Source organism: Callithrix jacchus, chromosome 7, assembly GCF_049354715.1.
Source record: "Callithrix jacchus isolate 240 chromosome 7, calJac240_pri, whole genome shotgun sequence".
NCBI lineage: Eukaryota > Metazoa > Chordata > Mammalia > Primates > Cebidae > Callithrix > Callithrix jacchus.
The window spans coordinates 49,765,977-49,818,763 of NC_133508.1; the positions used below are offsets into that span (position 1 = coordinate 49,765,977).

The 52,787-nt window shown below is 50.0% G+C and overlaps 1 protein-coding gene, 2 long non-coding RNA genes and 2 other non-coding genes across 6 annotated transcripts; 1 reads left to right on the top strand and 4 right to left on the bottom strand.

The window, feature by feature from the left end:
* Positions 1 to 15,752: 15,752 nt before the first annotated feature.
* On the bottom strand, positions 15,753 to 17,439 carry LOC128932579 (uncharacterized). Its single transcript, XR_008482580.2, has 3 exons — positions 17,283 to 17,439; positions 16,804 to 16,968; positions 15,753 to 16,528 (listed from the first exon to the last, which is right to left on the bottom strand). It is a non-coding gene; the product is annotated as an uncharacterized LOC128932579 (long non-coding RNA).
* Positions 17,440 to 21,445: 4,006 nt separating this feature from the next.
* Positions 21,446 to 21,552, bottom strand: LOC118143323 (U6 spliceosomal RNA). Its single transcript, XR_004727550.1, has one exon. It is a non-coding gene; the product is annotated as a U6 spliceosomal RNA (small nuclear RNA).
* A 101-nt stretch (positions 21,553 to 21,653) lies between these two features.
* LOC108592511 (uncharacterized) lies at positions 21,654 to 27,882 on the bottom strand. The gene is made up of 2 exons (XR_004745730.3): positions 26,957 to 27,882; positions 21,654 to 23,163 (listed from the first exon to the last, which is right to left on the bottom strand). It is a non-coding gene; the product is annotated as an uncharacterized LOC108592511 (long non-coding RNA).
* On the top strand, positions 26,315 to 26,432 carry LOC118143304 (U5 spliceosomal RNA). The gene has a single exon (XR_004727531.1). It is a non-coding gene; the product is annotated as a U5 spliceosomal RNA (small nuclear RNA).
* An 8,029-nt stretch (positions 27,883 to 35,911) lies between the features above and the next one.
* KIAA2013 (KIAA2013 ortholog) lies at positions 35,912 to 43,720 on the bottom strand. Of its 2 annotated transcripts, XM_035307754.3 has the most exons (3): positions 42,501 to 43,720; positions 38,908 to 39,761; positions 35,912 to 36,636 (listed from the first exon to the last, which is right to left on the bottom strand). In XM_035307754.3, the coding sequence occupies exons 1-3, from the start codon at positions 43,531 to 43,533 to the stop codon at positions 36,619 to 36,621; spliced, it is 1,905 nt and encodes a 634-aa protein (XP_035163645.1). In that variant the 5' UTR covers positions 43,534 to 43,720; the 3' UTR covers positions 35,912 to 36,618. The 2 variants fall into 2 exon arrangements, with proteins under 2 accessions (XP_035163645.1, XP_035163644.1); XM_035307753.3 differs by lacking the exon at positions 35,912 to 36,636 and having other exon boundaries at positions 36,643 to 39,761.
* Positions 43,721 to 52,787: the final 9,067 nt, after the last annotated feature.

Sequence of the window (52,787 nt, forward strand, 5' to 3'; positions counted from 1 at the left end):
ACATAAATTCCAAACCCGGATGCTTTGGTATGACGTGGGTTATATTAAAAGCCAGGCAATGGATGTACATAACCAGAACTGCCCTAGACAGATACGTCTTAGCACGGCCTGTGAGAGAGCCAGCGAAGCAAAGCAGATGCAGCTCCATTCAGCTGAACACAGCTGCTCTGAGTGGGTTTTTTTATTTTTAATTTTTTAATTTAAAAAAAAAAGAGGCGGGGCTGGTGGCTCAGGCCTGTAATATCAGCACTTTGGGAGGCCAAGGTGGGAGGATCACAAGATCAGGAGTTCAAGACCAGCCTGGCCAAGAGATTAGCCTTGCCAATGTGGTGAAACCCTGTCTCTACTAAAAACACAGAAGTTAGCCGGGTGTGGTAGTGGTTGCCTGTAATCCCAGCTACTCAGGAGGCTGAGGCAGGAGAATCACTTGAACCCAGGAGGTGGAGGTTGCAATGTACCGAAGATTGCACTCCGGCTTGGGCAACAGAGTGAGACTCCGACTCCAAAAATGAGAAAAGTAGAAATGGGGTCTTGTCATGTTGCCCAGGCTGATCTCAAACTCCTGGACTCAAGCAGTCCCCCCACCTCAGCCTCCCAAAGTGCTGGGATTACAGGCATGAGCCACCACACCTGTCTGAGAGTTTAACAACCCTAAGCATGTGACCAGGGACCTGGGCTAGGGCAGGCCAGGCTCTGAGCCCCCACAGGCACTGAGCCATCTCTCCTCATATCCAGGAGACAGTATGGAGGTTCAGAGGGGAACAACTATGCCAGGCTTTGGGGACACGTGTTCCTCATTTTCCTGAGCACTTCACTCTACCTTTGTTATGGAAACCCCAGCTCACCCTCCCAGCCTGATTCAAGGCCCATGGGCTTGTCAGCTTTGGCCTTGGAGAGGTATCACGGAGTCAGGTTAAGAGCAGAGCAGGACAGGGGCCCCCTGGGGCTGGCACTGAGGCATGGGCAGCCCTGTGGGTGAGCCTGGTGGACACTGTCCCCAAGCCCCATTCTAGCGGTGTCCCCTCCCATGATGTCATCCTTCCAGCCTCCTGTGGTAGACCAAGTCTCCTTTGACCAGGCAGCCTATCTGTGACAGGGCACAGACACTTGCCTGCATTTCTAAGACCCTGTTGTCCAAGAGTGACCAGGGCACTGCCCCCTTGGTTTCCACCTCAATGAAAGCAACATGTGTTTCTGAGCCCCTGCTTTGTGCCAAGCACTGGAGTTACAACAGCGGGCAGTTTCCAAGGAGCTGATGTTCTAACAGGGAGCACCAGCACACAGCAGAAAGGTTCATACAAGAATGGATGGCAAGGAGCCTGAAGCCAGTGTCCCAGCCTGGGCAGGCATCTAAGGGAAAGGACATTGACGTCCTCCACATTATGTTGAGTAAGTGGGACTCAGCTGGGCGAGGAGGAGAGGGACAGTGAACTTGGTGTGTTGGAAAACAGGAGACATGGTCGCAGGTCTAGGGTTTGGAGTGAGCTGGGCAGAGCTGGACTTTGTGGGGCCTTCTAGATGGTGGTAAATTCAGATCCCATCCCAGAGCCATGAGTAGTCGCTAAAGGGGTTTCAACAGGAGTATGGTGACAGGATCAGGTTTGCCACCTTCCCTCCCAGGGGAACACAGCTTGGGCTAAGAGGAAAGGCAAATGAAGCCTTGGACTCCAGCCTGGGGCCCTGAGAGGAGACAGAGGAGTCGTCTCCTCCAAACAGTGGGACCGACACCTCTTTGGCGCCTCACTCTAGGAAGTCGGCTCTGTAAGGACTTCCCCAGCTTCCTCTGAGGCCAGAGGAGGAGACAAAGAAAGTCTTGGGGCTGGGAACAGTGGCTCACACCTGCAATCCCAGCAGTTTGGGAGGGTGAAGCAGGAGGATCGCTTGAGGTCAGGAGTTCGAGACCAGCCTGGCCAATGTGGCAAAACCCCGTCTCTACTAAAAAAATGCAAAAAATTAGCTGGGTGTGGTGGTCCATGCCTGTAATACCGGCTACTCAGGAGGCTGAGGCAGGAGAATCACTTGAACCCAGGAGGCAGAGGTTGCAGTGAGCTGAGGTTGAGCCAGCAAGACTCCACCTCAGAAAATAAAAAAAAGTGAGTCTTGAGCCCTGTCCCTGGGGACAGAGGCCTAGGCCCACCTGGGCTGGAGATACCAGGCCGCTACCTGGTTCATACTTCCCCTGACCCCGCCCTCAGCCTCCAGGAACACCAGGTTCCAAGCTGGGTGTTGCTTCTGCATCCTACCCTCCCCCACCACACACACACCCAGAAAGGAACCCAAAGCACAAGAAGCCAAAGGACAGTCATAAAAGGAAGGCAGCCTGGAAGGGCAGCAGTGCCGGGAACTCGGGGCTCTGCCCGCTCACCCTTGCGCTGGCTCGGGGCAGACAGGAAACGGTTGGAACCAGTTCCAGAATTCTGCTGGTGGGGCTGGCCGGGGGAGAGGTGCCCATGACCACCGGCCATTGAGCGGTCCCATGCGCCTTGCAGGCTGACCTCATTGCCCAGAACCGCACGCGTGCTTCCTGGGGTCACATTCCACGCTGAAGAGCCCTCTTCAAGGCCTCGGTTGGCGCCAATGTCTTTTTAGGAATCAAGGCTCTAATTTTAGTGTCCCAGCCTCAACACCTTCTCAAAATAGCTCCCTGTTTTCTCTTATGTCCCTGGCCCTTCCTTGGAGAAGGTGAACCCCCTGCATCCCCGTGATCTGAGTTGGTGAGCACAGTCCCAAGGCCTTGTATGGGTTTGGGTGGAGGGACCCGAGCCGTGTGTTCTGTGTGGTGGCACCTAGAGAACTCACCTCTGGGAGGACGACTCACAGCATCCACCATGGCAGAGGTCCCATGACAGCTCCCTCCTGCCTCCTCCCTGGGGGGTCTGCCATGCTCAGGCATGGCACAAATTGAAGTGACCCAAATTCAGGTCCCCAACCCCTGGAAATTAAGACATCATAGCCTCAGCTCTACCTGTAGGAATCATGGGTGAGCCGACAACTGGGCCCCGGAAGCCTCTCTTTTCCTTCGGCAGGTTCTGTGCATTCAGGTTCCAATCCTAACAATGGCCAAGCCTTTCCTGAACGTTTCAATGGTGCCAAGTGCGTCTCTTTCGTGATTTTGTTAATCCTCTCAGCTACCCTGTGCAGTGGGTGCTGTAATCGTCCCCAAGGTCATGGAGCTGCCAAGAACCAGAATTTATTTTTTTGTTTTTGTTTTTGTTTTTGAGATGGAGTCTTGCTCTGTCACCCAGGATGCAGTGCAATGGCATGATCTCAGCTCACTGCAACCTCCGCCTCCTGGGTTCAAGCCATTCTCCTGCCTCAGCCTCCCGAGTAGCTGGGATTACAGGTATGCACCACCACACTCAGCTAATTTTTGTATTTTTAGTAGAGATGGGGTTTCATCTCTTTGACCAGCATGTTGGCCAGGCTGGTCTCGAACTCCTGACCTCAGGTGATCCATCTGCCTTGGCCTACCAAAGTGCTGGGATTACAGGTGTGAGCCACTGGACCCAGCCTGGAACTGGAATTTGAACACAGGAAATTCTAGCTCCCAGCCCTTGGCTTCATGGTACTCATGGTGCTGCCACATAAACACTCTCTTTGCCTCAGCCCTCTCTCCACTGCCTTTGTCCAGTCCCTTCCACAGAGTGCTCTGTTCAGATTCTTCTAGGTATCCTAAGTGAGTAGACCAGAGAGATCATGCCACTTGCCTGAAGTTACACAGCAAACTAGGGGCAGATGAAGACACACAGCTCCAGAAGGCTGAGATCTAAGGAGCATTCCTGGAAGAGGCTGAAGCTTAGCCAAGCACTGGGGAAAGACAGTGGTCCCAGGCAATAGCCAGGTAGTGTGTCAGGACCTGGGAGGGCTCAGCTAGCAGCCTTTTCCCCAACAGACTCATGTCCTCAAGTAGCACAAAAAGCTTTCTAAAGGTGCCACCAGCTGGCCGAGTAGCAGGTGTCCAGGAAGCTTGATTCCACAGTTCTCAGGGACACTGGCCACTAGGACCTGTATTTTGCTGGGAAAGAGACACATTGCAAAGGAGAAAAGCCAGGGTGAGGCCTTCCTAGGCCTCCTACGGCTGTCATCAGAGCCCAAACGCCACACCCAGGGGCTCCCTGGAGGGACTGTGAGTGGCCAGAGCTCCCTTCAGACCCAAGACCTGGCTCCTCTGATGCAACCTGAGGGCCTGTCCCATTGATCATAATGGGGTTCGGGGGGAGACAGAAATGGGCTGCTGCAGGTGATGGTGGGGAGGCCAGGGCACAGGGTCCCCTGGGGCTGGCTCACTCCACTCAGCCAGGGAAGAACACATTAGGGGCTTAGGAAATTCCATCAAGCCCCTAAACTGTCCAGGCTCATCCAAGCAGTTTCAACTCTCAGGACAGGAAAATGCAGCTATTTGTCTAAGTGAGTCACAGCCGCGCTTCTGAAAGAAGTCAAGTCCAGCAACTTTCCTAGGCTGCCACCTCCAGGGTTAGTGGCCAGTGCCAGGCGGGTGGGACACATGCAGGGCCAGAGTGTGCACCAAGAAGAAGAGAGGGGTCATGACTCAGCCAGAAGCAGGTGCTCAGCCTTGGAATGACCAGAGGGAGTCATCATAACACTGCAATTCCTATTTAAATTATGCCAAGGGCCAGGTGCAGTAGCTCACACCTGTAACCCCAGCACTTTGGGAGGCAAAGGTGGGTGGATCACTTGAGGTTGGGAGTTCAAGACCAGCCTGGCCAACATGATGAAACCCTGTCTCTCCTAAAAATACAAAAATTAGCTGGGCATGGTGATGCACGTCTGTAATCCCAGCTACTTGGGAGGCTGAGGCATGAGAATTGCTTGAACCCAAGGGTGGAGGTTTCAATGAGCTGAGATCGTGCCACTGCACTCCAGCCTAGGCAACAGAGCTAGACTCCATCTTAAAGAAAAATCAATCAGTAAATAAAGCTGGGGTTGCCAACCCAAATACCTACAGGGGCCAGGTGGGTGGAGCAATGAGTGAAGCCAGCCAGGTGACAAATAGCATCTGACCCTTGGGTTAGGTGTTGGGGATATACCGGGCATTGGGGGACTATGGGAACTGTAGAGGCTTACTGAAGGGAGCAGCTCAGTGCACCTGGGTACTGTCTTATGGGAATGCACCTGTATTGTCAGAGACAGAGGCATGTCTTTAACATCTTGAATAAGTATCTGATTTTTTTAATGTTGACAAAAATTTTATAATTTTTTTTTTTACTGTTGAGAGTTTCAGATGAAATGTGTCTGCAAGCCATATTCAGCTGTGAGGAGAGATGGAGAGGCAGCATGTGCTGTGAGATTATGCTTTTCTTGTTTGCAAAGCACGATGTCTTGTTGTCACCCTAACTCTGTGAGGCAGACTGGGCAGCTCAGCTGTATCCATCTGCTAGATTAGGAAAACTGAGGCTCAGATGACTGAAGCACTTTGCTGGCATCACAAAGCAGTGGCAGAGCATAGATTTAAACTTAGGTGCTGCCAGGTGGGGTGGCTTATGCCTGCAATTGCAGGGAGGCCAAGGTGGGAGGGTGGCTTGAGGCCAGGAATTCAAAACCAGCTTGGGCAACATAGCAAGATCCCATCTGTACAAAAAAATAAGAAAAACTTTGCTAAGCACGGTGGTGTGTGACTGTAGTCCCAGCTACTGGAGAGGCTGAGATGGGAGGATCATTTGCACTCAGGAGATGGAGGCTGCAGCGAGCCATGATTGAGCCACTACACTCCAGCCTGAGCAACAGAGCAAGACCCTGTTTCAAATACAAATAAAAATAAATAAACTCAAGTGTCTGGCTACGGTTGCTCACGCCTGTAATCCTAGCACTTTGGAGGCCAAGGTGGGTGGATCACAACGTCAGGAGTTCAAGACTAGCCTCACCAACATAGGGAAACCCACCTCTACTAAAAATACAAAATTAGCCAGGCGTGGTGGTGCATGCCTCTAATCCCAGCTACTCGGGAGGTTGACGCAGAAGAATCACTTGAACCTGGGAGGCGGAGGTTTCAGTGAGTGGAGATCTCGCCATTGCATTCCAGCCTGGGCAACAAGAGAGAAACTCTGTCTCAAAAATAAATAAATAAATATAAACTCAGGTGTCTCTGATTCCAAAGATTGCCCTTTCTGCTCTGCTGTGTCAAGGCTGTGTGATAAGTGAGGGAAGGGGTGGGGAGCTGGCGGGACTGGGAGCCACTCTCTGCACTTTTCACCAGGAGAGCTGACCCACCCCGTCACCTGAACTCTCAGCACCTAGAGAAAAGCCAAGGGTGGAGATAAGGTTGCTGAGGCGCTGATGGGGCATGTGACATGAAGATTTCTGCAGCTCCAAAGACACTCCTCACCTCTCTTGGGGCTGGCTGGTGGAATGCAGAAAAGAAGAATCCACTGGGCACTGGTGATGAAAGGATTCCAGTGTCACTCCCAGGAGCTCCAGACTGAGACATGCCCCACCTCAGAGGACCCTGTCCCCATCCACAAGCTTCCTGTGTCCCACTCAATCTGGTTCCCCACCCTCCAAAGTGTCCTCATGTCACTGGAGCTTGCCTTCCTCTTGGAGTCCTGCAGCTCTGAGATCTGAAACTCCCAGTGGGGGAAGGTCAGCCCGAATGCCTCCCATCCTACATATCCCATCCCTACCCAGACAGTTTGCTGCAGAGCCTGCCTTCTAAACCACCTGGCATTCCTGGTCCCCTAAAGGAGGCCTAGGAGAAGCTATTTGGGACCAAATACAAACCTCCCCAGCTCAACTCCAGCTTCTGAACACCCAGGACACAAACACAAGTTTAGTGTCCCCACCCCACCCCACATCCCCCAGCACAGCACTCCCAGCTTAACTGCCAAACCCACTCCTGGGGCTTAAATCACTTACTGCCCAGAAACAGATGCCCCAAGCACCAGTTTGTGGGGACAGACTTAGCCTTTCCAAGGGAAGTAAACAGAAATCACCTACCTCTAGGACTGAGTTTTTGTTGTTGTTTTTTGAGATGAAGTCTCACTCTATCACCCAGGCTGGAGTGCAGTGGTGCCTTCTCTGCTCACTGCAACCTCTACCTCCCAGGTTCAAGCCATTCTCCTGCCTCAGCCTCCCAAGTAGCTGGGATTACAGGCACCTGCCACCACACCAGCTAATTTTTGTATTTTTAGTAGAGACAGGGGTTCACCATGTTAACCAGGCTGGTCTCGAACTCCTGACCTCAGGTGATCCACCCTCCACCTCAAAGTGCTGGGATTTCATGAGCCACCGTGCCCAGCCAGGATTAAGTTTTGTTCTTTTCTTTAGTTGACTATGTTATCAAGGCTGCTCTTGAACTCCTGGGCCCAAACGATCCTCCAGCCTCAGCCTCCCATATAGCTAGGTTACAGATGTGTGCCACTGTGCTGTTTTGTTTTTCTAATCCCTGACGCATGGTAACATGATGAGCTTTTGCTTGCCAGGATTTTCCTAGAAAAGCAATTATTTTTTAAGTAGAAATTTCCCTCCAGCCTATTGTGAAAGAAGCAGAAATTACTGGAAAGTTGGAGTGATTGCCCAAGTCCCCAGAAGGAGGGGGCAGCTATTAGTGCAGCTGTCTGTGGGTTTGAGAAGCAGTTTCTAGAACTTTCTTCACCCCACCCTTCAGTCCAGTCTTACTAGAAGCCAAATTCTGTCCTTGTTTGGGAATAGTGCAGCATGAATACAGCCCCATGCTGGGCTCTGACAGCTGACAGGACCACCAACATGAGGCCCGTAGACGGTGGAGGGAACCCAGGTAAGGAGAGAGCCTCACTGACCACCTATCATGATTATGTTGACCTGGCAATAAGCATTATTACCCCATTTTACTGGTGAGAAACCTGAGGCCCAGAGAGACAGAGCGATTTGGCCAAGATCACACAGCCCTCAAGAGGCAGAGCTGAGATTTAAACTGAGGTCTGTGTAATTGCAAAGTATGTGCCCTGGACAAAACTCTCAGGAGACATGGAGTAAGTTGACAAAACCACCGCGTACTGGTCCCAGACCAAATGGGGGACAGGCCTCCTGCACAGCCAGGAGCACCCACCCAAGGACCAAGATCTCTTCCAAGAGTTCTGTCTCACCCTGGCCTGGGGTGTGGGGTGGGGAAGAACCCAGCCTGGCCTTGGGCTGGGTTTTCTCATACCTGTCTTCCCGCACCTAGTCAGCCTGCTCCTTCCCAGATCAACAAGCAGGCAGTGTCGCCCAGGTAAGGAGAGAGCCTCCAGCGCCACCTGTTGGAGGAGATGCAGTAGCAGCGTCCTCCAGGGGACCCTGCATCCCAGAGTCTCTGCAACCTCAGAAAGTTGCAGCTGGAAGGCTCAAAGCAGGGAACTGATCTTGCAAGGATGGATGGATGGATGGATGGATGGATGGATGGATGGATGGATGGATAAATGGGTGAGTGGATGGATGGATGGACAGATAAATGGGTGGGTGGATGGATGGATGAATAAATGGGTGGGTGGATGGATGGATGGATGGGTGGATGGATGGATAAAGCGTGAGTGGATGGATGGATGGATGGATAAATGAGTGGGTGGGTGGATGGATGGATGGATAGATGGATAGATGGATGGATGGATAAAAGCATGGATGAAGACATATCTGCTACCAAGGGCCAGGACAGGAGAAAGGTTAGTCAGTTGCCATACATGGAAACAAGGCAGTTTTCTGAACAATGTCCTGGCTGAGTTCAGAGAGGAAGAGCAGAGGAGCCATCTGGGGCCTCATGTCATCCCTATTTTCCATTAGCCTGAAATGTGCATAACAAACATTACCATTAGTGAGCGCTGCAACTATAAACCCCGGTCTTCCTTCTCCCAGCCTTGCCACTGGCAGAGCCTCCAGCGATGGGGAGATGGGGGCAGGGGTCACCCTGGCCCCAGGAACCTGGCAGGGGCAGACAGTTCAGTTCTTTTCCTCTAGTGAGGAAAAGAGGCAATCCAAGGCTGTCCCTGCAGCTCACATAGATCAAGTGTGTGCTATGTGTCGAATCCTCTGCCCAGCACACTACAGACATGGTCTCTTTAAACCTGGCCATGACCTATGAGGGAGGAAGGGAGGGAAGTTTATACCCAGAGTGATGCATCAGTGTCCCCCAGTCCTCTGTCTACATAGATTCCCCAGGACCCAGTCTCACTGACATCATCTCCTGTGTAGGCCACGAAGGGAGAAGCATCAGGAGCTGATTAAGCAGCCACTTCTGGAGCCAGACTGCCTGACCTGGTCGTCACTGATCAGCAGTGTGATCTTGGGCAAATTACTCACCTTCTCTGAGCCTCAGTTTCCCCCAGACACAGGCAGAACAACAGCATGTGTGAATTTTGACTGGTGGCTGGGACATATGGTTGTTACAGTAAAAAAAAAAAAAAAAAAAAAAAAAAATTTATCATTAATGATTTCAGGCCCTGTGCAGTGGCTCATGCCTGTAATCCTAGCACTTTGGGAAGGTGAGACCTCCTTGCTTGAGGCCAGGAGGTGGAGAACTGGCTGGGTAACACAGCAAAACTCAAGACCTCCTCTCTATAAAAAAGAGTTTAAGCCCGGCGCGGTGGTTCACACCTGTTATCCCAGGACTTTGGGAGGCCGAGGCAGGCAGATCACAAGGTCAGGAGTTTGAAACCAGCCTGATCAACATGGGGAAATCCTGTCTCTATTAAAAATACAAAAATTAGCTGGGTGTGGTGGCACACACCTGTAATCCCAGCTACTCAGGAAGCTGAGGCAGGAGAATTACTTAAATCCAGGAGGCAGAGGTTGTAGCAAGCTGAGATTGTGCCACTGCACTCCAGCTTGGGCAACAAAGCGAGACTCTGCCTCAAAAAAAAAAAAAAAGTCTCATGTTGAAATGTAATTCTCAACGTTGGAGGTGGGGCTTGATGGGAGGTGTTAAATCATGGAGGCAGATCCTGGTGAATGGCTTGGTGCCACCCACCTGGTGATGAGTGCATTCTCTGAGTTCATATGTGATCTGGTCAATTAAAAGTGAGTGGCACCCAGCCAGGCACGGTGGCTCACGCCAGTAACCCCAGAACTTTGGGAGGCCAAGGCAGGCGAGTTTCAAAAAAAAATAAGGCAGGTATGGGTATCTGGACTGAAGAAACACCCTGGCACCTGGGGCAGGGCTGGGCAAGAGGAAAGGGAGACAGCCTGGAGTCAGTCCCACTGCTCTGCCATTTGGGAAATCATGCCCAAGATCCAGAGTTTTGCTGCTCAAAGTGTGGCCCACAAAGCAGCAGCAGCATTTGGGAGCTTGTTATAATAGCAAAATCTTCAGGGCACAGTGGCTCATGCCTGTAATTCTAGCACTTTGGGAGGCTGAGGTGGGTGGATCATCTGAGGTCAGGAGTTTGAGACCAGCCTGGCCAACATGGCAAAAACCCTGTCTCTACTAAAATACAACAATTAGCCAGGTGTAGTGGTGGGTGCCTATAATTCCAGCTACTTGGGAGACTGAGGCAGGAGACTCGCTTGAACCGGGGTCGGTGGGCGGGGTGGAAGGGGGTGCAGAGGTTGTGGTGAGGCGAGATCGCACCAGTGCACTCCAGCCTGGACAAAAGAGCGAAACTCTGTCTTAAAATATATATATATGCAGGCCAGACACCGTAGCTTACACCTGTAATCCCAGCACTTTGAGAGGCTGAGGTGTGCAGATCACCTGAGGTTTGGAGTTCGAGACCAGCCTGACCAATATGGAGAAACCCCATCTCTACTAAAAATACAAAAATGAGTCAGGCATGGTGGTGCATACCTGTAATCCCAGCTACTCAGGAGGCTGAGGCAGGAGAATCGCTTAGAACCCAGGAGGTGGAGGTTGCAGTGACCCGAGACTGCACCACAGCACTCCAGCCTGGGCAAAAAAGCAAAACTCTGTCTAAAAAAAAAAAAAAAAAAAATCTGACCCTAACCCCAGAACCACTGAATCAGAATCTGCAAATTGACAAGATGCTCGGGTGACTCGTATGCACACAAAAGTCAGAGATGCACTGGAATTGAATCACGCATGCACCACTTACAATGACGCTCACCTAGCATGAAAGGATGATGGGCAAGCTCACATGAACACCTTAGCACCTGAATTCAGGATTCCTGAAAATATGCAAAGAAAGCAATCGCAGAATGGAATCGAAGTGGACAGGGATCTAGAGCCCCAGCAAGTCCAACCCCCTCATTTTATATGCAGAAAGGCTTTGCATTTCCTGCCGGTCAATGCCATCACATTTTTCTTGCCCGCCGCCCATTTCGATAAATGCACTTCACTTTTCTTCCAGGAACTCCACCCTGACTCCTGTCTCTATATTTTGGGCATGTGACTCAGGCAAGGCAACAGAGATGGATCTTTTGTGGTCCATCTCTGGACCAATTTGGAACTACTGGGAAGGAGGCAGTCTCTTTCCACTGGGAGGAGATGGGATCGAAGACTCTGTTGGAAACAGATGCTCGGTGCCTCAAAGAAAAATTAGCAGTGAGACAAAGGATTTTTTAGCAACTCGATTTTTACTTCCTGGACTGCAAGCAGGGTACCTTCACTAGACATCTTGCCACAAGAGTACAGGGAACAAAGAAAACAGACATATTTATTTCTTTTTTTTTTTTTTGAGATGGAGTTTCGCTCTTGTTACCCAGGCTGGAGTGCAATGGCACGATCTCGGCTCACCGCAACCTCCGCCTCCTGGGTTCAGGCAATTCTCCTGCCTCAGCTTCCTGAGTAGCTGTGATTACAAGCACGCGTCACCATGCCCAGCTAATTTTTTTGTATTTTTAGTAGAGACGGGGTTTCACCATGTTGACCAGGGTGGTCTCGATCTCTTGACCTCATGATCCACCTGCCTCAGCCTCCCAAAGTGCTGGGATTACAGGCATGAGCCACCACGCCCGGCCAAGACATTTTTATTTCTTATGCATTTGTCCTTACTGCTGTGTCTGATCTCCATTGGTTGGAGCCAGACTTTACAATCCAAACTAAAACCTGATTGGCTGACAACTTAAAACTTTTCTAAACGGGTAAAAGCAATGGAGAGCGGGGACATGCCTGTGAGCATGTTCAGCATGTTTATCTTGGTTAAAGTACAAGGATAGAGAATATACTATGTGCCTGTTAGCATGGCACGTCTAACAGCTACATAGGATAGGGCTTAACAAAGAGTTATTAGCACACTTATGATTTATTCTTTAACAAGAAAGGAAACATCAAAGAGGAACTTTTCTACTTCCCACAGGCTCTCAGGAAGCCATTCTCCCTCTATCAGGATGAGGTCCCCACAGCGAACGTAGGTTTTGTGTTTTGCCTACAACACATGCTTGCCTCAACATTTCCCCTTAGAGCTCCATCTTCCAGGCATCATCTTTCATGAGGGCTTGGTATGTGGCCGAGCTGGTGTGTATCTTCTAAGCTGGAGATAGTAGAAGCTGTCAGGCAGCCAGGCCTCATCTGAAGGAAAGAGCTCTGGGGCAGAGCGATGGTGTGTGTAGGGTAGCCTTCCTGTGCAGCTTTGTCTCTGCAGTTAGGTGGGGTTGCATCTGAGCTCCCTGGCAAGTGGCAGGATCATGGACACCTTAGAGTTCCCCTTGAGCTCACATACTCCTCAGCTGCACCTCAGACTGCTCAGGGGCACCTAACTGGTGTGAGCTAAGAGTCTGGGGAGGACACAATCCACCCCTGAGCCTGGGTTCAGACTCCACTCTCAGACCCAAGAAGGACTGTTCTCCTGGGCTGTCTGAGTATGAAGTCAACTCAGAAAGTCTTGCTCAGTCATCTGGATCTGGCCTGGAGTACTGGGGGAGCTTTTCAGATGTGAAGCCCAAGGCCAGGCCCTTCAGAGTCAGGCTGCTGGAATGCAGGCGGCAGGCTGGGAGACAAAGGTCACAGACTGACCCCAATATTCATGAAGTCTAATGGATTCTGGACTTTTTTTTTTTTTTTTTTTTTGAGACAGGGCCTCACTCTGTTGCCCAGGCTGGAGTGCAGTGATGCAATCTCAGCTCATGGCAACCTCCACCTCCTAGGCTCAAGCGATCTTCCCATCTCAGCCTCCCAAGTAGCTAGGACCACAGGTGTGTGCTGCCACACCTGGCTAGTTTTTGTATTTTTCTTTGAAGAGATGGGATTTCTCTGTGTTGCCCAGACTGGCCTTGAACTCCTGGGCTCAAGCAATCCACCTGCCTCTGCCTCCCAAATTGTTGAGATTACAGGCGTGAGCCACTACGCCCAACCTGGATTCTATCCTTGAGACTCTGCTGAACTCTCACCGTCCCATCAGCGTCACCAAAGAGGCAGTAACAGGGAATTTTGTGACCAACCACAGCATAAAGACAACACAAGGCCCTGGGGCATAAAGGGAGAGCAGTGAGAGGTGAAGGGTGGGGCCTATCAGAGCTTTCCCAGCTTGGGGGCTACAAGGGAAGGGGCCAAGTTTGTTTGTTTGAGTGACCAGGACATAAACCTTAGGCATCTGCCAGGGTGTCTCCATCTCAGGGTGCAGAGCGCAGTCTGGGGTAATGGGCTCTATCAGCAAGGGGAGTGTCAGCCGCCACTGTCCCTGAGTCCCCACTCTGTGCAGTGCATATACTCATTTCCCAGGATTCAACATGAAAAAAATCTGGCCTCTGTCTTTCTCTCTGGGGAAAAAGAACTTAAAATACAGCAGGAGCGTGCCTGTAATCCCAGCTACTCGGGAGGGTGAGGCAGGAGAATTGCCTGAACCAAGGAGGCAGAGGTTGCGGTGAGCCGCGATCGCGCCATTGCACTCCAGCCTGGGTAACAAGAGCAAAACTCTGTCTCAAAAAAAAAAAAAAAAAAAAAAAAATACAGCAGGAGAGGCCGTGCGCGGTGGTTCAAGCCTGTAATCCCAGCACTTTGGGAGGCCGAGGCAGGTGGATCACGAGGTCAAGAGATCGAGACCATCCTGGCCAACATGGTGAAACCCCGTCTCTACTAAAAATACAAAAATTAGCTGGGCATGGTGGAGCATGCCTGTAATCCCAGCTACTCAGGAGGCTGAGGCAGGAGAATTGCCTGAACCCAGGAGGCGGAGGTTGCCGTGAGCCGAGATTGCGCCATTGCACTCCAGCCTGGGAAACAAGAGTGAAACTCCATCTCAAAAAAAAATTAAAAAAAATACAGCAGGAGAATAGGAATGCCAGAGACAGCATGCTCAACGCCAAACACTATTCCTGAAGAAGAGCAGCCGGGTGCAGTGGCTCACACCTGTAAATCCAGCACTTTGGATGACTGAGGCTGGGGGATCACCTGAGGTCAGGAGTTCAAAACCAGCCTGGCCAACATGGTGTAACCTCATCTCTACTAAACATACAAAAACTAGCTAGGCGTGGTGGTCTGTGGCTGTAATCTCAGCTACTTGGGAGGCTGAGGCAGGAGAATTGCTTAAACACAGGAGGTGGAGGTTGCAGTGAGTCGAGATCGTGCCATTGCACTCCAGCCTGGGTGACAAAGTGAGATTCCGTCTCAAAAATAAAAAATAAAAATAAATTTACAAACCCTCCAGCTTTTTCGGTGTTGAAAATTAATTAGAAACAATATCAGAAACATCTGTAGTCTGAATTCAACCAGCAGATTTCCAGTCTCTCATCACTGGCATAACTGAATGACAGTAGCAATGCCAGGCACGGTGGCGCATGCCTGTGGTCCCAGCTATTCAGGAGGCTGAGGCGGGAGGACCACTTGAGCCCAGGAGTTTGAGAGTTTGAGGACAACCTGGGCGATATAGTACAACCCTATCTCAAGAGAAAAAAAGCCAGGTGCTGAGAAATGCTTCATGATCACCTAATCCTTTGTCAGCCCTATAAGCTATTGTTTGAGATATCTGTCAGACAAGCAAAATACAAAAAATGAGAAACAGAATCTAATCAGGGTTGCTGATCTGACATCTCGTTTACAGGAAGTTCAAAGGGCTTAGGAAATTAAAGAAATTAAATTTGAAAGAAGACATTCTGTAAATCAGATCAAATTCAGGATGAGGGATATTCCATAGGTAAGATAACTGATCCAGTCCTTCAAAAGTCTTCAGTCACACACACACACACACACACACACACACACACGGTGTTGGGGAACAAGAGCTGTTCGGATTAAAGGAGACTGAAATGAGGCAGCTGGGTGCGGTGGCTCATGCCTGTAATCCCAGCACTTTGGGAGGCCGAGGCGGGTGGATCACGAGGTCGAGAGATCGAGACCATCCTGGCCAACATGGTGAAACCCTATCTCTACTAAAAAATATGAAAACTAGCTGGGCGTGGTGGCACATGCCTGTAACCCCAGCAACTTGGGAGGCTGAGGCAGGAGCATTGCTTGAACCTGAGAGGCGGAGGTTGCAGTGAGGCAAGTCGCGTCACTGCACTCCAGCCTGGCACCTGGCGACAGAGCGAGACTCTGTCTCAAAACAACAAAAGAAAGAAATGAAATGATATAATTACCAAATACACTATGAGGATCCTTTTAGGATGCTGATTTGAACTAATCAATTCTAAAAGGACATTTCATAGATAACTAGAGAAATTTGAATGTAGACTAAAGTCTGACTTTGTCAGAAATAACAGAGACTAGAAGATAATAGAATATCCACTTACTTTAAAGTGCCAAGAGAATAAAAATCCTGTTAATGTGGACTTCTATATCCAGCTAAAATATCCTTTAAATGAAGGTAAAATTGATTATTTTAGACAATAAAAGAGCAAGAGCATTTGTCTCCATCACAAGCAGCTGCAGATTTCTTTGTTCCCTCTCCATTCCCTGCTTCCCTTGACTAGCCTTTAAAAAACTTGTCTCTAGCAGAACTGCATGATTAGATAGGCTAAAGGAAGTACTTCTGGATGAAAAGAAATGGTGTAAGATGGAAACATGTTCATGAAGGAATGGAGAACCCAGGCAGGGCAAATACATGGCTAAATAGAAAAGACTATTTTTTCTTCTTTCAAATATCCTGACCACCTGGTAGTTTGTAAACTTTTCTTAATTTCTTTAAAAGACAACTGTTTGAAACAAAAATATTAGGAGGCTGAGACAGAAGGATCTCTTGAGTCCAGGAGTTTGAGGCTGCAGTGAGCCATGTTGGAGCCACTGCACTCCAGCCTGGGTGAAAAAGTGAGAGCCTGACTCAAAACAAACAAAACAAGCTGGATGTGGTGGCTCACACCTGTACTCCCAACGATTTGGGAGGCTGATGCCAGATGATTCCTGAAGCAGCCCAGAGGTGGCTCCTGAGAGCAGCGAGCTGGGCCCTGAGCCTGTCTCCAAGGGCATCTCCAGGCTTAGTGTTGCCTTCTCCATGTAGGGCTTACAGAATGAGCCTGGTTTCTCCCAACACCAGGCACAGTGGACATGTACCACCGTTCATCTCTGCCTAACAGAGGCCCTCCATCCTGCTGGGTAGCAGCAGGTCCGAAGAGCCAGGACTGGGCTGGGTGCTGTGGCTCACGCCTGTAATCCCCACACTTTGGGAGGCCAATGCAGGCGGATCATCCGAGGTCAGGAGTTTCAGACCAGTCTGGCCAACATAGTGAAACATCGTTTCTACTAAAAAAAAAAAAAAAAAAAAAATAGCCGGGTGTCGTGGTACACACCTGTAATCCCAGCTACTCAGGAGGCTGAGGCATGAGCATCCCTTGAACCCAGGAGGGGGAAGTTACACTGAGCCAAGATAGCACCACTGCACTCCAGTCTGGGTGACAGAGTGAGACTCTGTCTTGATTTAAAAAAGCCAGGACAAGTGATACATCACTCCATGAGCCCAGCAGCAGAAGGCCCACTCCACGTGGAGAAAGAGGATTAGCAAGGCCAGGAGGACGTACCTGCAGGACAGAGCCCCAAGAGAACATTCTATGGCCTTCCCTTGGCCCAGGATCTTCCTCAGGTCCAGAAGGGCAGCTCCCACCAAGATCACCAGAGAAACAACACAGATAGCTAGAATCTGCCACAGAGGCCGGCTGGCTCCAGGGATGGAGAGCAGGAGGTTTCTGGGGGTAGAGAGAACACCACTGAGATCCCCAGGGATGGACAGCTAGACACCAGGGGTTCTGGGATGGGGCTGAATGAGAACTTTCAGTAGGAATAAGAACTTTACAGTAGTTTCCAGGAAGGGCAAGGATTCATGGGAAAGTCACAGCTCCTACCCCCCTACAATGGGAGTCAGCAGGGGTCATGACCTGGTATCTAGCATGTGGCCCCAGGCCAAGTTATATTTCTTAATCTGCAATCCCAAATGATGACAGCCTTTATCACATTGTGAGAGTTTAATGAAATAATGTGTATAAAACTGATAAAGACATACCTGAGACTTGGCAATTTACAAAAGAAAGAGGTTTATTGGACTTAAAGTTCCACATGGCTTGGGGAGGCCTCACAATCATGGTGGAAGGCAAGGAGGAGCAAGTCATATCTTATGTGGATGGCAGCAGGCAAAAAAAGGAAGAAAGTGCTGGGAAGAAAGAAAGAGAGAGGGAGGGAGGAAGGAAGGAAGCAGGGAGGGAAGGAGGGAAGGAAGGAAGGAAGGGAGGGACGGAGGGAGGGAGGGAGGGAAAGAAAAGGAGAGAAAGAAACAAAGAAAGAAGAAAGAAAAAAAGTCCCATTTAAAAACCATCAGATCTCATGAGACCCATTCACTATCATGAGGACAGCACAGGAAAGCCCCAACCCATGATTCAATCATCTCCCACTGGGTCCCTCCCACAACATGTGGGAATTAGGAGAGCTGCAAGATACATTTTGGGTGGGGACAGAAAGCCAAATCATATCAAAAGCCCTTGGCCCATGAGAGAACCTCAGTAAATGGGAATCTTTAGATTACAAATAAGGGAAAGTAGTGTCATGGTTAAGGGCATGAACTCTGGAGAGAGACTTCCTGAGTTCAAATCTAGGTTCTGGCATTTACTGCATGCCTTCACCAATCTGTGCCTCAATTCCTCATCTGTAAAGTGGGATAGTAATAATAGTGTGTAACTCCTAGGGTCGTTTTGAGGATTAAAAGGAGTTAAGGTGACTAAAAATAGTTAACATTGATATAGTAATCCCAATATTAACTCTTTTCATTCCCTCTTTTTTTTTTTTCTTTTTGAGATGGAGTCTCATTCTGTCACCTGGACTGGAATGCAATGGTGCAATCTCAGATCATTACAACCTCTGCCTCCCAGGGTCAAGCAATTCTCCTGCCTCAGCCTCCCAAGTAGCTGGGATTACAGGTGCCCGCCATCATGACTGGGTAATTTTTGTATTTTCTATAGAGATGGGGTTTCACCATGTTGGCCAGGCTGGTCTTGAACTTTCCGACCTCAGGTGATCTGCCCACCTCGACCTCCCTAAGTGCTGGGATTACAGGTATGAGCCACCGCACCCGGCCTTTTTCATTCCCTCTTGATCTGGGAGTGTTTATAGTAGCGCAAGACCTCCTTCCAACCACCTCTCTCTCTCTCTCTCTCTCTTTCACATACCATGTTTTCATCAACCTTTCCCTCTCTTGGGGCATCTTCTGAGAAATGCAGTCTAGTTGTTACAGCTAAACAAAATATAAACAAGAAAGTGCAGGGCGCAGTGGCTCATGCCTGCAATTCCACCACTTTGGTAGGCAGAGGCAGGAGGATCACTTGAACCAAGCCTGGCCAACAAGGTGAAACCCCGTATCTACTAAAAATACAAAAATTAGCTGTGTACAATGGTGCAGGCCTGTGGTCCAGCTATTCAGGAAGCTGAGGTGATAAGATCCCTTGAGCCCAGGAGGCGGAGGTTGCAGTGAGCCATGATCCCTCCAGTGCACTCCAGCCTGAGTGACAGAGCCAGACCATGTCTCAAAAAAAAGAAAAAGAAAAAGAAGGAAATCTAGCTCAGTCACATCCTCTGCACTCCCAAGCCAAGGTGAAATGAAGTAAATTTCCAAGGCCTGCGTTTGGCCCACTCTATCCATGGACAACAGCAGAGCATTTACAGGGCTCGTGGGTGGGAGATGGCCTGGGGCAGAAGAGTGGGGACACAGAGGAGGGAAAGAAAGCCGACTTCTCCAGGAGGCCCAGTCGCCTAAGGCTGGTGGAGGCCAAGCGCTAGAGGAAGCACTGCAGAAGCTCCATGGAGCGGCAGGAGGCAGAGGGCCTAGGCTCAGCCAGGCACAGTTCAGGCCAGAGACTTGACTTCTGCCAGCGATTTAGGGGTCGCCTGGGACGGGGGACTGCACCGAACTTTCTGGAGCCGGTGGGCCATGGGAGGGCTGACTCGGGGATCTGGGCTGCCCTGGCCCGTGTTCTGGCTCCCAGCGCCCTGGGTTGATGGAAGCTGGCAGAGTCGGGCATGGGGAGGGGCGGAGAGAGGCTGGTCGGAGCTGTGCTTGAGAAGGGGGATGTCTCCGGAAGGTCCGTGTGATTGGGCGCACAGGGACAATGCCCCGCACCTGCGCTGGCTCCAGCTTCTCCTTAAGGTGCCTCTGGCCGCCTTCCTGCTCTCACCTCGGCATTTTCCTCTTTGCGCCATCGCTGGAGGGCAAGACTCTGTCCAAGCTGAGCCAAACGTGGTGGGGGCCGAGGGGGAGACTAGATCTGCTCTTGCCCCTACCCCAGATCTCAGACCCCTGCTTAGTTGCCGGGACCCGAGGGCGCTCCAGGTTGGCTCCCCGGGCCGTATCACTCGCCAAGTGCTCGGGAGCCGCGGCACCAGCACCAGGGGGTCCAGGATGGAGGAGCTGCGGAGGCCTCCACGGGAACATCGTGGGCTGGGATTGGCCAGGGAGGGGTGCGGGGAGAAGTGGAGCCGCAGAGCCGCCAATGGCTCTGAGGACCCACCTGGATCCAAGGTCGGTTCCTGTCCGCAGTGCTGAAACGCGGGCGCTCGCGGGGGTCACTGCAAGGACAAGCTCTGGACTCTCTGAGACCCCCAGCTCCGTAGCAATCCCCTACGTAGGATTTGTTTCAAGGGCTCAGACCGGCATGGAGCTCGCCGCTCTTCCTTCACTCAGCCTCTGTCCTTGGGTGATCAATTCCTGCTGTCTTTTTTTAAAATTGTCTCTGGCGCTTTCTCTAGGACCACTGTAGTGACTCTGAGCAGGCAGCACAGGCTGACCCATCTGATCTTTATTTGTACTTCGGTCTTATGCTTTATCTCCTCCAACCCAACAGGTTCCTACCTTCAGCTGGGCTGCAGAATTTCCCATCTCCCTGCCTCTAACATTCCTAGGGGACTCTGTTCCTACCCACCCTCCTATCCTTTGCTTTCAAGTTAGTTGAGGCTTGACAATGAGGTTGGTGCAATGCGTCTGCGTCTGGCAGGGGCAGCCACCTTCCTTGGAAATGAGGAGGGAGAATGCAAGAGAGCAGAGAGCTGGGAAAATAGGGGTGGGGCCTTGGGGCTGAGGCATGCCCTCCTGAGCCACTGCAAACTGCAGCCCCCAAAGGCCCAGGTGATGTTATGTAAGGGGCCTCAGGAAGACACCCCTCTTCCATTTTTGTGCCCTTACCTTCCCTCTCAGTTTCTGACCCCTCCCCAGTTGGATGCCCCTATTTGAGAGCTCTTCCTGCTCTCTGCATGGCTCCCCTTATCTCTCTCTCTTTCCCTCCCTTTTCAATATCATTGTTCTTTTATCCTTCTGATTATAAAAATTACTGTTGTTGGATTAGGTATGGTGGCTCACACCTGTAATCCCAGCACTTTAGGAGGCTGAGATTGGCAGATCACAAAGTCAAAAGATCGAGACCATCCTGACCAACATGGTGAAACCCCGTCTCTACTAAAAAATACAAAAGTTAGCTGGGTGTGGCGGCCTGTAGTCCCAGCTACTTGGGAGGCTGAGCCAGAAGAATCACGTGAACCCAGGAGGTGGAGGTTGCAGTGAGCCGAGATTGAGCCATTGCACTCCAACCTGGACAACAGAGGGAGCCTCTGTCTTAAACAAAAAAAAAAGTACATTTCTTTGCACACAAACATTTTTGTAAATTTCTATTTCCTTTGGATGTATTCCCATATGTGAAATTGTTGGCTCAATGTATGTGAACTGCTAAAATACTTTTTTAGGCCAGGCATGGTGGCTCATACCTGAAATCCCAGCACTTTGGGAGGCTGAGGCTGGCAGATCACTTGAGGCCAGGAGTTCAAGACAAACCTGGCCAATATGGTGAAACCCCATCTCTACTAAAAATACAAAAATTAGCCGGGTGTGGTGGCACATACCTGTAAGTCTCAGCTACTCAGGAGGTGGAGGCATGAGAATTGCTTGAACCTTGGAGGCAGAGGCTGCATGAGCCAAGATCACACCCCTGCACTCCTGCCTGGGCAATAGAGTGATACCCAATCTCAAAAAACACTTTTTTTAGGGCTCTTGATACCTATCATCAAGTGACATTCTAGTAAGTTGTGCCAGTTCCTATTTCTATCTGTGGTATCTGCGTTCTTGTTTCACTGCACCATGGCTGTCTCTGAATTTTATATACATACATACATATATTTTTTATAGAAGATTTTTAAAATGTGGAATGCTTCACAAATTTGCGTGTCATCCTTGTGCAGGGGCCATGCTAATCTTCTCTGTATCATTCCAATTTTAGTATATGTGCTGCCGAAGCGAGCACTCTGAATTTTATATTTTAAAAGTATTTGTGAATTTAATAGATGAGATGTAACATTCAGAGTTGCTTGTATTTGGAGTCCTTTGATTACTGGTAAGACAAAACATGTTTCCATCTATTTATTAGACATGTACATTTCTTCTGGAAATTTTTTCTCTCTCCTATCAATGATTTTCTATTACAGTTTAATATTTATCTCATTAAGCATTTTTGTTTTGTTTTTTTGTAGATATGATGTTTCACCAAATTGCCCAGGCTGGCCTCAAACCTGTGGGCTCAAGCGATTCACTGTCCTCAGCCTCCCAAAGTTCTGGGATTATAGCGTGAGCCACCCCACTCAGCTTTATCTCATTAATTTGTAAGGCCTTTTGATATAGTACAATTGTTAACCCTTTAGTGTATTACAAGTATTATTCTGGTGGGATGCTTACGTTTTTGCTTTCTTTCGACACACAGAATTTTAAATTGTCAAATATATTTACATTAACTTTTTTAAGGCTCGGCACAGTGGCTCATACCTGTAATCCCAGCACTTTGGGAGGCTGAGGCAAGGGAATGGCTTGACTCCAGGAGTTTAAGACCAGCCTGGGCAACATGAAAAAAACCCCATCTCTGCAAAAAATACAAAAAATTAGCCGGTGTGGTGGCATGTATGCCTGTAGTCTCGACTACTCAGGAGGCTGAGGTGGGAGAATCACCTGAGCTAGCAAAGTTGAGGCTCCAGTTAGCTGTGATGATACCACTGCACTCCAGCCTGGGAGACAGAGCAAGAACCTTCTCAAAAAAAAAACAAAAAATAGAAGAAGGCTGGGCACAGTGGCTCACACCTATAATCCCAGCACTTTGACTTTGGGAGGCCAAGGCAGGAGGATCATCTGAGGTCAGGAGTTCAAGACCAGCCTGGCCAACATGGTGAAACCCCATCTCTACTAAAAATACAAAAATTTGCCTGGCATGGTGGTGCACATCTGTAATCCCAGCTATTTTGGGTGGAGGGGGCTGAGACAGGAGAATTGCTTGAATCTGGGAGGCAGAGGTTGCGGTGAGCCGAGATGGAGCCATTGCATGCCAGCCCGGGCAACAGAGTGAGATTCCGTCAAGAAGGGGATGGGAGGGGAGGGAAGGGGCAAATGCTATAATCCTGTAAAAACTCCTCTGTCTCTATGTGCTTTGGAACACTGACTCCATTCCTTTGGAGTCAGTATTTCCATGTTGTCCGTCCTCACATTTTGTGCTTGAATAAACACTATTTAAATTAGATTCTAACCCTTTTGATGATATTAGGTTGACATTTTGGTGACCCACAGATGGATCCGAGGCAAGCCTCCCACAGTCCATGCTGTTTTGCCAACATTCTGAGCTTTGGTACCCGCAGGAACAGCTTTCACTCATCCGACCTCATCAAGGCTGGCGGGACTCACTGGCAGTTTCTCTTGGGTTTCAAATCTCCCTTGGTTTGGCTGAAGTTCAGACTGTATTCAAGCACCCTGATTCCACAGTTTCATGCAGTATGGAGCTGGAATTGAAGCTCTACTTTTAAAAGTAGAAATTTCAGGCCAGGTATGATGGCTCACGCCTGTAAACCTAGTACTTTGGAAGGCCAAGACTTCATATCTAAAAAATAAAAATTAAATAAAAAATTAAAAACATTCACACTGTTGTAATACCATCAATGCCATCCATTTCCAAAATTTTTCATCACTCCAAACAGAAACTCTATGCATTACCCAGTAACTCCTATTGCCCCCCATTCTAGATATTTCACCTGAGTGCAATCATACAATCTATGCCTCTTTGTGACTGACTTACTTCATTTAACATACATCCTCAAAGTTCATCTACCATGTAGCGTGTACCAGAAATTCTCTCCTTTTTAAGGCTGAATAGTATTCCATTGCATGGATAAACCACATATTTTGTTTATCCACTCCTCAGTTGATAGACGCCAGGGTTGTTGTCATCTTTGGGCTGTTATGAACAACCATGTAGAAAAATCTGTTTAAGTTCCTGTTTGCGAATTTTCTTTTTTTTTTTTTTTTGAGACGGAGTCTGGCCGTCACCAGGCTGGAGTGCAGTAGCACAATCTCGGCTGACTGCAACCTCCGCCTCCTGGGTTCAAGCGATTCTCCTGCCTCAGCCTCCCGAGTAGCTGGGATTACAGGCACGTGCCACCATGCCCGGCTATTTTTTGTATTTTAGTAGAGACGGGGTTTCACCATGTTGGCCAGGATGGTCTCAATCTCTTGACCTCATGATCCGCCCACCTCGGCCTCCTAAAGTGCTGGGATTACAGGCCTACCTCGCCAGGCCCTTTTTCATAAAGAGATTGCCATCAGATTTTTTTCTAAAATAGAAATATAAAGTAAAAGTGCTTTGTGGCTGATGGTGATGAGGTCTAGGGAGTCTTTCTTCCTTCCCCCCTTCCACCTTCACCCCCCTCTCTCTCTCATGTTAGGAGGTGAAGAAGCCTATTTATCCATCTAGAAGATGAGCCAGTAGGGGGGTGTCCTAGTTCAGGAGCTGTAACAAAATACCTTAAACTGGATAATGTATAAACAACAGAAATGTATTTATTGCTCACAGTTCTGGAGGCTGGGAAGTCCAAGATCAAGGCAGCAGCAGATTTGCTCTATAGTGAAGGCCTGTTTCTCACACATGGCACCCTCCCTGTGTCCTCACATTATGGGAGGGATGAAACGGACAAACTCACTCCCTCAAACCCTTTCATAAGGACACTGATCCCATCCTTGACCCAATCACCTCCCAGACACCCCACCTATCAATACCATCACCTTGTAGCTTAAATTCCAGGCTGTGGATGTATGAGGGGCCACAACATTCAGACTACGGTGGAAGGGACATGGAGGGTGCTGCTTTGTGGAGTTGGGGTTCCAAAGTCTAAGAAGAGGGCTGCTCATGGGAGGAGGCAGAGCTGGGCAGGGAAGATGAGGGTGTGGTTTCTCAAGGAAGCCCCTGGGATGCCATGGACTGACAGTGAGTTGCAGAGGAGGAAGCTGGGGAGAGAGAGAAGGGTTAAAAGAAGTTGTTTGTGTTTTTTTGTTTTGAGACCGAGTTTTGCTCTTGTCGCCCAGGCTGGAGTGCAATGGCACAATCTTGCTCACTACAACCTCTGCCTCCCGGGTTCAAGTAATTCTCATGCCTCAGCCTCCTGAGTAGCTGGGATTACAGACACCCACCACCACACACCACCATGCCCAGCTAATTTTTGTATTTTTAGTAGAGACGGGGTTTTGCCATGTTGTCCAGGCTGGTCTCAAACTCCTGACCTCAGGTGATCTGCCTGCCTCAGCCTCGAAAAGTGCTAGGATTACGGGACCGAGACACCATGCTCAGCCCAGAAGGGACATCTTGAGGGGGGGGATATAGAGCCAGTCAGAGAAACAGGTGAAGTGGAGGTGTGTGCCGGAGGTTCCCTTGCTGTGGGATTTTTCCAGCAGTCCAGCTGCTACAGGGCAGAGGCTGGAAAGTCAGGGGCCTGGGTTCTTCCCAGGTGAGAAGACGGAGGGAAAGAGTGGCCAGCAAAGGAGGGGCTGCAGGGGAGTGAGAGAATGGGGTGGGGGGGAGGGTGTTCCTGGGCTCCAAGGACCACATCACTGCAGGGAGGCACCTGCACTGCTCCCCCTTCCCTTCTGCAACCACGGAGCCAGCTACCGCCCCTCCCATCTCCTGCCCCTCCTGCTCCCTCCCCGTCTCCTTCAGCTCCCCGCCTACTGTTTCTTTCCTCTCCCAAAGTGATGGGATTACAGGCGTGAGCCACCACCCTCGGCCAGGAAACTTCTCTGCCCTTTTCTGTTTGGTCCCCAGAACAGATTTTCCTCCTGCCTCCCTAAATTTCCCTAACCTCTTTCACAGGCTCCTGTACTGCCCCTCCTTTTATGCCACCATCCCCCAGGGGCCTCCCCTGGCCTTTTGTCTCCTCACACCACAGCCTTTCCCAGGCCTTTCCCTGCTCAGCCATTAATGTGTCTCCCAAACTTTTAGCTCTCCGTATTTCAACCAGAACAATTCCCCCAACAGAGGTTCTCAGTGTAGCCTCCATCGGAATCACGTGGAGAATGAGTTCAGAGCCAGTGTGGCTGGGCCCAATCCCCAGAGCTTCAGTAAGTCTGGAGTGGCTAGAAGTGCAATAATTTTTTTTTTCTAGGCAGGATTTTGGTATGTTGTCCAGACTGGTCTCAAACCCCTTGGTTCAGGTGATCAGCCCACCTCAGCCTCCCAAAGTGCTGGGATTACAAGGGTGAGCCAGAATCCAGCCAAGATAATTTTCTTTTTAACTTTTTTTTTTTTTAAGTTCAAAAGAATTGTTTACTTATTAGGTTAATTTTGCAATTAAATTGCAAAAACCGCAATTACTTTTGCACCGACCTAATAGCTCGCCCACTATAAATACAGCAGATAACGTCACCTTTTCTTCTAGAACCAAGCTCCGCTCTGCCCCCCGGTGGTGGCCTCAGGCGCAGCGCTATAATGCATGAACCATTTAAGGTATTTCCGGAAACTGAAGCGTGGCTGCTGAGGCTTTATTTGCATACCCACAATACATTGCACACAAAATAATTTTTGTCTTTAAAATTACTTTCCCCTCTTTCCTTTAACCTACGTTTCCTGAAACCCGAGATTGCTGTTTCAGAATTGTCTGAAGAAAAAGGCAGAAGGCAATATCTCTTTTGGACGGAAAGAATATTACCATTAGCCTATTAGGAGTAGCCGTTACCCGAGAACTGAGGGCCGACGACTTGAAGTCATACTCTGGTTTCTCTTCAGATCGTATAAATCTTTCGCCTTTTACTAAAGATTTCCGTGGAGAGGAACAACTCTGAGTTTTAAACTAATTTTTTGAGGTCTTGCTTTACTGCAAGGCTTATTTTTAGTCGTCTAAAAGTAGATTTAATTTTGTTTATTGGTGTTAATTAACTATTCGTATTGGTTTTTGTAGCCGCTTCTACTACTATATGTTGCAGTGGCTATTATGTTTTTTCACGTAATTGATCTGGTTGGTTGGTTAGTTATGCACCGGGATTTGCCAGCCTGCAATTTCTGATCCACGGTACTGCCAGAGTTCTACCTCCTGTCAGGTCGTCTAGGTATCGGATTTTCCCTATTGCGAACTGCGCATGCGAGAGATCTAGGCGCGCGCTCCTTATGAAAATGCCTGCTGATTTGAGGTGGACAGTTTTAGCCTGAAATAGTCCACATCCTCCACCAACCTTCCCCCACCCTTGGAAAAATTTTCCACGAACTGGGTCCCTTGTGCTAGAAAGGTTGGGGACAGCTGGACAAACAAACCAGGGACTCGGGGTGAGCTCCCCGCTGCTTCTGCAGGCTTCTCCGTGTAGAATCGAAGAAGGCTGCCCTGAGGGCGCTTCTGCCCACCTAGTATCCTCACCTGGTGGAGTGGTGCCAGGAGCGCAGCTCGTCCTCCCCAGACCCAACCGTTGGTTAAACTCAAGACGCAGTGAATTTTCCAATCACTCTTTCCAGAGGGCTAGGTCTCGACCGCAAGGGAGACTGGGAAATGTAGTCATGCCTTCAGGTAGCTGTGAGCCCCGCTAATGCTGTGAGATTCTAGGAGAGAGAGGTTGAGCACGGGACAGGAAAACTAGCAGGGTCTCTGCCCCGGTAAAGGAGGGAGGAAATCCGTCACAAAATATTCTGACCCAAGGCCGGGCTTGGTGGCTCACGCCTGTAACCCCAGCACTTTGGGAAGCCGAGGCGGTTGGATCACCTGAGGTCAGTAGCTCGAGACCAGCCGGGCCAATATGGTGAAACACCGTCTCTACTAAAAATACAATAATTAGCCTGGCTTCACGCTTGTAATAATCCCAGCTACTTGGGAGACTGACGCAGAGAATCGTTTGGACCAGGAAAACGGAGGTTGCAGTGAGCCGAGATGGCGCCACTGCACTCCAGAGCGACACTCTGTCTCAAAAAAGCAAAACAAAAAAATCCTGACCCGAGGCTCAGCTCCTGAGGCAATTGCCCACAGTCCATACCTGTTCCACTGGCTCCAAACCTTGACATTCAAGCCCATCGGACGGTAATTTTCCTTCTTTCCTCCAAGGCCCCAAGAACCCGCCGGCTCAGGTACTAAACGCTACAGATAAACATTTTCAAGGGTCTGAGAACTCGGCGTTTTGTGTACTTATTCCGTTTTTCACCCTCAGTGACGACTCTTTCAGCGCGCCTAGTTTAAAAACACTGAAGTAAGCCCTACTCCAAATGAAGGCTTCAAAAACATTACACTCATGCTCATCTTGTTCCACGACAATCGTTAATAAAAACCGAAAAGTCTTTGTGATTTGAAGCTAACTCGCATGTTAAGAAGTCAGCACTCAGTTCTCAGATAATTGCTACTCCTAACTGGGTAATGGTAACTTTCTTTCCGTCCAGAAGAGATACTGACTTCGCCTTTTCTTCATACGATTTCCTTTTATTCAGTCAATTCTGGAATAGTAATCTCGGTTTCAGGAAAGATAGGTTAAAGGAAAAAGGGGAAAGTAATTTTAAAGACGAAAATTATTTTGTTGCAATGCATTGTGGGTATGCACTCAATAAAGTCTCAGCACTCAAGCTCCAGTTTTGGCCAACTGGTGAAGCCTAGGGACTCCTCAGAAAAAGGTTTTCTGTTGTTTTTGTTTTGTCTTAAATGTTGGATTTTTAATGTTTGTGGGCACATAGTATGTGTATGTATTTATGGGCTACATAACAAGAAAAAGGTTTTGTTTGTTTTGTGGTGAAGTCTCGCTCTTATCTCCCAGGCTGGAGTGCAGTGGCGCGACCTTGGCTCACTGCAACCTCCGCCTTCCAGGTTCAAGCTATTCTCCTGCCTCAGCCTCCCAGGTAACTGGGATTACAGGCGTGTGCCACTGCGCCCGGCCCCGGGAATGCCGTGTAGTTGCCTCTTTCCAAGCTTTTATTCTGAAAGAAGCCCCAGCCTTTCTCAAGAGCTCGCCTGCCCCATGCCGCCGTCTCCCGGGACAGCCACGGAGCAGTCACGCTGATCCCTGGCCCAGGTTTTCAGTGCTCCCCTCCGTGTGTGTGTGTTAGTCAGGGTTCTCTAGAGGGACAGACTAATGAGGTCTACGTGTATGTGAAAGGAAGTTTATTAGGGAGAACTGACACACAATCACAAGGGGAAGTCCCATTATATAGGCCATCTGCAAGTTGAGGAGTAAGGAAGCCAGTGGTGCTCAGCCCAAGTCCCAAACCCTCAAAGGTAGGGAAGCCGCCAGTGCAGCCTGCAGTCTGTGGCCAAGGCCTGAGAGCCCCCAGCAAACCACTGGTGTAAGCCCAAGAGTCCAAAAGCCGAAGAACTTGGAGTCCATCTTCTGCCTTTTTCCAGCTGTGCTGGCAGCCGATTGCAGGGGTTCTTCCGGTCCCTGTCCACTGACTCAAATGTTAAACTCTTCTGGCAACACCCAGAAACACCCCGAAACAATACTTTGTACCCTTCAAAGCAATCAAGGTGACACTTTTTTTTTTTTCTGAGATGGAGTTTCACTCTTGTTGCCCAGGCTGGAGTGCAATGGCATGATCTTAGCTCCCTGCAACCTCGGTCTCCTAGGTACAAGTGATTCTCCTGCCTCAGCCTCCCAAGTAGCTGGGATTACAGGTATCCGCCACCATGCCTGGCTAATTTTTTGTATTTTTAGTAGAGACGAGGTTTCACCATGTTGGCCAGGTTGGTCTCAAACTCCTCATCTCAGGTGATCCACCTGCCTTGGCATCCCAAAGTGCTAGGATTACAGGCGTGATCCTCTGCGCTCGGCCAAGTTGACACTTCATATTAATCACAAGGTGTTAGCAGAGGTAATGATTTCCATGAGTGACCTCTCTTTGACCTTTAGCAAGCAACTCTTTCACTGGGGCTCAGTTTGTACTTTGTAAAACATGGTGACAAATCGTTCTTTGGTTTTCAGGAAAGCTGTAGATTGGCTAAAATTATGACAGTAATCAGGGAGAAGAAGGGATACGTCTATAGGAGGAATGATGATCTCTAATGTCATTGTTGCCATGAATCAAGGTCAGAGCCTACCGTTTGTCCTACGAGGTCAGTGATGTGGGCAAAAAAACCCAATTATTGGCTGGGCACAGTAGCTCACACTTGTAATCCAACACTTTGGGAGGCTGAGGCAGGAAGATCGCTTGAGCCCAGGAGTTTGAGGCCAGCCTGGGCAACATGGTGAGGCCCCGTCTCTACAGAACATTTTAAAAAATTAGCTGGGTGTGGTGGCATGCACTTGTGGTCTCAGCTACTCAGGAGGCTGAGGTGGGAGGATCACTTGAGCCCAACAGGTTGAGGCTGCAGTGAGCCATGATTGCACCGCTACACTCCAGCCTGGAAAACAGAGAAAGACTCTATCTCAAAATAAAGGCTCCCTGGCTTCCTTACACCCACCCACCTCTGTGCATTCATTCACTCAGGCTCTCCACTGCTTAGCTTGGCTGACTCCCATCATCCTTCAGGTTCCAAATTGGAAGCTTCACCTTCCTCCAGGAAGCCCTCTCTGACTTTCAAGGGGAGGTTAGATGACCCAGCTCCATAGTCCCACACCCTGACTGCAGTATCATCATTTTTTCTCGTCTCTGTCTCTCCTGCAGGCTGCATTCGCTGAGGTATGGCTATGTTGTTCCCCTTTGTGTTCTAGTCAAAAAAGATTCCTCCAGTCTGGCCGATATAGTGAAACCCCATCTCTACCAAAAAATACAAAAATTAGACGGGCATGGTGGTGCCCACTTGTAGTCCCAGCTACTTGGGAGGCTGAGGCAGGAGAATCACTTGAACCTGGGAGGCAGAAGTTGCAGTGAGCCAAGATCGCACCACTGTACTCGAGCCTGGGCAACAGAATGAGACTCCGTATCAAAAAAAAAAACAAAAAAAAAAAGTCTTAGAGAGGATGCGGTCTCACGCCAGGGCTGAGCTCCCCACACCAGGTTAATGAGCCTGGAAGTAAGTGCCAATCCACCAATGTCACCCCTGTCCTTCAGAGGCTTCTCAAGCCTGCCTTGCCCAGAGATTCTTCGGATGAAAAGGAAAAACATCCCAGCCTGGCAGGCATTGATGCTGCTTCTGGAAACATAGGCAGGTGGCTATTTCCAAATGTGTCTGCCATCACTTGGGCTAATAGTGGAAGCATCTAGTTTTGGAGCTGGACAGAACTGGGGATGCCTCCCTGACTCCACAGATTATGACTTTGGCTTAATGACTTGTCATCTGGGAGCCTCACTTTCCCCATCTGGAAAACAGGACTGACACTCACCTTGCAGGAATCCTGGAGGTCTGTACTGTGCTGCCAAGCACCTGTTCTCCCTCATCTGTGATAACAGTACCCACAAGTTCCTCTGGGAAGCTGCTCCTCTCCCATTAGTGTCTGCTCAGTGGTTGGAGGCTGACACTACCGCAGCTCTGAGATGGCCTGATCAGCCTACCCTAATTAGCATATCCCCTTTGCCCTGGCCACAGTGATTGACTCAGGGCTGTGCTGTGCAGAGGTGTCTTGGCTTTTTGGGTAGGAACACCAGGACTTGGATTCCACTGGGTTTAATGCTAGGAGGGCATCAAGCTTGTGATAACTGCGGCCATTTTTGTTACCATAAGGGTGGCCAGACTGAATATGGAAGCTGATCAATGGGAAACAGAGCTAAGAGATATTAATACATCCCTAAGTCACTTAGTCCTGGATCAAACCGTTCCTGAAGCTCCAACTAAGCTACACTGTTATGTGAACCAATACTCTTCCTTTTGTTTAACCAGTTTTTAGTTTTGTGGGGTTTTGGTTTTTTGGTTTTTTTTGAAATAGGGTCTCACTCTGTCACATAGCGGAGTACAGTGGTACAATCTTGGCTCACTGCAACCTCTGCCTCCTGGGCTTAAGTGATCCTCCCACCTTAGCCTCCCAAGTAACTGGAATCACAGGTGCACACCACCACCATGCTCAACTAATTTATAAAATTTTCTGTAGCGACAAGGCCTCACTATACCACTGGTCCTCCTGCCTCAGTCTACCAAAGTGCTGGGATTATAGGTGTGAGCCACTGTGCCCGGCCAGAAGCTGGTTACTCCTGCACCAGAAATAGCCTAAGATTTATTTGGCCGGGCACAGTAGCTCACGCCTGTAATCCCGGCACTGTGGGAGGCTGAGGTGGGTGGCTTGCTTGAGCTCAGGAGTTTGAGACCAGCCTGGTGAAACCTCGTCTCTACAAAATACACACAAAAAAGTTAAACAGGCGTGGTAGCATGTGCGTATAGTCCCAACTACTCAGGAGGCTGAGGAGGGAGGATTCTTGAGCCCATGAGGTTGAGGCTGCAGTGAGCTGTGATTGCACCACTGCACTCCAGCCTGGGTGACAGAGCGAGACCTTGTCTCAAAAAAAAAAAAGCCTTATCCATGGTCCTATGACTCTCTGTATTCTTGGTTTGTTATCACCTGGAGAAAGTTCCATTTCTCCTCTAAGAAGAATATGCCCGTCTTAGTCAGTTCTGGCTGCTCTAACAATATACCATAGACCGGGCAACTTCAAAACAGCAGAAATTGATTTCTCACAGTTCTGGAGGCTGAAGTCTGAAATCAGGGTGCCAGCATGGTTGGGTTCTAGTGGGGCCCCTCTTGCCAGTTGCAGACTGCTGTCTTCTCATTGCATTCTCACATGGCAGAAAGAGGGTGAGGCAGCTCTCTGGGGTCTCCCTTAGAAGGGCACTAATCCCATTCATGAGGGCTCTACCCTCATGACCTAAGAACCCCCCAAAAGCCCCACCTCCTGATTCTATTAGATTAGAAGTTAGGACATCAACACAGGGGCAGGGCATGGTGGCTCACACCTGTAATCCCAGCACTCTGGGAGACTGAGGCAGGTGGATCACTTGAGCTCAGGAGTTTGAAACCAGCCTGGGCAACTTGGCAAAACCCCATCTCTACAAAAATCACAAAAACTGGCCAGGTGTATAGTGCACACCTGTAGTCCCAGATCAGGATTTCCTGAGCCCAGGAGGTAGACGCTGCAGTGAGCCATGTTCACATCACTGCATTCCAGCCTGGGTGACAGAGTGAGACCCTGTCCCAAAAAAAGAATTTCAACATAGAAATATGAGGACGGGCTGGGTGCGGTGGCTCATACCTGTAATCCCAGCACTTTGGGAGGCCGAGGCAGGTGGATCACGGGGTCAAGAGATCGAGACCATCCTGGTCAACAAGGTGAAACCCCGTCTCTACTAAAAAAATACAAAAAATTAGCTGGGCATGGTGGCTCGTGCCTGTAACCCCAGCTACTCAGGAGGCTGAGACAGGAGAATTGCCTGAACCCAGGAGGCCGAGGTTGCAGTGAGCTGAGATCATGCCATTGCACTCCAGCCTGGGTAACCAGAGCGAAACCCCATCTCAAAAAAAACAAAAAAGAAAAGAAAAGAAAAAGACATTTGAGGATGGGCCAGGTGCAGTAGCTCACGCCTGTAATTCCAGCACTTTGGGAGACTGAGGCAGGTGGATCACGAAATCAGGAGTTCGAGACCAGGCTGACCAACATGATGAAACCCTATCTGTACTAAAAATATAAAAATTTGCCAGGTATGGTGGCACATGCCTGTAATCCCAGCTACTCAGGAGACTGAGGCAGTAGAATTGCTTGAACCCGGGAGGCAGAGTTTGTAGTAAGCTGAGATCGTGCCACTGCACTCCAGCCTGGGCAACAGAGGCTCCGTCTCAAAATAAAAAAAAAAAGAAATTTGAGAAGGGGACACAATTCAGCCCATGTCAATGCCCACGGAGAATCCCACTTCCTCCTGGAGAAGGCCTCCAGAGGAGCCATAGGCCTCTTGGGTAGTGTCTTAGCCTGGGTCTCCTACCTGGGGCTGGATGCTATGGGGACCTTCTGCTTTAGTTCATGGCATGTTACTGTAACAGAATACCTGGGGCTGGGTAATTTATAAAGAAAAGAAGTTTATTTAGCTCACGGTTCTGTGGACCGAGAAGTTCGAAGGCATGGTACCAGCATCTGCCCGACTTCTTTGTGGCCTCATAGCATGGTGAAGAAGGTTGAAGGGGAGCAGACACGAGTGAAGAGGCAAAACCCGAGGGGCTTCCTGGTTTTATAACAACCTGCTCTCTTGGGAACTAATCCATTCCCACAAGAGGAAGAACTCAACTCACTCCTGAGAGGGGACCAGGCCATTCAGGAGAGATCCACCCTCCTGACCCGAACACCTCCCACAAAGCCCAATCTTCCAACACTGCCACACTGAGGACCACATTTCAACAAACCATATCCAAGCTGTAGTATCTTCTGAGCAGCAGAATAAAATGTGCCTCAGAATTGTTCACGGGTGAACAATTTGAAGGATGACCCCAAGCAGTGTTACCATTCACATGCTTCAAGGTGACATATGCCCAAGTGCCTGACAGCTTCCAAAAGATGACAGAGAGAGTGGCTGACACTGGTGCTGCCAGGACACTCACACTTATGCAGAGCTGGCTGCTGCCCAAATGGCAGGAGTCAAGGTAGCTGAGAGAGGCTGGGCACGGTGGCTCACACCTGTAATCCCAGCACTTTGGGAGGCATAGGCAGGCAGATCACCTGAGATGTGGAGTTCCAGACCAGCCTGGCCAGCATGGTAAAACCCCGTCTCTTCCAAAAATACAAAAATTAGCCGGGTGTGGTGGCATCTCTCACGCCTGTAATCCCAGCTGCTTGGGAAGCTGAGTGAGGCAGGAGAATCGCTTGAACCTGGGAGGAAGAGATTGCAGTGAGCTGAGATTGCCCTACTGCACCCCAGCCTGGGCAACAGAACGAGACTCCATCTCAAAAAAAAAAAAAGGTGACTGCAAGGATGTGAGATGGGGCAGAGATATGGGGTGCAGGGAGATTTTCATGGAGTGAACACATTTCTGAACCAATGTTTGGGCTGTTGGAAGTTTCAGATAGCATGCAATTAAATTTTTCACACCAGATTTCAGGCCCTGAAAAAGCAACCTGAAAAAGGCTCTTTGTGCAGCCAGCCTCCACTGGACCATGCAGATGGGACCCCCCAGGATAGGTGCCTGGCTCACTCCACTGCAGACCGCCAGCATCTCCTCTCTACCACGGTGGCCAACTGGAAGCTCTGCAGACACTGAGCCATGCCACAGAAGCCTTCAGATGCATGCCATGGGGAGAAATGGAACTGTGTGGGGACTCCGAGCAAGCCTGCACCGGCATCGAGGCAGGGTTTGCGTTCCAGTCACTTGATAGTCAAGTGGCCTCAGACAAATGATTCACTGTGTGGGGTCCAGGTTCCACATCTCTCAAATTGGGATCTTAACCCGTAGCAACCTCTTCCCCACAAAAGGCTGTGTTGATGTAAAATATCCAGCATGTATGTTGAGCACTTAAATGAGAACTATACTTTACAAACCTCAATTTATTGACATTGTAATCATTCAATAGGTATTTCTCAGGTACCACATACATAGATTTGTTTTACATTTATGGGAGTCTACAACATGCCCAGTTCCAAGTTCAAAAAGAAGGAATGGGAACTGCGGCTCTTGTGGTCTAACAGCTTTCAGTTTAATGTCACACTGTAAATGACACCAGTTGCATTCCAGGAGGCTCCCACTCTGTAACAGGTGAGCCAGCCCAGGGCCTATGGCTGGAAGATCACATGTCAGAGCTCTGCTCGAGCTGGGGCAGAAGGTGCTGCGTGGACAGAAGCAACTGGGGAACCAGGGCTACTAAGAGCAGAGCCTGACCCGTTTACTCTCATAAGCATCAGCTGTGGGCCAGACATTTGGCTCCTTCACAGACAGACCAAGCTTCCCGGTGAGTCATGCCACTTAAAATGCTGTCTGGGAACAGAGAACAGTCTAAAAGCCAGGACGCTGGGGACAGCCCTGAAGGTGGACTGCCACGCCCGGCTCAGCCCCTTTTTGGTCCCCGGAGTTGACAGTTCCCTTCTCTTTCCCGAAGAGGGGAGGCATCTGATGGTGGCTTCAGCAGACAACCTGTAGAAGGACCACCTGGGGTTTGTCTTGCTGATGTCCTATAGCCAGCAAAACCCAGGGCAGGAGAACCCAGGCTCTTTAGGGCAGGTGGGGGATAGGACAGTTTAGCAGGGAAGGAGCCAGGGTAATGCCAGAAGCAACCCACTTGGCAGGGCCACTCAGCAACCCCCGGCGAGCAGAAAGGTGGCCGCCAATGCACCTTCAGGGCAGACTCCTTTGAAGAGAGGTAGAAGATACAGGGAAGGAATGAGCGTTTTGACAGCGGGGCAGGGTGGGTGTCCTGCTTCTGATGTTATCTACAGATCTAGTGCTGAGAGAAGACATGATGCATATCTTCAGAGGTTTTAACCACACACAAACCGGTCATGGAAGTTTGAAAGATATTTATTTAAAAACAGAACAAAAAAGCTTTGGTATTTCAAAGTCTGACAATCATCAATCACTAGAAAGTTAAACACCTCCCCCAAAGCCCCAAAGTACAAAACCACAGATGTCCACAGGCTCATAAGAAAGGGCGTGCAATCCCAAGATGACACTGCCACCCGCCCCTCCCACAGGCAGCGCAGCCACCCTGGGAGGCCCTGGGACCTCGGGGCCTCCGAACGCTGAGATAGGACATCGCCGCCAACACTCACCATCTACAGTGGATGCAAAAGCCATCCAGTAAAATCCCAACAAAAATAAATTAAAAATTCATCAAGAAAAAACACGTTAAATTAGGAAAAGGACACAACTTTTCCTAGACAAGAGTCTTTTCAAAAGACGGTCTATTTCCTGGGACAGAAGAAAGGGGGAAAGTGGAAGGAGTGAGTTCAATTTCAAGTATTTGCCATACAGTTTCATTTTATTGAGTGGAAAGCTTACAAAAAGTCCACTGGCCCCTTCCCTCCCGACATAACACTCGTTCCTTCCAGTGCAAACTCTGATGTATCCACACTCGCTTCTGCGTCACTGGTTTCCCCCAACAAGGCACAAAGGGTGGGTGCTTCCAAAGGATCCCTTGCTCCTAGCAGCAGGACTTTCAGTGCTGGGTGTCTTGTGCAAATGGTGGCTGAAAGCAGGACTGTTAGTTCACTCAGACACTGGGATCTTCCTGTTCAATTCACAAAACAAGTGTGATTATTGTTCACTGCCAACCCCTGTGGCCAGCTACAGAAATAGGCTATGGAGACAACCCCAGTGGCATCACACCCTGGCTCTGACCCAGCTGGGCAGAAGTACCACACACTCAGTGGCCTGGGCCCTTCTGGAGCTGGCATGGAGTGTTCACTGGCTCTGCTCTGGCATGGCCCAGCTTGAGCCTGCATCGAGGAGAGACTGGTCAGTACCCCATGAAGGTTGTCTGGCTCATCTCCCCAACTGTGGGGGGAACCGAAGGTGTGCTCAAGAGCGAGGGCAGAGAAGCCACCAAGCAGCAGGGAAAAGCAGCCGCCTGCCAAACAGACGGCAAAACCTACGCGATGCACATTTGGCGCCTGTCCTAGTGCAGCTAGTTCAGAGGTAGCTCCCAAGGAAGGCCTCTGCATGGTCCTTTTTGATCTGACTTTTGATATGTTCTTCAAACTTGAGGAACTCAGACCTGTCTCCCACTCTTCTGCTCTTTCGGGTCAAGTTCTGCTTCCTTTTCCAAGTCCTGGTCTTGGGCCAGAAACTAGAAGCCGAAGGCATCCCTGTGGATGTGATGGGGCACTTCCCATTTCTCCAGGGTGGAATCTGAGCTCTTTGACTACTTGGGAGCACAGATGCAGAGCCTAATATACCTCTCTACTGTCACTACAGTTTAACAAGAGAAGATGAGAAGAGAGAAGAAGAGAAGGGAGGGGAAGGGAGAAAGAGGAGCGGGGAGAGGGCAGGGGGATGAGGGAGGAGAGAAGAGAAGGGAAGGGGAGAGAGCTCAGCTCTTTGGGAAACATCATCTTCTACAACTGCTAGCAAAGGCCTCCCCCTAGAATCCCTGCTGGTCTTTCTCCAGAGAAAGCACAGAAGGCCAGGTGGCAGGGCACAGTAGGCAGCCTCACCCTGCAACAGGAATGCTGATCCCAAGATGCAGCAATGATGGCCAAAATCGCAGCTTCCAGGAGCGAAGATGTCTCAGGAAACTGGAGGGGAATGCTTCTGTCCTGTGTCCTGTGCTAACAAGATGGCCACTCCAGCCCAAGGCCCAGAGCGAGGGACTGACCTCTGCACGCCATGAACAGGCACTGGGGGGAAGCTGGGTTCTCGCCAGCAGTTTAGACAGAGGCCTCAAGTCAACCTAGGGGCTCAGTGCAGTCATTTTTATTATCATAGCATTTTATTTGTTTTTTGAGACAGAGTCTCACTCTGTCACCAAGGCTGGAGTACACTAGCATGATCTCGGCTCACTGCAACCTCTGCCTCCTGGGTTCAAGCAATTCTCCTGCCTCAGCCTGCTGAGTAACTGGAATTACAGGTGTGCACCACCAAGCTCGGCTAATTTTTGTATCTTTAGTACAGATGGGGTTTCACCATGTACTAAAAATACACAGTGGCCAAGCTGGTCTTGAACTCCTGACCTCAGGTGCTCTATCCACCTCAGCCTCCCAAAGTATTTAATCTGTGCGGCCAGCTTCATTATTATTATTTTTTAGACAGGGTCTTCCTCTGTCACCTGAGATGGAGTTCAATGGTGTAATCACAGCTCACTGCAGCCTCAGATTTGTGGGCTCAAGTGATCCTCCTACCTCAGCCTCCTGAGTAACTAGGACTACAAGTGTGCACCACCATACCTGGCTAATTTTTAAATTTTTTTTGTAGAGACAAGGCCCCTTGTTATCCTGCCCAGGCTGGTCTCAAACTCCTGGGCTCAAAAGATCCTCCCACCTTGGCCTCCCAAAGTGCTGAGATTACTGGCATGAGCCACCAGGCCCTGCCTCTAATTTTTTTTTCTTTTTTTTTTTTTCTGTTTTGAGACAGGGTCTTGCTCTGCTGCCCAAACTAGGGTGTAGCAGTGCAATCATAGTTCACTGCAGCCTCAAACTCCTGGGCTCAAGGGATCCTCCTGTCTCAGCCTCCCAAGTAGCTGGGACTACAGGCATGAGCCACCACACCTAGCTTGTAGTTATTTTTTAAACGCTGAGATTATGACAGGGGAGGAGAAGGGGAGAGATGCCCTGGGAAGTCAGAGGACCATCAGTTCACACCTGGATTTCCACAGCTTTCCCTTCCTTGTCGTCTCCTCTCAAAACACTTGCACTCTCTTTCTCTCTGGTGTCAAGGGCTGAGGGCATCAGGACACCCATTCCTGCCCAGGCCTCACCCCCCCTCGCCAGGCCAGCCCCTCCCGAGACATAGGGCTGAGAGCAAGGCCGAGGCCTCGGGTTTCAACCAGACGGCGGCTTCCTACCTTACTCCTGAAGAAGGGCTTGGCTCCAGGCCCACAGTACTCGTTGTAGATGAGCTTGAAGAGGAAGAGGTGGAAGAGGGTGATGAGGGAGGCCACGCTGAACCAGAAGAGGAAGGGCAGCCCGGGGTCCTGCTGGGCCATGTGCTCATCGTGGGCCAGGATGGCCTTGAGGTGCAGCGTGTGCCGCAGGTCCTGCAGGTGTGTGAGGTCGGTGGAGATGTACAGCAGCGGTGTGATGGGCTGTGTCACCATGACCGAGAAGGTGTGGCCCGAAGGCGCAGAGGTCAGCTCCACCGGGTCATCCAGGCAGCCCGCCTCACAGGCGTAGATCTTGACAGGCTGGCCGCGGGACTCCACAGACACGTGAAGGTAGGGCTTGCCCCCGGCGTCCGCCAGCACGGCCAGGTTGATGTGGTCATTCTTGTAGCGGATGCCGTGCAATGCATAGCTATTGTGCAGCACGTCAGGGTCAGCCTGGAATTGGAGGTGGTTCTCCGTGAACTGCAGCCCCCCGAAGCTGAGCACCATGCCCTGCAGGATGCCTGGGGCGCCCACCTTCACCAGACCCTTGCAGCCTCGCTTCTGGAGGGTCAGCCTCCACAGGTCAGAGAGCTGCAGGATCTGCTGGACGGAGGACAGCTGCCCTGGCCACAGGTTCTCGGCGTGCATGGTGGCATGGCCGCTGAAGCAGTGATCTTCATAGTTGAGCGTCGACTCCATCTGGTCTCGCTCCCTGTGGCTCAGGGAGGGGCTGAGCAGCGGGGCTGGAGAGCAGGAGAGCATGTAGTAAAGCGTCAGGTTCACGGTCAGGCCAGACGGCGTGTGGGTATCAGTGATCTTCTTCATTTCCACTCCTGCAACACCATGAAGACTGCACGTTAAAGGGGAAGGATAGCTGGGAGGCAGAGCATATGAAATAAAAACCAAGGGCAGCAGAGGAGTGAGGTGTTGTGCCTTAGTGATAAAGACAATGGTGCCTGTCTCCCTAAAGTATGGGAGAAAGTCAGCCTGTCTTGACACAACCAACTTGTGCCTGTGGGCCTGAAATCTAGAATCCTGTTAAAAAGTAGTGGGGCCTGGTGCCAGAGCCCAGAGGAACACAGACTTAGCCAGGGTTTGGTGCCAACCCTACGGTTGGACCTCCTGTGCCAGCTCAGTCACCAGTGCTGTGGCCATTCTCAGGCCACTTCTCCTGTCTGTCCTTTCTCTATCCAGTCCTGTAGATTTATGTATCTATGTATTTATTCATTTTTTTTTTTAGACAAGAGTCTCGCTCTGTCAGCTAGGCTTGAGTGCAGTGGCACAATCTCAGCTTACTCTGCCTCCCAGGTTCAAGCGATTCTCCTGTCTCAGCCTCCTGAGTAGCTGTGACTACAGGTGCAGGCCACCACACCTGGCTAATTTTTGTATTTTTAGTAAAGACAGGGTTTTGCCACCTCGGCCAGGCTGGTCTTGAACTCCTAACCTCAGGCGATCCACCTGCCTCGGCCTCCCAAAGTGCTGGGATTATAGGCATGAGCCACCACCCCCGGCCTAGTCCTGTAGCTTTAAATGACACCTCCCAAATGTGTATGAATTTGGGTGTCATCCATATGTCCATCAGCTATCATGCAGATTCCTCCCCAAATTTGTATGAATTCTAGACTCAAACAGCTATCTGCCTGCTTGCTGTCTCCCCGTAGACACCTGACGTGGTCTGAACTCTTTCAGCCCCAAATCAAGCCCTTTCCAAGTTATCTCCAAGCACTGCTCAAGCTCCTCACATTCAGAAGGCATCCTCAAGGTCTCACTCCCCACAGCCAATCCACAGGAAGTCCCAGCAGCTCTGCCCCCCAAATCATCAGGGTCCATCCACTTCTCTGCTTTTTTTTTTTTTTTTTGAGGCAGAGTCTTGCTCTGTCACCAGGAGGGAGTACAGTGGCGTGATTTTGGCTCACGGCAACCTTTGCCTCCCGGCAACCTCTGCCTCCCAGGTTCAAAAGATTCTCCTGCCTCAGTATCCCAAGTAGCTGGTACTACAGGCATGTGCCACCATACCCAGCTAATTTTGTATTTTTAGTAGAGACAGGGTTTCACCATGGCCAGGATGGTCTCGATCTCTTGACCTCATGATCTGCCCGCCTTAGCCTCCCAAAGTCCTGGAATTACAGGTGTGAGCCACCGCACCTGGCTCTCTGCCGCTACTATCACAACCTGGATCCAGCCCCCTTCTGCTCTCACCTGGGCTCCTGCGAAAACCTCTGACCTGGTTTCCACGCAACCACTTTTGTCCGCTACCATCTATACTCTGCACACAGCAGCCAGGGGATCTTTAAAAAATGTACATCAGATCATGTCTCTGCCCTGCTTCCCACCTAGAATAAAATTCACTGTCCTCACCAAGGACTGCAAGGCCATGGCCACCTTGACAGCCTAATCTCATCTCCCACCACCCTCCCCTTGCCAGCCACACCAGCTACTCAACCAAACCTGCTTGCCTTGGCTCCTGCAGTCTCCAAGCCTAAAACACCCTCTGTGGCTGGCTGCTTCTTGCCATTCGGGTCTCAGCTTAAGTGTTTCCTTCCCACAGGGACCTCCCTGACAAGTGGAGCTAAAGCAAGGACTGGCCACCCCACAGTCTTACCCCCACTCCAATCACCCTCCGTCCAATATTTTAAACTTTTCTCCTTAGCATGTTCTTTTTATTTTTATTTTTTTGGAGACAGAGACTCACTCTGTCTGTTGCCCAGGCTGGAATGCAGTGGTACAACCTCCGCCTCCCAGGTTCAAGCGATTCTCGTGCCTCAGCCTCCCGAGTAGCTGGAATTATGGGTGTGCACCACCACACCAGGCTAATTTTTGTATTTTTAGTAGAGACGGAGTTTCACCATGTTGGATGCCAGGCTGGTCTCAAAATCCTGAGCTCAAGTGATCCGCCCACTTCAGCCTCCCAAAGTGCTGAGATTACAGGCGTAAGCTACTGCGCCCAGCCAGCACATTCTAGTCTAAAAAGCTGTCTTATTTTAATTTTAATTGTTCTAATGCCTGTCTTCTTCCCCACCTCTCCTCCACAACAGGATTTTCTTTTCTTTAACAGTCAACAAGAGAAGAGTTTTCATCAGGCAAGAGCATTTAAAACCTGCTGAAAGAATGGGTTCTCCAACCTCCCTGTGAACAAGTTACAGCCACAATTGCTAGGACCCACCTCAGCCCAGCAGGGGTCATGTCAAAAAGCCCACACCTGTCACCAGGCCGACTGTGGTGCTGAGCAAGGAATCAAGGGATCCACCTGCTGGTTTCACCTCTGCAAACTGACTGTACCACTCTGCTCAAATCAGGTCCCACCTACTAGAACAAATAACAGAAAGACATGACCTTTGGACTCAATTTTCCACTAGTCTCATAAAAGCCCTCTTAGGTAGGCATTATTATTAAATACAGGCCCAGAGACTAGGCGGTGAGTCTCAAGGTCACAGACAATAAGCGGTTGAGCAGAGATTCAAGCCCTGGTGAAACGCCAAGCCCAAGTTTTAACCACCCATCACCTTCACTGTCACCTCTGCAGACTATGGAGGGACATATCTAGGGTGGACCAAGCGCTGGCCAGGACTCACCTGGGCTGAAGAGCTGAGCCCAGAGGAGCTGGTGGTCTTGAAGCGGCTCCGCCGCCGGCATCTCCAAAAGCTCCAGCATTTCCTTCCGTGCCAAGTCCTGCAGCGCCTTGAGCTCCTTGGCTGCTTTGCTTTTGAGCACCTGGGGGTTAATGGGGCCGGAGACGTGCACCACCCACAGCACCGTCTCATCTAGCTGCGTCTTGGGAGCCACTTGGAGGCGGTTCACTAGCTTCTTGGCGGCCACCACCACCAGGTGCACCAACCCAGTGGGCGTAGGCGGGGACCGGCCTGAGTAGAGAAGGAACTGATGGTCTCCGACCTTCTCCAAGGTACTGGTGAAGGCCTTGGGGGCTGGGCCAGCAGTAGGCCCCACAGTCTGCAGCGCGGCCACGCGCTCCGTGGGGTTGTTGAGCTGGATGCGCTGCAAATAGACGTGGGGTCGGCCCCGATGCGCCAGAAAGTCCTCTTGCAGCAGCACGCAGTCGCGGCAGGACCCCGCCGCAAGGCCGGAGGCGGAGGCGGGCCCGGGGCCAGCGACCACGGGGCCGGGACCTGGGGACCCGAGCTGCAGGCAACGCACGCGGCGCAGCAGCCCCTCCCGTAGCAGCAGTACCGCCTCTCCAGCTTCGGCCAGCGCGCTCAGCGGGCGCAGCTGCACGAAGGGCACAAAGTCCGGCGCCACGGCGGGCTCCCGATCCCCAGGGGTCACCCACAGTCGGTTGGCAGCCACGTCCAGAGCCAGGAAGCCGTTGGCCACCAGGGCCGGCACTCCAGAGCCCAGAGGTACCGCCTCGCCGCGCTCCCGCAGGCCGCTCCAGGCGCGGGTGGCCGCCTCCAGACAGGCAGACGGCTCGGCGGCGCCCGGCTCGCCGCGGGACCAGGGCAGCAGATGCAGGCCGCCCGCCGCCCGCCGCGCCCCCGATCCCCCAAACCACAGAAGCAGCAGCAGGAGGCCGAGCAGGCAGAGGAGGCGGCGGGCCCAGCTGCTCGACAGCAGTCCCGGCAGCCCCTTGAGCCGCTGCTGCAGCCACATCGGGCCGCCAGGCGCGGGCAAGGGCGCGGGGGCGGCCGCCGGGCCCGCCGCCCAGCCCACCGGCCCGGCCGCCCGCGCCTCACTCCTCGGCCTGGACCGCGGCGCCCACCCCGGCCCCTGCTGCAGCCGCCGCGGCAGCTGCCACCGCTGCTTCCTCCTTCTTCTCGGTTGCCTCCAGCCGTCAAACGACGCTGGCCGTCAAGCGCCGCCGTGTCTCTTGCGACAGATGGAAAATGGGCGGGCGGAGGGAGGAGAGGGGGCGGGCCGGCGAGAAGGGGGCGGAGCCACGGCGAGGGCGGGACAGAAGCTGCCCGGGGCTGAATAACCGGTTCCCAGGCCCGAAGAGTGAAGTCTACTGGAGTTAAGTGCTGCGGTCTGGGGAGAACTGGAAGAATCCAATTCACTCATTAAAAAAACATCGTGCCAGCCAAACCGAACACGTGTGGGGTCCCTTTGCTATTGATGGATTCAATAGCCCTAAGATTTAAAAACATACACACAACTTTGTTTCTGTAAAGATGACTATCATCACTGCAAAAACGCTTGGAACAATACGGAGAAGTGCAAAAACAAAGAGAGAAAAAGAAAGAAAGGAGGAGGAGGAGGAGGAGGGGAAGGGGGATCACCAGAGGCTGGGAGTAGTGGCTCACGTCTGTAATCCAAGCACTTTCTGAGGCCAACGTGGGTGGATCACTTGAGGTTAGGAGTTTCACACCAGCCTGACCAACATGGCGAAATCCTGTCTCTACTAAAAATACAAAAATCAGCCCGGCGCGATGGCAGGTGCCTGTAATCCCAGCTACTTGGGAGGCTGAGGCACGAGAATCGCTTGAAGCAGGGAGGCATAAGTTGCAGTGAGCCAAGATGGTGCCACTATACCACCCTAAGTGGCTGAGGGAGACTCTGCTTAAAAAAAAAAAGTAACCACCAGAAACTAGACTTCCCAAAAAATATTTTACTGACAGACCTGTCTAACTGCGTGTACACCATATGTGGACACAAATCCAGCCCAGGGCCATCAATGTCTCCCCCACACCAAATCGTCTTCTTCTTGTCAGGTACATTGTTTTCTTAAAGAGATCACCAGGCAGGCTTTGTGTGGGCAACAAGGCTGTTTATTTCCTGCTTAGGTGCAGGCAGGCCAAGCCCGAAAAAGGAGTTAGGCAAAAGGGGTAGGAAAGGGGACTGGTTATATAGGTTGGGGCAAATGGTTAAAGGTGGTAATCGACGTTGGGGAGGGGAAGGGTGTCACAGGATGCATGGTCACAAGGGTAGGGGTTACTTATTACAAACAGGCATGATCATAAAGGTGGAGGTTATGGGTTGCAAGCAGAGGGGAGGGTGTAGTAAATTACATAGTTATAGGGGTGGGGGTCTTGAGAAACCCAATGTTCAGGGGGAAATTTTTGCAAGACTGAGCAGGAACAATGGTTGCAGGTTGAAGGGAGAGAGCAATCAGTTGAGGCAGGAACAAGTTGTTTCACTTCTTTCTGTGGCCACCTGGTTACTTGTGATTACTTCAGACTTTCTCGCTCCTGGGGACCATCCAGAGGTGTATGTGCGGGTCACCTAGGCTATAATGGCCAGGCTTGGACATGGAGGCTTGACAGATATCAGCTCTAAGTTTCAACTCATTAAATAACATAAGACGCTAAAGTCTCATACTTTGAAAATGCCTCTGTGAAGCATCAATGCAAAAGAGAAATTTGGCTTTGTATCTTGGGGAAAAATTTCAATATGAGCACAGAGGCAGACAATGGGTGACTGTTTCCACTGTGGCTTCAGGACATTCCAAAGCCAGATGGTGCTTCCCAGTTGTTGGAAATTAAACAGTCATTTGAGGTGGCCTCTGGTGGGCTGTGAGCAGACACAGAAATGTTTGCTGAGGCCAGTGTTCTTTAGAAGGTTCTGTCTAGGTGATCCTACAGTCTGCTTACCATATTTACCAATGTATATTATTTTGTTTTTATTTTTTGTTTTTGTTTTTAATTTTCTTGAGACAGAGTTGCACTTTGTCCCCCAGGCTAGAGTGCAGTGGTGCAGTCTCGGCTCACTGTTGCCTCCGAGGTTCAAGCAACTCTTGTGCCTCAGGTTTGCAAGTAGCTAGGATTACAGGCATGAGGCACCACACCAGGCTAATTTTTGTGTTTTTATTAGAGACCGGGTTTCACCATGTTGGCCAGGCTGGTCTTAAACTCCTAATTTCAGAAGATCCACCTGCCTCAGCCTCCCAAAGTGCGGGGATTACAGGTACGAGTCACCATATCGATTCTATTTATTTATTTATTTATTTGAGAAGGAGTTTCACTCTTGTTGCCCAGGCTGGAGTGCAGTGGCGTGATCTCAGCTCACTGCAACCTCTGCCTTAACTGTTTCAAGCGATTCTTCTGCCTCAGCCTCCCGAGTAGCTGGAATTACAGATGCCCGCCACCATGCCTGGCTAATTTTTATATTTTCAGTAGACACAGGTTTCCACCATGTTGGCCAGGCTGGTCTCAAACTGCTGACCTTGTGGTCCGCCTGCCTCTGCTTCCCAAAATGCTGGCATTACAGGCGTGAGCCACTGTGCCCGGCCTTATTATTTATTTACTTATTTAGAGACAGGGTCTCTCACTCTATTGCTCAGGCTGGAGTGTAGTGGTGCAATCACAGCTCACTGCAACCTCCACCTCCCAGGCTTAAGCGATTCTCCCACCTTGCCTCCTGAGTAGCTGGGACTATAGGCCCTCGCCATCATGCTTGGCTAATTTTTTTTTTTAGGTATATTTTGGAGAGGCAGGTTTTTGCCATGTTGCCCAGGCTGGTCTTGAGCTCCTGAGCTCAACCAACTCTCCCACCTTGGCCTCCCAGAGTGCTGGGATTACAGGTGTGAGCCACTGTACTCAGCCTTATTTGTTTTACTTTTTTTTCAATTTTTATTTTAGGTTCAGGGAGTAAATGTGCAGGTTTATTACAAAGGGATATTGTGTGATGCTGAGGATTAGGCTTCTACTGACCCTGTCATAAAGATAGTGAACACAGTACCCAATAGGAAGTTTTTTAGGCCTTGCTCCCCTCCCTCCTTCACTCTCTCCTTCTGGAGTCCCTAGTGTCTACTGTTCCTGTCTTTATGTCTGTGTGCTCCCAGTTATAAGTGAGTACATGGGCATTTAGTTTTGTTTCTGCATTAATTCAGTTAGGGTGACAGACTCCAGCTGCATTCACGTTGCTGCAAAGGACATGATATGGTTATTTATTTATTTGTTTATTTATTTTTGAGATGGAGTCTCGCTCTGTTGCCCAGGCTGGAGAGCATGGCATGATTTTGGCTCACTGCAACGTCCCCCTTCCTAGTTCAAGCAATTCTTGTGCCTCAGCCTCCCAAGTAGCTGGGATTACAGGTTTGTGCTACCACACTTGGCTAATTTTTATATTTTTGGAAGAGATGGAGTTTCATCTTATTGACCAGACTGGTCTCAAACTCCTGACCTTGTGATTTGCCTGCCTTGGCCTCCCAAAGTGCTGGGTTACAGGTGTGAGCCACCACGCCCTGCTGATTTGGTTCTTCTTTTTTAATGGCTGCATAGTATTCCATGGTATATATGTGCCACCTTTTCTTTATCCAGTCTACTGTTGGTGGGTACCTAGGTTGATTCCATTTCTTTGCTATTCTGAATAATGCTATGATGAACATATGAATGCATGTGTTTTTCTGGTAGAACGCTAATCCCTTAAAAACAACAACAATATAAACACAACATTCTAAATTCTCATCAGGAGTTCACATAAATACTGCACAGAATATGTTCATGAATGCATGGGAATCCACAACCTAGAGTTAGAGAAAGCCGTCAGTCCATCCTCCTCAGGGAGTACTTGGGAGATTGTGAGGTGAAGGCAAAGGACCAGTCCAGCCTTTATCCCATCTGTGAAATGGGGAGGAACAGAGAAACTACTGCTAGTGCATTTCAGGATTAAGGTACTGTAAATTACAGGAAGTGTAATTTACTGTAGGTAAAGCAAACATGGTACATGGTAAGTGTTCAGGACATGTAAACTCATAAATATTGGGGTTAGCCCAGGCAGGATGGCTCACACCTGGAATCCCAGCACTTTGGGAGGCTGAGGCAGGCAGATCACCTGGGGTCAGGAGGTCAAGTCCAGCCTGGTCACATGGGGAAACCCCTTTTCTACTGAAAATACAAAAATTAGCCAGGTGTGGTGGTGCGTGCCTGTAATCCCAAGTACTCAGGCCGCTGAGGCAGAGAAGCACTTGAACTCAGGAGCCAGAGTTTCAGTGAGCCAAGATTGCGCCACTGCCCTCCAGCCTGGGCAACAGAGTGAGACTCCATCTCAAAATAAATAAATAAATATTTATTTATGCCAAAAAATTGTAATAGTATATCTTGGTCCACTTTGGTCAAGGTTTCTGGGGGAGCAATTCCCAGAAGCAGATTTCCAAGTCAAAGGGAAGGTTTATTCCTCATGCTCTTTTTTTCTTTTTTTTTAAAGAGATGGGGTTTCATCATCTTGGCCAGGCTGGTCTTGAACTCCTGACCTTGTGATCCACCCATCTCAGCCTCCCAAAGTGCTGAGATTACAGGCGTGAGCCACCACGCCTGGCCATTCCTCATGCTCTTAACAGTCCAAGGTGACTGTCGGGTGGTGGGGATAGTACTAGCAGGGCTCCCAGCCAGGGGTCTACAACACAGTCACAGTAAAGCCAGGGAGTCAAGAGGAAGGATCTGGGAAGAGGCTGCCTGGGTTTTGAATCTTGACCTTGCTCCTTGCTAGCAAGTCAACCAAACTCTCTGGGCCTCGGTTTCTCCTCCCATAAAATGCGGATCTTAAGACAAAGCAGACTTGCTGAGTTTTTTTTTTTTTTTCTGAGACGGAGTTTCGCTCTTGTTACCCAGGCTGGAGTCCAATGGCGCCATCTCGGCTCACTGCAACCTCCGCCTCCTGGGTTCAAGCAATTCTCCTGCCTCAGCCTCCCGAGTAGCTAGGACTACAGGTGTGCGCCACCATGCCCAGCTAATTTTTGTATTTTTAGTAGAGACGGTGTTTCACCATGTTGACCAGGATGGTCTCGATCTCTGGACCTCGTGATCCACCCGCCTTGGCCTCCCAAAGTGCTGGGATTATAGGCGTGAGCCACTACGCCTGGCTCACGCATTTAGTACAAAGCATTTAGTACACTGGCTTAAATGACTTAATTTTTATTCAGAAACACAAAACACCTGCACACCATACAAAATTCAAAAAGCACAAAAGGGGCGGGGTGCGGTGGCTCACGCCCGCAATCCCACCACTTCGGGAGGCTGAGGTGGGTGGATCACTTGAAGTCAGGAGTCGAGAACAGCCTGGCTAATGTGATAAAACCCCAATCTCTACTAAAAATACAAAAATGAGCCAGGCATGGTGGTGGGCGCCTATAATCCCAGCTACCTGGGAGACTGAAGCAGGAGAATCGCTTGAACCTGAGAGGTGGAAGTTGCAGTGAGCCAAGATTGTGCTACTACACTCCAGCCTGGGTGACAGAGCAAGACTGTTTCAAAAAAAAAAAGGCCATTTTATTATTATTTCTTTCTACTATTATTATTATTAGGGAGGCTAAGTTCTAGTGAGAGTGACAGCCCATTTAGCAGCACAGAATACAGCCATCCTACTGAGGCTATTGCTCTCCCTGAGGCCGAAAAAGGAAATGAATAAAGGAAGAGGATGAAAAATGAGAAAAGCCCCTCGTGGCACTGGCAGCTGCCCTCCAGGCCAGCTGTCCTTCTACACCTTCCCTGGGAAGCTGAATCCTGCGCCTTTAACTGTCCACAACACGTGTAGCACGTACCAGAAGTAACATCTGGACGGCAGCCACTACTGGTTAAAGAGACAGGCCCTCTTTTTCCATGAAGCTTGGACGGGGTTCAAGTTTCAGCAATTTGGTGAAGGGAACAGAAAATAGATACCAAAGGAGGGAAGGGCAGGCTTTGCCAGAGTGAATTATTTCTCCTGGAGAGGCCAGCAGCTTCCAAGATTGATTCCCCCTCCTGACTTACAATGACTTTGGGCCATGGGACTCCCATTGCCCAAGGGTTTTCTTCTTTTCTTTTTTTTTTTTTGAGATGGAGTCTCACTGTCACTCAGGCAGAAGCGCAGTGGTACAATCGAGGCTCACTGCAGCCTCAACCTCTTGGGCTCAGGCAATCCTCCCACTTCAGTATCCTGAGAAGCTTAGATTACAGGCGCACGCCACCACACCCTACTAATTTTTTTTGTAGAGACAGGGGGGTGGGGAGGGGGCGGGGAGGAGGGAGTGTGGTGGTGGTGGGCGGCAAGTCTTACTACGTTGCCTAGGCTGGTCTTGAACTCCTGGTCTCAAAGGATCCTCCCACCTCAGTCTCCCAAAGTGTTGGGATTACAGGTGTGAGCCACGGCACCTGGCCTCAAGGATTTTTTTTTTTTAAATTCACAATACATCACCTCTGAGGTTCTTCTCGGACTACGGAAAATACGGAGTTAGAGCTGGGTTCCAATGCAGCCTTCCTTACTGTAGTTCTGCATCAGCTGTGTGGCATCACAGATTGCTTCACTTCTCTGGGTCTGTTTCCTCATTTTGCAAATAGGGGCAATACTGCTTAATTAGCAAGGCTGTTGTAAAGCAGGGAATGAGGGAGAGTTCTGAAAACTGAACCAAGGGCCAGGTGCTGGGACTCACTCGTGTAGTGCCAGCACTTCGGGAAGCTGATGGTGGATATCTTGAGCTCAGGAATTTGAGACCAGCCTGGCCAACATGATGAAACCCCATCTCTACCAAAAAAAAAAAAAAAAATTAGCCAGGCAAGGTGCATGTCTGTAGTCCCAGCTACTTGGGAGGCTAAGGTGGGAGAATCACCTAAGCCCAGAAAGTTGGGGCTGCAGTGGGCTGTAATCACGCCACTGTACTCCAGCCTGGGTGACAAAGTAAGACCCCGTATCAAAAAAAAACAAAAACAAAAAACTGAATCAGCCAACACATGCTCATTCTCCTCCTTCTGCTCATCCTGGCATTTCCTCCTCCAGGGGTCTGGAGTCTGAGTCTGCATCCTCCTGAATCCAAAACATCCGGTGGATTCTGGCACCAACTCCTGTCTCCAGATGCTGAAACTCCCAGCCCTGGGTCCCAGCTGGGAGGTAGAGGCCCTGGATTCTGCTCACGCCTCTTCCTTTTACTTGCCTTGTGACCTTGAGCTCGCTGCCCAGTGCCTCTGGATATCACTTGCACTGTCTGTACAATGAGCACATCTCCATGCAATAAGGTGATTTCCAAGGTTCCCAGTGACTGATTTTTTCTTTAATAGACATGGGGGAGGGATCTTGCTATAGTGTCCAGGCTGGTCTGGAACTCCTGGGCCCAAGCAGTCCTGCCTCGGCCTCCCAAAGTGCTGATATTACAGGCCTGAGTCTCTGTGCTGGCCTGTACCTATCTTCTAAAAATAGTATGTATTGGTTTTGTTTGAGTTTTTTATTTTTATTTTTTTGAGATGGAGTTTTGCTCTTGTTGCCCAGGCTGGAGTGCAATGCTCACCGCAACCTCTGCCTCCCGGGATCAAGCAATTCTCCTGTCTCAGCCTCCGGAGTAGCTGGGATTACAGGCATGCGCCACCACACCCAGCTAATTTTGTATTTTTAGTAGAGACAGGGTTTCTCCATGTTGGTCAGGCTGGTCTCGAACTCCCGACCTCAGGTGATCCACCTGCCTCAGCCTCCCAAAGTGCTGGGGTTATAGGCGTGAGCCACCGTGCCTGGACAATTTTGTTTGAATTTTACAAATAGTATATATTTATTGAAAAAACAGTGAAAAATATAAATAACAAAATAACTACCTGGAAATAATATAAGACATCAAAATATATCTTTCTTTTTTCTTTTTGAGATGGAGTCTCGCTCTTGTTGCCCAGGCTGGAGTGCAATGGCAGGATCTCAGCTCACCACAACCTCTGCCTTCTGGGTTCAAGTGATTCTCCTGCCTCAGTCTCCCAAGTAGCTGAAATTACAGGCACCCGCAACCATCCCCAGCTAATTTTTTGTATTTTTAGTAGAGACCAGGTTTCACTATGTTGGTCAGGCTAGTCTCAAACTCCTGGCCTCAGGCGATCCACTCGCCTTGGCCTCCTGAAGTCCTGGCATTACAGGCATGAGCCATCGCGCCCGGTGCAAAACACATCTATATAAATATGAAATCATCCCACACATGGAAATAATCACAGTAAACATTTGGCCATAATTTTCTTCTAGCATTGTCCCTATGCATGTCTACATGGATAGGAACATATTTTCACTGAGTGGAGCCACGCTATATACTCTGCATTTCTACTAAACATCATATGGGTAGGGTATTTCCCTGGCTGCAGCATCTGAATGCTGTTTTGTTTGTATTTTCATTTTTTGGTTTGTTTTTTTTTTGAGACAGGGTCTGACTCTTGCCCAGGCTGGAGTGCAGTGGTGTGATCATGGCTCACTGCAACCTCCACCGCCCGGGCTCAAGGGATCCTCCCCAGCCATCCTCCTGAGTAGCTGGGACTACAGGCACATGCCATGATTTTTGTATTTTTGGTAGAGACAGGGTTTCACCATGTTGCCCAAGCTGGTCTTGAATTCCTGGGCTCAAGCGTTCTGTCTGTCTTGACCTCCCAAAGTGCTGGGCTTAAAGGCAGGAACCACTGCACCCAGTCCATCTGAATGATTTATTAATATCTTTTGATTGTTGATTTATTAATATCTTTTTCTAGCACAGATGCATAGCCTCCTCTATGTTGTCCATGGACATGTGTGACATTCCTTCTCTCCCACCCCTTTGTCCCTGCAGGGAAACCCCCTGCGAGCCTAGGGTCGCACCCACCACCCCCTGCTCTGGAGCCTAATCTGCTGGGAAAAGACTCCTGGGTCTCTGTCTGAGATTTCTTCCAAGGAAGGGAGGATTTTTGTTCAGAGGTGGCTGTCCCCATCTGACATCTGGACCAGGAACCCTTGCCTAGTCTAGAGACCATTGTTGGGCTTTGGGCATGTGTGAAGAGGCCCTAAAAACTTTCATTGATTCGTTTATTCATTTCACAATTATTCTCTGTAGGATGTAGTGGCTCAGCCTGTAATCCCAGCACTTTGGGAGGCAGGAAGATCCCTTGAGCCCAGGAGTTCGCGACTAGCCTGGGCAACATAGGGAGACCCTTATCTCCACAAAAATAGAAAAATTAGCCCGGGGTGGTGGCTCAGGCCTGTGATCCTACCTACTCCGGAGGCTG

Excerpts from the sequence above, each read along its gene's own strand:
- KIAA2013 (XM_035307753.3), bottom strand. The coding sequence starts at position 43,533 with ATGTGGCTGCAGCAGCGGCTCAAGGGGCTGCCGGGACTGCTGTCGAGC. Across the intron at positions 39,762-42,500 it reads GGCTCAGCTCTTCAGCCCAG|GAGTGGAAATGAAGAAGATC; the intron begins GTGAGTCCTGGC and ends ATGGTGTTGCAG.